Genomic DNA, 72,089 nt, shown 5'->3' with positions numbered 1-72,089 from the left:
TTCAACTTTTGAAGGTAATAATCTCTAACTACACATACTAATCCTTTAACCCCGAATTCAACTATGCAAAGTGTTCTAACTGAATTTTTCTGTCACTATCGAACTGCATTCAGACAACAGGGCCTCGATTTTGTTCCTGTCTTGTTCAATGGGCTGCAGTACAGAAATATAAGACCAAGTAAATTAGTTTGACCACTGACCAATTGCATTTCTACTTAATTATAGTGAAACTAGAGACTAGTTTGCAGTCAATTATGAATTGTTTAGACACGAGAATTTGCAATTTGCCATTTGAATAGATAATGTTAGAATGTTTATAAATTGTTGAACAATTTTTTTACTTCTTAATGTTGAATAGTACCAACTTATGATCATTTTTATCAATATAATATATTATGTGATATCTTTTATATAGTTTATTATAACTAGTATAATATGTTATACGCGCCAAAAGGAAGGTTATATGCTTTCAAATTTTAAATACACAGTCCTCAATTCCTGGGCCCGCCCCTGCATGGAGCAATCATAATGAATTGGATTTTAAGATTTACTTTTTGCAAAAACACTTTATAATGATTATTTGGTTAAGGTGCTCCGACCTCATATATACAAATACCTTTTGTATATTCTATATCAGCAATTCATGCACCTCGATCGATACCCGTAAATAACTTGTCTCTTATTGTCATTTGTGGCTATTTTTGTTGTGTGAAATGCTGCCATCACTTTAGCACGGTCGATATATGTTGTTGTACCTGAGAAGGATACACATGGGTGTGCATTATGAAGTTTAGGGTGTTTATGTACAAACTACACATTTCGCTATGAGCGACCGGCTCAACCAAATAAGTCTTTTTCTTCCAAATATTTTTATGAATACGCTTTTTTGACATTGAAGTACGTTTTTTGGAATGTTTGGCTCTACATTAATCATAATAAATATAATCATTTATACTAATTTTTAGTACTTAATACATATATTTTTATCAAATAAAAAATATTGTAATATAGTATGGTAAATTTACACTTTGTTTTATAATAAATAATTCATTTTTAACACATTACACCTAAAACATATTTAAAGTGAACACATTACACCTTCTTACATTAATTTCTAACTATTGCATGAATGTCGTGTATATCACTTTGTGTGTGTTTTTAAATATCTTATTAGAGATCTCGAAAGTATATGATAGATGAAATATTTTGATAGCTGTCTTTGATTATACACACTCAAATAAACAAATCTAGAATACACAAGATGTTCGCAAGGAACTTGTCACTTAATCATTTGCACATCACTTTATGATTTTCTGGTCAAATATGTCTTACATATTACAGTGGATTTGATAATCCGCTAATATTATTTTCCCATGTACGTATGTCGTGTCGATATAAACTCCCGATAACTTCAACACGTGGGGGGGGGGTCGATATACCCCCTCCCGATAACTTCAACACGAGGGGGGGTCGATATACCCCCTCCCGATAACTTCAACACGTGGTGGGGGGGTCGATATACACCCCCTCCCGATAACTTCAACACGAGGGGGGTCGATATACCCCCTCCCGATAACTTCAACATGTGGGGGGGTCGATATACCCCCTCCCCGATAATATTATTTTCCCATGTATGTATGTCGTCGTTGTCGATATACCCCAAACCCTTGAAGCGTTGTCGAGGCCACCCCAAACCCTAGAGAAGCAGCGTCGAGGCTACTAATTAATATTAGTTCTTTGTTTGCCACTAATATATCCATCTGTCATGTTTGAATAATAATTGCCATGTTGTAAATATTTGTAGAAACTATGGACACCGCCCAAGACGAAGTACAAGAAGAGTTGTTGGGGGACATAATCGCACGAGGAAGTGATGCATTCTGCTCGTTGTTTCTCAACGACACCGATGGTCTGGAAGCAGCTAGCTATGATTATGATGGCTCCGGTGACCCAATGCCGGTGCAAGAAGGAGACCGTGATGACGCCTTCGGTGACCGAACCGAGTCCGGCCAGGTATATATATTAGTTAAGCCTGTGCTGACTAGCTAATTGATGCATTCATTGTTTTGGTATGTACACATATTAATTAAGTCTTTGTTCTTTTTTCTAGCCCTCCGGATCAAGCACAACTTCGGTAAAGAGACGAGGCCCGAACAAAAAGTTGAGCTCGGATGAAAGGTTTGAGATCATAGCAATCGCGCCCGACGGCCAACCGATTGAACCCATCCGGACAAAGAACACATTTGTTGCTCAGTGCGGGGTTCTGGTTAGGGACAAGATCCCAATCAACATCCAGCAATGGTAAAGCCGGCTATAGAAGACCCTGAGGTGTCTTATGTCAATGATATGCAGAAAAATGATCTTTGGACTGAGCTGAAGTCAAATTTCACCCTACCGCCAGAGGATGATTGCTACCTCTTGAGCTTGCGTTGGTTTTCCCCGAAGAGGAAAGGATGATGCAGCAGAGTAGCGTAAGTATTTCCCTCAGTTTTTGAGAACCAAGGTATCAATCCAGTAGGAGGCCACGCGCAAGTCCCTCGTACCTACGCAACACAAAGAGCTCAACGCAACCAACGCGATTAGGGGTTGTCAATCCCTTCACAGTCACTTACGGAAGTGAGATCCGATAGATGATATTTTTGGTATTTTTGATATAAAGATGCAAAGTGAAAAGTAAAAGGCAAAGTAAAAACAAAACAAGATTAAAGTGATGGAGATTGATATGATGAGAATAGACCCGGGGGCCATAGGTTTCACTAGTGGCTTCTCTCAAGAGCATAAGTTTTCTACAGTGGGTGAACAAATTACTATTGAGCAATTGACAGAATTAAGCATAGTTATGAGAATATCTAGGCATGATCATGTATATAGGCATCATGTCCGTGACAAGTAGATCGAAACGATTCTGCATCTACTACTATTACTCCACTCATCGACCGCTATCCAGCATGCATCTAGAGTATTAAGTTAAAAACAGAGTAACGCTTTAAGCAAGATGACATGATGTAGAGAGATAAATTCATGCAATATGAAATAAACCCCATCTTGTTATCCTCGATGGCAACGATACAATACGTGTCTTGCTGCCCCTTCTGTCACTGGGAAAGAACACCGCAAGATCGAACCCAAAGCTAAGCACTTCTCCCATGGCAAGAACTACCAATCTAGTTGGCCAAACCAAACGGATAATTCGAAGAGACTTGCAAAGATAACCAGTCATACATAAAAGAATTCAGAGAAGATTCAAATATTGTTCATAGATAGACTTGATCATAAACCCACAATTCATCGGTCTCAACAAACACATCGCAAAAGAAGAAGATTACATCGAATAGATCTCCACAAGAGAGGGGAAGAACATTGTATTGAGATCCAAAAAGAGAGAAGAAGCCATCTAGCTAATAACTATGGACCCGAAGGTCTGAGGTAAACTACTCACACTTCATCGGAGGGGCTATGATGATGTAGAAGCCCTCCGTGATGACGGCCCTCTCCGGCGGAGCTCCGGAACAGGCCCCAAGATGGGATCTCGTGGATACAGAAAGTTGCGGCGGTGGAATTAGGTTTTTGGCTCCTGTTCTGATCGTTTGGGGGTACGTGGGTATATATAGGAGGAAGGAGTACGTCGGTGGAGCACCGAGGGGCCCACGAGGCAGGGGGGCGCGCCCTGTAGGGGGGGCGCGCCCCCTACCCGAGTGACCACCTCCGATACTTCTTGGAGTAGGGTCCAAGTCTCCTGGGTCTTATCCGAGAAGAAAATCACGTTCCAAAAAGGATTTTTCTGTTTGGACTCCGTTTGATATTATGTTTCTTTGAAACACTGAAATAGGCAAAAAACAGCAATTCTGGGCTGGGCCTCCGGTTAATAGGTTAGTCCCAAAAATAATATAAAAGTGGAAAATAAAGCCCAATATAGTCCAAAACAGTAGATAATATAGCATGGAGCAATCAAAAATTATAGATACGTTGGAGACGTATCAGGCATCCCCAAGCTTAATTCCTGCTCGTCCTCGAGTAGGTAAATGATAAAAAGAGAATTTTTGATGCGGAGTGCTACTTGGCATAATTTCAATGCAAAATTTCTTAATTGTGGTATGAGTATTCAGATTAGAAAGATTCAAGACAAAAGTTCATATTGACATAAAGAATAATAACACTTCAAGCAAACTAACAAAGCAATTATGTTTTCTCAAAGTAACATGGCCAAAGAAAGTTCATCCCTACAAAAAATCATATAGTTTAGTCATGCTCCATTTTCGTCACACAAGAATGCTCTCATCATGCACAACCCCGATGACAAGCCAAGCAATTGTTTCATACCTTAATAATTTCAAACTCATAAACTTTCACGCAATACATGAGCGTGAGCCATGGATATAGCACTATGGGTGGAATAGAATATAATGATGAGGGTTGTGTGGAGAAGACAAAAAAGGAGAAAGTCTCACATCAACGAGGCTAATCAATGGGCTAGGGAGATGCCCATCGATTGATGTTAATGCGAGGAGTAGGGATTGCCATGCAACGGATGCACTAGAGCTATAAATGTATGAAAGCTCAACAAAAGAAACTAAGTGGGTGTGCATCCAACTTGCTTGCTCATGAAGACCTAGGGCACTTGAAGAGGCCCATTGTTGGAATATACAAGCCAAGTTCTATAATGAAAAATTCTCACTAGTATATGAAAGTGATAACTCAAGAGACTCTCTATATGAAGAACATGGTGCTACTTTGAAGCACAAGTGTGGAAAAAAGGATAGTAACATTGCCCCTTTTTGTTTTTTTTGGGCCTTCTTTTTTTTGGCCTTTTTTGGGACAATGCTCTATTGAATGATGATCATCACACTTCTATTTATTTACAACTCAATGATTACAACTCGATACTAGAACAAAGTATGACTCTATATGAATGCCTCCGGCGGTGTACCCGGATATGCAATGAATCAAGAGTGACAAGTAAAAATTATGAACGGTGGCTTTGCCACAAATACTATGTCAACTACATGATCATGCTAAGCAATATGACAATGATGAATGTGTCATGATAAACTGGATGGTGGAAAGTTGCATGGTAATATATCTCGGAATGGCTATGGAAATGCCATAATAGGTAGGTATGGTGGCTGTTTTGAGGAAGATATAAGGAGGTTTATGTGTGAAAGAGTGTATCATATCACGGGGTTTGGATGCACGGCGAAGTTTGCACCAACTCTCAATGTGAGAAAGGGCAATGCACGGTACCGTAGAGGCTAGCAATGATGGAAGGGTGAGAGTGCGTATAATCCATGGACTCAACATTAGTCATAAAGAACTCACATACTTATTGCAAAAATCTACAAGCCATCAAAAACCAAAGTATTACGCGCATGCTCCTAGGGGGATAGATTGGTAGGAAAAGACCACCGCTCGTTCCCGACCGCCACTCATAAGGAGGACAATCAAATAACACCTCATGTTTCAAATTTGTTGCATAATGTTAACCATACGTGCATGCTACGGGACTTGCAAACTTTAACTCAAGCACTTCTCAAATTCACAATTACTCTACTAGCATGACTTTGATATTACTACCTCCATATCTCAAAACAATTATCAATCATCCAACTTTTCTTAGTATTCAACGCACTCAAAAGAAAGTTTCACAAATCTTGAATACCAAGCAAGTTATTATTAAGCAAATTACCATGCTATTACGACTCTCAAAATAATTTAAGTGAAGCATGAGAGATCGTAGTTTCTTTAAAACAAACCACCACCGTGCTCTAAAAGATCTAAGTGAAGCACATAGAGCAAAATTTCAACGCTCAAAAGATATAAGTGAAGCACATAGAGCAAAACTACATAGCTCAAAAGATATAAGTGAAGCACATAGAGTATTCTATCAAATTTTAATTCATAGATGACTCTCTCAAAAGGTGTGTACAGCAAGGAGGATTGTGGCACACTAACAAACAAAGACACAAATAATACAAGACGCTCCAAGCAAAACACATATCATGTTGGTGAATAAAAACATAGCTCCAAGTAAATTACCGATGGAAGTGGACGAAAGAGGGGATGCCTTCCGGGGCATCCCCAAGCTTTGACTTTTTGGTGTCCTTGGATTATCTTGGGGGTGCCATGGGCATCCCCAAGCTTAGGCTCTTGCCACTCCTTGTTCCATAATCCATCAAAAGAACTCACCCAAAACTTGAAAACTTCACAACACAAAACTCAATAGAAATCTCGTGAGCTCCGTTAGAGAAAGAAAACATAAAACCACTTCAAGGTACTGTAATGAACTCATTATTTATTTATTTTGGTGTTAAACCTACTGTATTCCAAATTCTCTATGGATTATAAACTATTTTACTAACCATAGATTCATCAAAATAAGCAAACAACACACGAAAAACAGAATATGTCAAAAACAGAACAGTCTATAGTAATCTGTAACTAACGCAAACTTCTGGAACTCCAAAAAATCTACCAAAATTAGATGACCTAGATAATTTGTTTATTGATCATAAGCAATTGGATTCAGTATTTTATCACATTCTGATGATTTTTAGTAATTCGGGCACTGAACGCAAAGTTTCTGGAAATTACAGCAAGATCAAATAACTATCATCCAAGAAGATCCAATAGGTCTAGCTTGGCACAAACACTAATTAAAACACAAAACCACATCCAAACAGAGGGTAGATGGATTATTTATTCCCTAACAGAAGAAAAACACAAAAAACAAAAAAATAAAATTGGGTTGCCTCCCAACAAGCGCTATCGTTTAACGCCCCTAGCTAGGCATAAAAGCGAGGATAGATCTAGGTATTGCCATCTTTGGAAGGCAATCCATAAGTGGCTCTCATGATGGTTTCATATGGCAATTTTATTTTCTTTCTTGGAAAGTGTTCCATGCCCTTTTTTAATGCAAATTGGAATCTAATATTCCCTTCCTTCATATCAATAATCGCACCAACCGTTCTAAGGAAAGGTCTGCCAAGAATAATAGGGCAAGAAGGATTGCAATCTATATCAAGAACAATGAAATCTACGGGCACATAATTCCTATTTGCAACAATAAGAACATCGTTAATCCTTCCCATAGGTTTCTTAATAGTAGAGTACGCAAGATGTAAGTTTAAAGAGCAATCATCAAGATCGCGGAAATCTAGCAAATCACACAAAGTTTTGGGGATAGTGGAGACACTAGCACCCAAATCACACAAAGCATAAAACTCATGATCTTTAATTTTAATTTTGATAGTTGGTTCCCACTCATCATAGAGTTTTCTAGGGATAGAGACTTTCAACTCAAGTTTTTCTTCATAAGATTGCATCAAGGCATCAACAATATGTTTGGTGAAGGCTTTCTTTTGACTATAAGCATGCGGAGAATTTAGCACGGATTGCAACAAGGAAATACAATCAATCAAAGAGCAACTTTCATAATTAAATTCCTTGAAATCCAATATAGTGGGTTTAGCAACATCTAAATTTTTATTTCTTTCAATCCCACTTTCATCAATTTCATCATAAAGATCTAAATACTCCGAATTTTTGGAACGCTTTCTAGGTAAAGGAAGATCATATTCAGTTTCATCAAGATTCATATTGCAAAACAAAGATTTGATAGGGGACACATCAATAACTTTTAGATCTTCATCTTGATTTTCATAGGTATTCGGTTTTGCGGCCATCTTATTGACTAAGGTAGCTTGCATGTCTGAAATTTCAGCAGTCATCTTTTTAAGACGAGCAATTTGGGATCTGATACCATCAAATTCTTTAGACATATCATCGAGCTCTTTATTCATATAACTCATAAAACCTTTTTGTTCCTTAAGCTCGTTTCTAAAGAAATTATTATCCTCAAATTGTAAAACCATAAACTTCCTAACGTTGCTTTCAATCTCCTCTAACCTTTTAAAGTGAAGATCACCAAAATTTGGTAGAGCCATCGCGACAAACAACCAATTCAACACACGAGCAAACAAAAGGCAAGCGAGAAAAAGGAAAACGGAGAAGGAGAAGGGGAAGGAGAAAGAGAGGGCGAATAAAATGGCAAGGGTGAAGTGGGGGAGAGGAAAACGAGAGGCAAATGGCAACTAATGTAATGCGAGAGATAGGGATTGTGATGGGTACTTGGTATGTTGACTTTTTGCGTAGACTCCCCGGCATCGGTGCCAGAAATTCTTCTTGCTACCTCTTGAGCTTGCGTTGGTTTTCCCCGAACAGGAAAGGATGATGCAGCAGAGTAGCGTAAGTATTTACCTCAGTTTTTGAGAACCAAGGTATCAATCTAGTAGGAGGCCACGCGCAAGTCCCTCGTACCTACACAACACAAAGAGCTCAACGCAACCAACGCGATTAGGGGTTGTCAATCCCTTCACGGTCACTTACGGAAGTGAGATCCGATAGATAATATTTTTGGTATTTTTGAAATAAAGATGCAAAGTGAAAAGTAAAAGGCAAAGTAAAAACAAAACAAGATTAAAGTGATGGAGATTGATATGATGAGAATTGACCCGGGGGCCATAGGTTTCACTAGTGGCTTCTCTCAAGAGCATAAGTTTTCTACGGTGGGTGAACAAATTACTGTTGAGCAATTGACAGAATTGAGCATAGTTATGAGAATATCTACGCATGATCATGTATATAGGCATCACGTCCGTGACAAGTAGATCGAAACGATTCTGCATCTACTACTATTACTCCACTCATCGACCGCTATCCAGCATGCATCTAGAGTATTAAGTTAAAAACAGAGTAACGCTTTAAGCAAGATGACATGATGTAGAGAGATAAATTCATGCAACATGAAATAAACCCCATCTTGTTATCCTCGATGGCAACGATACAATACGTGTCTTGCTGCCCCTTCTGTCACTGGGAAAGAACACCGCAAGATCGAACCCAAAGCTAAGCACTTCTCCCATGGCAAGAACTATCAATCTAGTTGGCCAAACCAAACGGATAATTCGAAGAGACTTGCAAAGATAACCAATCATACATAAAAGAATTCAGAGAAGATTCAAATATTGTTCATAGATAGACTTGATCATAAACCCACAATTCATCGGTCTCAACAAACACACCGCAAAAGAAGAAGATTACGTCGAATATATCTCCACAAGAGAGGGGGAGAACATTGTATTGAGATCCAAAAAGAGAGAAGAAGCCATCTAGCTAATAACTATGGACCCGAAGGTCTGAGGTAAACTACTCACACTTCATCGGAGGGGCTATGATGATGTAGAAGCCCTCCGTGATGGCGGCCCTCTCCGGCGGAGCTCCGGAACAGGCCCCAAGATGGGATCTCGCGGATACAGAAAGTTGCGGCGGTGGAATTATGTTTTTGGCTCCTGTTCTGAACGTTTGGGGGTACGTGGATATATATAGGAGGAAGGAGTACGTCGGTGGAGCACCGAGGGGCCCACGAGGCAGGGGGGGCGCCCTGTAGGGGGGGCGCGCCCCCTACCCTCGTGACCGCCTCCGGTACTTCTTGGAGTAGGGTCCAAGTCTCCTGGGTCTTATCCGAGAAGAAAATCACGTTCCAAAAAGGATTTTTCTGTTTGGACTCCGTTTGATATTATGTTTCTTTGAAACACTGAAATAGGCAAAAAAACAGCAATTCTGGGCTGGGCCTCCGGTTAATAGGTTAGTCCCAAAAATAATATAAAAGTGGAAAATAAAGCCCAGTATAGTCCAAGACAGTATATAATATTGTATGGAGCAATCAAAAATTATAGATACGTTGGAGACGTATCAATGATCCGGAGAAGCCGGTTAAAGAGCAATTAATCAAGTCTTTTGCTCTTAAGAGGATGGCAGACCTATTCAGGAAGTGGAAGAAAGAGCTGAATAAGTTTGTCGATGAAAAAGAGACACCGGAATTCAAGGGCAGATATGAGAAGATCAGATATCACTGGCCCGTATTTGTGGCCCACAAGACATCGGAAAAGAGTAAGAAGATGTCGGCAACAAACAAGCAAAATGCCGCGAAGAAGAAGCATCACCATCGCACGGGGTCAGGTGGCTACCTCGTAGCCTGGCCTAAGTGGGCCAAGACTGAGAATGATCTGGTTGATAAAGGGATCGAACCAGAGACAATTAACTGGCCAGACCGTTGCCGGACTTGGTTCTTCGGGGCTCGCGGAAACTTGGACCCTGTATCAGGGAAGTGCATTTGGACGGATGAGCAAATGGAAATACCAGTCAAGAGGCTTAAGCACTATATCGAAGCAGCGCAGCAAGGGACGTTCATTCCAGACAGAGAGAACGACGAGCTCACAATGGCCCTCGGGAATCCTGAGCACCCTGGACGGACACGAGGCACGCCAGGCTCCATTCCGTGGAAGGATGGGTTTCCGGACGCAGGCGGTTACAAATGCCACGAGAGGAGGAAGAAAGTGGAGCAGACTCAACTGCAGGCACTGCACGCTAGGGTACAAGCGATAGAGAAACGAGAAGCAAATTGCAGCAAACGAACTGCTGAAGCTTCCCCCGAAGCTACCCCGCCATCTCAGCGGAGAAGCAGCGTGGCTTCCACCGAGCTGCTTCTGACGGAGCATGTCTTGACGGCTCCTGCCAGCTATCCCGTGGATGCTATCACGGAGTCTCAAAATTGCCACCTTATGACGCAATGGATTAATATGAAGGTCAAGGCGGTTGTTGGTTCTGTTTTTTCCTACTGAACCCGGCGCAACTTTTCACTGCCGGCCGATTCCAGAAGGATATGCTAGGGTGATGGTGGATGAAATAATGGAGGGATTTGAGGACCTCCAGCTTGACCACCCTACTGGTGAAGGGGAGACTCGGCTGGGTTCTGCTCTGAAGACTCCATGCCTATGGCGGAAGGAGCTCATCAACCTTTCGAACTGGACGCCTCCGCCTCCTCCTCCTCCTCCACCACCGCCTCCTCCTCCGGCGAGTGACGATCAGGGCACTCAGCCGGCTCCTTCTCCGGCGCGTGGCGGCACTCCGCCTCCTTCTTCCACTGCGCCGACGCGCCCGAGCAGCCAGCCTCCTCCTTCTCCGCCTCGTCAGCAAGGGCGGAAGAGACCCGCCGCCGCTCCGGCTGCTCCGGCACGTCGTAGTCCTTCTCCTCCGCCTCGTAAGCAAGTAAAGAAGATAGCCGCTCCGTCTTCTCTACCGGCGTCTAGCAGTACAGCCAGAGGCGGGAGGACATACAGATTCGGTCCTTCTCTGAAGACTCCAGAGAAGTTACCATACGAGCGGACCCCGAAGGAGAACGCCGAGATCGCGCGAGAAGAAGTGAGGAACTTCTTTGAAGGGGTGAAAGCAAAGAAACATCCACCCCCGGAGGAGAAGGTAGATCCGGTGAAAGCGAAGCGCACTCTGGCTGCCCTGACAAAACCACCCAAGTCTCCGCCGAAAGGCAACTATGAGCGCATTATTGGAAAGGCATTTGCCGAAGCGGAGCGGTCGGGAAGTACTGTTAGTGATCAAAGGATGAAAAAACGACGAGCTGGGAAACAGATTGCCCAGCTCGGCGAACAAGCGAAGCAATCGTGCCCCCCGCTCAAGGTGCCTAGCGACATCGTCGCTAATGATCCGAGGATGGTGCCCGGTTATAGCAATCTTGGAGATTACCTGCCCAACGATGTACATTATGATATCTTGGAGGTGCAGATACAAAGATACGAGTATGGGAAGCCTCTCGTCAAAGATGAAAGATCTCTATCAACGATGATGCGAAGATTGCATGATTGGTACTTGAAAATCTGCAGAGAGTCTGGGGGGAGGAATACTTTGTATGTGAGAGTTAAAAAGGAGCATGACCTCGTTGGAATTGAATTGTTGCCTATTCCATTTGAGGAGTTCTTTCAGTTTTTCAATCAATTGGCCCTCGATAAAGCAATGGTCACCTGCTACTGTCTGTAAGTAGTACTACTTCTGTCATTAAGTCTCTCTATATAGCTCAGCTCTTTCATTGCATGTATTTATAATTATCCTCACTATATTATGCAGATTGAAGATCGTCGAATTGAAGAAAAGAAAAATCGGTGATATTGGGTTCATTAACACAAACCTCATAGATGCAACTGAGGTTAAATTTCATGCCGCAGATACCGACGCCAACTTGCTACGATCGTTGGTAATAAATGAAAACAAAGATATAATACTCTTTCCTTACAACTTCAAGTGAGTGTTACTGTCTTGTGCATATTCGGTTTCCCTTATATACTAGTCAAGGTTGTAGTAATGTAATTGATGAGTTATACATGCGTGCGCAGGTTCCACTATATTCTCCTAGAGATAAAGCTTGAGCAGGGAGTAGTAACTGTCTTGGACTCTAAACGAAAAGATCCCCAGGAGTATGCGGACATGACTCAAATGCTCGAGAAGTAAGTTACATCGATCATTATCCACCATATCAGCAACTTTGTTCATTTCTGATATCAAGTAATTGTTTTCTTTGTCTGGCAGGGTTTGGAGAAAATTCACCAAAAAAGCTCCGGGACTGCTGAAGAAGCTGGAATTTAGACACCCGAAAGTAAGCACTATATTAGCATGTTCCGCGCATCTCCTAGTGATTCAAGCGCTAGTTTCATCAATACCATTTGGCATTCTTGCTTATCAGTTTGATTAACCTCTATTTCTTGTAAAGTGGTTGTGGCAGGAACAAGGGAATGATTTCTGTGGATACTACGTTTGCGAGTCCATCCGCCACACGACCTGTGAGCGGGGCTACTCTGACGAACAATATGAAGTGCGTAAATAACAATATTCACAATTTTATTTTATTACCATCATTTGTGTTGAGTTTCATTCATATATATATATATATATATATGTATGTATGTATGTATGTATTGACCCCCTTCTTCAATGATGTTTCGGAAGCGGGATGAACTCCTAGCACCAGCTCGCATGCGAGCAATTCAAGAGGAATTGGCGGCATTCTTTCTTGACCACGTGATCGCTGAAGATGGAGAATACTATGTGGACCATGCGTCTGTATGTTAGGAGATTATATTTGTAAGAGATAATTATTGTATATATGTAGCCCCTGTTGAAGAATTCTTCTGATTAACCAGTTAACTTGCCGATTAATCCCTACTCATAGGGTCACCGAGTAGCCGATAAACCAAAAAATCGTCCGATTAATTGATTAAATGGCTGATTAACTTGCCGATTAGCCGATTAATCCCCTACTCGCTAGCCAACCGAGCAGCTACCAGTTAACGATTTCCTCAACAATGATGTAGCCGGTAGTGTCGGATAGATATACGAGAACTTGTTGTTCGACCAATCTCTCGGAGAAAGAGAGGTGGTCGATATCACTTCTCTCTATATGCATATATGTTCATGACGATCTTCTGTTTCCTTCGTTTGCTTACTAGCTAGCTAGCGTGTCTAGTCCTCTCTATACGTATGTATAGTACGTAGCGTCGACCAAGCACGGACATAAGAGAGGACACTTCTCTCTATTAATTATAGCTAGCTAACACAATATAGAAACACCTAAATTAACCCCCCAAAACCCCCAAACCCCCCCTCCTTTCAAAAAAAAAACAAAAACCCCAGCCACAGAAATGCTGACTCGTGGATGCCTATTGGTCCCGGTTGGTGCCACCAACCGGGACCAAAGGCCCTCCTGCCTGGGCTCCGCGCACAGGCCACGTGGAGGCCCATCTGTCCCGGTTCTGGACTGAACCGGGACTAAAGGGACAGGGCATTAGTAACGACCCTTTAGTCCCGGTTCAGGAACCGGGACAAAAGGCCCTTACGAACCGGGACAATAGGCCCGTTTTCTACTAGTGCTTATTTACATGTAATACCAATGCCACTAATTCATTACTTCTTTGGAACTTTATTTTTGTGAAATATTCGTTATTATATGTTTATTCTAGCCTATTATAAAAAAAGCAAATTTTGGTGCATATTTTGGAATTTTTTTGTCATTATTTGTTTTTAAAAATAATTTTCTTTATCCTTTAAGAGTAATACCAATGGCACTAATTTATTTCATTTAGAGAACTTTTTTACGGAAATTCCAATATTACATGCTTATTCTTGCAGATATTTTTTAAAACATAATTTATGTGTACAATGTGTGCAAATTTTGTTATTATTAGTTTAGCTTTTTATTTTATTTTTTAAAGGGTAATACCAGTGCCACTAATTCATTCTTCCCTAGAAAACTTTTTTACTTTTTATTATTTTGTTTTATTGTTTGTTTCTTTTTAAGGGTAATACCAATGCCACTATTTGCTTCCTTCTTATGGAACTTATTGTTTACAAAAAAAAATCACTATTATATGTTTATTCTTGCATATTATACAAAACTGCGAGTTTTGCGCATTTTATCTTGATTTGTATTTTTTTATTTTCTTTCTACTTCAAGGTAATACAAGTGCCACAAGTTCAGTCTTTCTTAGATAACTTCATTATTTTGATTTTTGTTTCTTTTTTTCCCTTTTTAGTTTAATACCAATGCCACTATTCCTTCCTACTTAGGGCACTTATTTTTTCCAAAAAGTCCAGTAGTATATGCTTATTCTTGCATAGCATACACAATTGTAGATTGTGATAATTTTAACATTATTTGTATTTAATATTTTATTTTCTTCCTACTTAAAGGATAATACCAATGTCACTAATTCATTCTTTCTTAGAAAATTTCATTATTTTGCTTTTTTCAGTTTTTATTTCTTTTGTTTATTTTAAGGGTAATACAAATTTTACTAATCCATTCTTAAAAATTTCCTTTTTGCAAAATTCCTCTATTATAAGATTATTTTGGCATGATATTAGAAAGTGCAATTTTTTTCTTAATTGTGGGCAAATTTTATCGTTATTTATTTTGTTTTTCATTTTCTTTGTTCTTAAAGGTAATACACATGCGACTAATTAATTCCTTAGAATATTTTTTTACGAAAAGACTACTACATTATTTGCTTACTCATTTTTTAAATACTTTTCCACTTTCTTTCCTCTCTTTTTGGTGGAAAAACTTCCAATCTATTCATCTTCAATGGTAATACCAATGCCAAGTTGTAGTTGTGTAACATTTTTCCCTTTTAAAATTTGTGTTTGTTTTAATTAGGGTTAATCTACTCCCATGATTAGCTGGCCGAAACTATACGTACGTGGCGACTCATCTGCAAATCACATGCACCATAAGTATATTCAGCAATTAAATATAGGTTCAATGCAAAAAAAAGAACAATTTTATATAGGCACATGTACATGTATCCTCGTCTAAACAATACAAAAGAAAAAAACGAGCTCACGATTAGTAAAGTGGACATGTTAGTTATTTTTATCTTGCTCTTAGACCGAGCATGTGGAAGTTTCATGCTACAACCGGCCAGTGGCGAAGCCGCACTTTGGCTGTGTGGTCAATTGACTGCACAGTATTTTGAGCAATCCTCTCTCAATACAAGCATTTTCCGTGCATAAATTAAGAAAATAGTTAAATATTTAGAAATACTTTGTGCTTGCATCATAGTTTTTTTTTTGAACTGGACATCATAGGTTATAGTGCTGGCACCGCCACTTTGAAACAGGCACACAAACTGTGGGAGCAAACTAGCTGAAAATTGGCCATGCATACTACTCAAGTCAGGCCCTCGGATTGCCCACATGCTGATTAGGAAGGCAATATGACAAAATCGACTGATAGATTATTTAGGTCAGCCTAAATAATGACTGACCAAGCTACCCCTAAAAAAGGATTATTTAGGTCAGCCATTTTTTGTTGTAGCTGAATGTTCTGTCCATTGATCTAACGGTAGATCAAAGAGTGACTTACCCAAATTATAAATTGAGTCACCTGACATCCAGCCGGCCCCTTAAGAAAATATGTCAACACAAGTTCGAATCACCTAGCCAACATCACATACAAACTAGTGCAATCTACCTAGCTGATTGTATCTTAACAACACATGATTAGATGGTAGGGCGGAAGGCGAGCTCCGATGCGGCGGCTTGACCACCATGGCTTCCTCACGGCGGTGCAGCCCAAGGTCACCTAAACCCTCCGAGATCGATGCACGAGAGAAGGGACGGATTTGCAAGGCAAGAAGGAAGGGGGGAAGTTAACAGAGGGGGGGGGGAGTGACTGCGGGGGTGGGATTTTTTTTCTTCAAAAAGGAGGTTATCCCCCGGCCTCTGCATCAGAAAGATGCATGAGGCCATCTTATTAATAAAAGCAAATAGTCTGACAAAGTCAACCGGTCTCACAATATAAAAGATCACTCATCAAGAGCTAACTGAAAGAGATCGGAATAGCCACAAACGGCATAGAAAAAGAGATAGGAAACTGGAGGGGGTGGGATTTGAGGGACGGAAAGATAGGGTTCAATTGTGAAAATGGGTTGTGGCCCAATACTAGCCTGCAAGCTGTTTCATTTCATTTCTTTTCTTTTTGAGCCGCCCGAGTTAATTTTTGTAGGCGATTTGCTTTCAATAACCGCCTCGGTGAAAAATAAAACCATGCGGTAGGGTTATTACAGGCGGTTCCGTTCATTTGGGACACAAATGCCCGTTTTAACTAGTGTTGCTAGTATAAATCGGGTCTTTTGTTTTGTCTGGATTCTCAAGAAATTATATGTTCAGTAGGCTCTTGGGTGTCAGAAATATTTACTAAAATTGCGATGATTAATACACATGGTTAATATGTGGTGAATTTCTTACTCACCATTCTTAATTACATTTGTCAAAAATTTATTACATTCGGTTTTTGTTCAATGTGATGTAACTAGTAAAAGAGTTTCACTTTGATGCATGAGCAACGAATGGAAACGTTTGAAAGGATAAACACAAATTTACAGCGCCACCAATCTAATTACTCCTACGTACGTCTTACAGTATATATAGGTCGAGTCTGAGAGAGAAACAAATCAGACGACGACGACCATGGCTGCTCTCCAAGCTCTCTCCTCCGCCCTCGTCCTCCTGCTCCTCGCGCAGCACGCGCGCACGGCGAGGGCGAGCACGCTGGAGGACACGTGCACGCTCGTCGCCACCGGCTCCTGGGAGGCCGCGCACCACTACGACTTGTGCGTGAAGACGCTGGGGGCAGACCCGGCGAGTGCGACGGCCGACGAGCTCGGCCTCGTCGTCATCGCGGTGAGGATCGCCGGGGCGACCGCCAAGGCCACCGGCGACCGCATCGCCCGGCTGCAGGCCGCCGAGACGTCGCCCCGGCGGCGGCTGGTTCTGGAACAGTGCGCCAAGGACTACGCCTTGACCGTGCGCCGGCTGGGGCGCGCCGCCAGGGACTTGGCCGCAGGCGGGGACGAGGACATGCTGACGGAGGCGGCCACCCTGCTGGAGCAGGTTCGTGGCACGCCGGTGCGCTGCGACAAGGCGTTCCTCTTCCGGGCCGGCGAGAGGACGCCGCTGACCGACGCAGACCACGAGCTCAACGGCATGAGCTGGCTGGCGTTGAAAATCTTGCGGCATTGCTTAAACAACGGGGCAAAATGAGCGAGTAGCACGAGGCCTTCTTCTACCTCCGGAAGAAAAATGATCATCTTTCCGGACAGCAAAACTTGTGATGTGCAACAATATAATGAGTAATAATTTAACTTGACAATTTCCAATGGAGATTGTAGAACGCTGTGGTCTTATCAGTATTTATTTATTTCAAAAATGACGCTGAAGATTTTCTCTGATTCACAAAAGTTCATTCAGATCAGGTGAGGAAGGTTACCGTTCGATTTTCACTGATAATTAGCTTTTTGATTGATTAATGGGTAGTGGAATGGGATTAGGGATCGCAATTTACAAACAACTCAAAAACGCTAAAAGTAACAAAAATATGAGTTGCACTTGGGTACGTGGTTGAAAAGAATCATTGAAATGCTTAATTATGCCTCCCAAAGAGGCCTACCCGCATTTTCATTGAAGGGAAAATGTTCCAGAATCTGGGGGTTTCATTTTTTTTTTGAATGTTGGCAGGAGAACTGCCAAATTCATTGATGAGAAGAAGGTGTTACAAGAGTCCTCAGAGGAGGAAAGCACCGCAAAGGCAGCACAAAAAGAAAAGAAAGAAAATGACCCGTCGGCAGCACCACAAACCCAAGCTCTACCATCAAACGCGAACACCATCAGAACCCCTCAGCGGGATCACCAAGGTGACGCCTCCAAGGAGGAAAACGAAGTTGAGGACTCCACCGTCACCCGATTTGGCACTGCCCGATCTTAGGTTTTCACCAGGAGATCTCACGCTATTGGGAAGGAAGGGAACGGCTCCACAACGATACCTCCAAGGCGGAAGACGACATCCGTGGACGCCGTTACCGCCGGCAACGACAGGGCCGATGCATGATTTTCGCCCGGAGCCGAGTCTTCCACCAACAATCCAAAAATCTGAGGCCACCAGCGCCACAGTGCAACATGAGCCCAAAGCAAACACTACTAGAGATGAATTGGTCAAGCCGCACGCAGGAACTCGGCGAGCACACGCCAACCCGACCGGTGCGGACCGCCGCTTGCAGGCCCTGGGTGATCCAATCCAGATCTAGCCATCCTCTACCTCCGCGCGTAGACCTAGGCGATCCTCCGCACCGTAGCGCACAGGAAAGGGGGTTTCATCACCTGCTACTGTAACTGTTGTGTGTAAACATGAGAGGTGCGCCTCTCATTACATCTCACTAGTTGAGTGCCCGTGCATTGCCATGGGTTAAAAAATGCTTTAACAAGAGAAAATAATGTTAACCCGCCCCTATTTACTAATAAATAAAAATCAGGTGTAAATGTTAACAAAACGCCTCCCTAACTCCGATCCCCTCTATTCTCAGGATTGATGATATTCTTGAATCATTTAAAAGCAACTCCAACATGGTGACCCAAACGTGCAGCTCACTATGCATTTCTGAATGTCGGGAAAAATAATCAGTAGTTTATTATTTGAGATTATCAAGACATTTATTAAGAGTTTTGCAGTTGTAAATGATGGGCATTATTACCACCTAGTCTATAGCATATCTTCCACCTAAATTGTTGTCCTCAAGAAATTATTATGAACAAATCATAAAAGAATATATCTGCAAACAGAGAGTAATGCAAGTACCATCACAATGGAACAATTAAGGATATGAACGAATACCTTGTGTTAACTATTCAAAAATTGCAAAGGATTATATGCAATTCATAAATAGTAGTCACCAAGAGTTGTTATTCTGAAAATTAAGTGGACTGCATTTTATTTCTCTATAGGAAAGACATTTGAACTTATACAGACTAAAATGCCGCCGAAGACTGCCATCACCTCACAAGCTATATGGATTTGAATCATCCACGAGGTCAATGAAATTGCCATAAAAAATACAAAAATACACAGAACTACCTACTTGATAACAACACAAAAATAATATTGGAACACTTTAACACAAAGCCACACAGATCATGAGTGCATTCACATCAGTAAATAAAATTACTTAAAGCATGATCATAGTTACAGCATGAACAAGAAATGCTGTCGTATCAATTAGGTGCAGAGCCGTTAGATCAGAAGAACACTTAAAATCAATATAGTACATGTATGTGAAATCCAATCCATATTACAATACATCATAGCATGTATATACAAGCAAGGAAGTGAAAGAGAAGTCAATACTTGTCAGGAACAGATAAGACAACAAACGGTAAGGGCAGAGCTACAGAGGTTATGAGGGTATATGCGACAAGGTGCATGAGAGGAATACCATGATATTTACTTTAACTTGCAGATCTCCCATCCACTTTAGTGTACAACAGCCAAAGCACTAAGAACGAGAAAACATTCATTCCCTGCGTCTCCTATCTGGTCGCTGCCACCGTTGTTCACCTTGCTCCAGTAAATCTCTCCTCCCATGGCTCACATTTTCTTCAGCTCGTCCTCAGTCTGTGTAGTACCAGATCAATGGCTTCCCAAAGAGTATACAACAAAACCATCAGTTAACTACTTTACATCGGTAAAGAAGTATAACCAGTAACCAGTGGAAACTCAATGTATTGGTGGCGTATCTTCATGAGGTAGGCAGAGGAGAGGCCTAACATGGCGAAGAACCTTGCCATTGACACCTTTGACATGACCATCTCCGTCTAAAAGGGGAAACATCCACATGGCAACCCGTCAAGTAGCATTAAGAAGCTAGCATTCTAGGCTCCGGCCTTGTGTCAAACATTTAAATTATGAACAATGACAATTTCATCTCACAGTCAATATCTGCAGTTTTTAGACGTGGAAAAGAAAGAAAAAGAGAGAGAATCACTTACATAACATCATGCAAACAGAGGTAAATAATCATTAGCAAAAAAATTCTGAACACTTACATAACTATGAAGCTTTCTTGAATGATTTCTCTCTAGCCTTTGAGAGGAAAAGAAGGATAACGAAAAGTCAGTACGAGCCTTGAAATCACACATCAATTTCTAACTAAAGGCATGAAAAGCTAAGCATTTAAATCTTCTTGTATAGTTAACTCATTATTTATTATTAAGTAACATCAGGTTGTAAAGATGGTTCTAGGGTTATTCTTACAGTTCTGCATTATAGAAAATTATCTCGCAAATATGGAACTTCCCTTGTACAACAGTCAGTTTTAATGTTGGGTAGATATCCAAACCAAAAAAATTGAAGCCAAACACAAGGATTTACTCCAACTTCTTCCTGTAATCCAGAAGCAGTCGCTGAACAATGCAACATGAGCATCACACGAAGGACAAATAGTAAATTGTTAAGGAAAAAAGGGGCATCAAATTATAAAAAAAAATCAACAATTAAAACATGGTAAAACCACACACAAAATTAGTTCAAATTATGTTCCACACAAAATATTAGTTCTAGTTATGTCCCACCAGCAAGAAAAGTGCATATAGAGGTAAGTCGTATCTGGGGATCAAGAACATATGGAAGCATTATCAGTTTATCACTAAACCCAAATATGCAATGATGTGTTTTTTCTTCCTGTCCTACTTCAACCTCAGTGACTCCATTGGAGTAAAGATCTGCCAAAAAAATGCGGCGGCTGATAATTTAACACCACCACAACTACCAAATCAAATAAGTCCAAGTTGTTCCAAAGCCAGGAATGTGCATGACGGTGGATGACCTCCTCAACGAGCAGACTCTGCTCGTCAGCCACCACCGTCTTCGAAGCTCCTCACCGGCAAAGTGCGTCACCTCCACAACATCTGGCGTCACCTTCCTTTGATGGGTGATGGCCATCGACATCCATACAACAGTCCGTACACAAGGTCAATTCTATCTTTCTTCTGCCCGTACAAGAATCTGCAAGCAAGTCAACTTTATTCAAAATCAGCAGCTCACTTCTATTCTTACAATAACAGCAGTCACTTCACTCAGACAACAATAGCAACACAGATCAGAGAGAGATAGAGAGATGGGATAACAACCTTGCTGACACCGGCATTCGTCTTTCCCTTTGTCTAAGAAACATGCGGAGAGCTGCGGCAGGAGGGCTTCGACCAAAGACTCATATGAGCTAGCGATGAGCTCGCGTTGTTGTTGTCCGACGCAGCTTCTGCACCAGTGACATACTCGACGGAGATGAATCAGATGACCGAGATTGACTAACTGACCCCATGGAGAAGGATGGGGCCGCTGACGCCGGCGAGGGCCAGGATTGGCTTGAGGACCCCTCGACCTCGATGACGCGGCTAACGCCATTGTCTTCACGTGGGTGGCCTGGGCTCCTGCACCCACCAGTAAGAAAAGTGCATATAGAGGTAAGTCGCATATGGGGATCAAGAACATATGGAAGCATTATCAGTTTATCACTAAACCCAAATATGCAATGATGTGTTTTTTCTTCCTCTCCTACTTCAACCTCAGTGACTCCATTGGAGTAAAGATTTGCCAAAAAGAATGCATCGTTACGGAGATCAAGCATCGGGCAGTTTCTTTCAATTCCCTCTCCATGCTTTTTTTTTGCGGAAAAATTCCCTCCCCATGCTAGTAAACAGAGTATATGCGAAAGCTAGAATGAAAAGAAGGAAAACTGTAATACTAACCGCAAAGTAAGGTTTTTGTAGATTTTTTAATTGTGCCATCTAAAACTCCAGTTGCACCGATGAGTAAAATAAATAATCGTGTAATAGCAATAAGTTGCTTGCCGTTGAAACCAGGACAATGGTGGATGAAGGGCACGGAACTGCATCATGCAGACATTATAAGTAATCTCACGAGGAAATGAAAGAACAAATTAAGATTATTTAGATTGCACATAACAGAGCACTAACTCTCATAATGAATTTACTTAATTCAGGGATTTCACCATTGTCCATGTGTATCTCCCTTATCTGAAACCCATACAATAATTCTTTTCTCGAGACCTCATCGGTCAAACAACACACATATTGGTAACTTCCAACAACCTTGCTCTGCACATATGATGGCTGCCCAGTGCCCACCAATACAACTATAGAAATATAAGTCACGCCAAAGCGTTTTCATAAGCTATTCTAGCAGCAGGATATCTAACACCATGGTATCAACTTATAATACTGGAATAATAAACATCCCTGAATCTATTATAATACCGAAATAAGCACAATAGCCATCAACTTGCTGTCAAATATATCCAACTTCACGCACTAATCAACCGGTGGCATCAAATCTGCAGGAGTACATTTGCAGAAACTGTCACTAATTTATGCGGAGGACACTGACTGCACAATGCCAAAAAATTAGAGAGGAGGAGGCCGGCTACCTTGCAGAGAAAAAACAACGATGTCTTTCCATGAGGCGGCGGCCATATCGCGGCCCAAACAGACAAGGGGGCTGGTTGTGGAAACGAGTGCTCATGGCTGAACTGAATGAGGGATGCAGAGGGGGCGGGGAAGGAGCAAACAGTAGTGGCGACGACCATATAGGGCTAGGCCATGCGAGGAATCTTGTCAGCACTTCTGTGGTGGGATGGGATGGCGGTGGAGCTTGTGGGTGGCGCTGCCGCTAAGACGTCATGAAGGTCCTTTGGGAGAGGGTCGTACTTGAAGGGGACAACCTTCTTGTGAAGTGTGTCATCGGGGAAGGAGAAGGAGTAGTATGTGGCGGGTGGCTACACCGCCGTGGATGGGAGCGGGCGGAGGAGGCATGAGAGGTTTGGCGGCGGACGGCGCCAGCACCGGAGTGGTAGATAGGAGCCGTGATTGGATGGATTGGGTGGGAGGGCTGGAGATAGAAACTGAGGGACTTTGTGTAAATGTGGGGTGCAGTGCGGGCGTCATTTTGCAAATTTTCCAAAACTTGGCTCACACGCGTTCGATGCAGACCAGGAGGCCGAAAACGACAGATGGCAGACACACTATCATCACCAACTGTGCTTTTTATAAGAGTAGAGATACATCATACTTTAGTAAATATGAAAAGTAAAAAAATTGGTAAAAGATAAGTGTTTAGGCATATACATTGCAAGGATTTTCACTGGGATTTAAAATATAATAAATGATTTAAAATTTATTGTATTATTTTTACTAATCATTATAATATGACTGATGTAAAATTCATTATGGATGTAGAGTAAATGGAGGGACAAATGAGACCCAAGAGCCTCAAAAGTGTGTGATAGGGACAAATATTAGGGAGAAGCGGGATGTTCGACCTAGATCAATATGTGAAGGATCTTCGGTCATAAGACTTTTGTCAGGAAAAAAGATGATCGATAAGGATATCGAAATCGCATCGGAGTCATCGGCTAGCTCTTCACGAAACCAGGATGCGACATGGTTAGTTGTTGCAGTCGAATACAACAATGACAAATGCTTAACGAGGTCAGGAGAAATCATGCGGCATGGAGCCAGGGGCGGGCCCACCTCAATTCAAGGATATTCACTTGAATACCCATTATTTTCGTCCAAAAATTAGGTATATATAGTATAAATACTGGGTTTTATAAGGAAAAAACGATACTGATAGCCGAGAACGTGATAGTTAAGGATTTCAGCCCAAAACCAGACGCACCCCATCGTATTTCCCCCTCACCACACTACGACATGGCCCAAATCACTGCAGCACACACCAGAAAAAATAACCCATCGATTAATCATCACCTAAGAAAAAAACCATCGATCGATCACACGAACCGGCAGCGCCGCCCTTCCCCTGTTCTCCAGTTCTCTGCGCACCGCATGCGACCCGTGCCGCCAACCGACTGATCGACACGACGGCACCGCACGGCGGCCAGGGCCCAGAGCTGCCGTCGCCTGATCGGCGATGGATCGCAGGTGCGCGTGGCGGCGCAGACGCGCATGGAGAATCCAACCCAGATCTCTTGCCGCCTTTTTATTCTAAAGTTTCTGATCTCTGCAAACTACAGTAGGTGGTGGGTTAGCAAGCGTGAAGAAATCAGGGGCAGTAATTGATTCAATTCAAAGCCACAACCCGAATTCAACTTTTGAAGGTAATAATCGCTAACTACACATACTAATCCTTTAACCCCGAATTCAACTATGCAAAGTGTTCTAACTGAATTTTTTTGTCACTATCGAACTGCATTCAGACAACAGGGCCTCGATTTTGTTCCTGTCTTGTTCAATGGGCTGCAGTACAGAAATATAAGACCAAGTAAATTAGTTTGACCACTGACCAATTGCATTTCTACTTAATTATAGTGAAACTAGAGACTAGTTTGCAGTCAATTATGAATTGTTTAGACACGAGAATTTGCAATTTGCCATTTGAATAGATAATGTTAGAATGTTTATAAATTGTTGAACAATTTTTTTACTTCTTAATGTTGAATAGTACCAACTTATGATCATTTTTATCAATATAATATATTATGTGATATCTTTTATATAGTTTATTATAACTAGTATAATATGTTATACACGCCAAAAGGAAGGTTATATGCTTTCAAATTTTAAATACACAGTCCTCAATTCCTGGGCCCGCCCCTGCATGGAGCAATCATAATGAATTGGATTTTAAGATTTACTTTTTGCAAAAACACTTTATAATGATTATTTGGTTAAGGTGCTCCGACCTCATATATACAAATACCTTTTGTATATTCTATATCAGCAATTCATGCACCTCGATCGATACCCGTAAATAACTTGTCTCTTATTGTCATTTGTGGCTATTTTTGTTGTGTGAAATGCTGCCATCACTTTAGCACGGTCGATATATGTTGTTGTATCTGAGAAGGATACACATGGGTGTGCATTATGAAGTTTAGGGTGTTTATGTACAAACTACACATTTCGCTATGAACGACCGGCTCAACCAAATAAGTCTTTTTCTTCCAAATATTTTTATGAATACGCTTTTTTGACATTGAAGTACGTTTTTTGGAATATTTGGCTCTACATTAATCATAATAAATATAATAATTTATACTAATTTTTAATACTTAATACATATATTTTTATCAAATAAAAAATATTGTAATATAGTATGGTAAATTTACACTTTGTTTTATAATAAATAATTCATTTTTAACACATTACACCTAAAACATATTTAAAGTGAACACATTACACCTTCTTAGATTAATTTCTAACTATTGCATGAATGTCGTGTATATCACTTTGTGTGTGTTTTTAAATATCTTATTAGAGATCTCGAAAGTATATGATAGATGAAATATTTTGATAGCTGTCTTTGATTATACACACTCAAATAAACAAATCTAGAATACACAAGATGTTCGCAAGGAACTTGTCACTTAATCATTTGCACATCACTTTATGATTTTCTGGTCAAATATGTCCTACATATTACAGTGGATTTGATAATCCGCTGATTTTTTAGTGTTTACTATGAATTTTGTACTGAAATAGCATTGCTCTAACTAAGATAACACTTAGTACAAATTATAAAGCATTCAACTTAAAAATATTAGTAGCCTAACTAAAAGAGAGTGGCACTTTGGTGGCCGAGCTACCTGCAGGCCGCTACCTCGGGCCGTGCAGTATAGCGCCGTGATGTGTGCTCGTTTTTTTTCTCGTGCATATACGTTAGTAGCTGTTAAGTTGAAATACATGCGTGCCATGCACTGGTGTGCTAGCTTTGTATGTGGACCGCGGGTTGCGTAGGGGATACACAAGCACGTCATGAGAGCATCTTCAACAGCCGCGCAACACGCCGCGCGCTAAAAACTCATTTGCCACACGCCCTTCGCCTGATTTGACGCGGCCGGCAACGCTGGCTCCAGCAGCCGCGTTAAAACTGAGCGCGCGTGCGTAGCTCCAGCGGCCACGCTAAAATGCAGCGTGCGCTAAACATTGCGTACATTCTTTTATTAAAATGATAAATAAAATTCATAGATGAAAATGATACATAGATATTTTACATACTTTCATAGCATAGATAGATAAAAAACTATGGTGCAACGATTTTTTAAAAATTCCCAGTCATCGTTATCATCATCATCATCATTGCCATCCTTGTTGGTCTGCCCCGAGGTATCGAGCCAAATGTCTTCCCAACAGTCATCATTAGACGAAAAGATCGACTGCCCACCATTTTCAACGATTTTGCACTGCGATAACGCCAGGGCCTTCCGCCGACGCATGTCTAACCGCTCCGCGCGACGCCTTGCCGTCTCCTCGCGGCGCTTTGCCCAAAAGGCTTCCTCGTTGGCGACGTCCTTTGGGTGGCGCCGACGCCACTCCACCATGGCCCGTTCGTCCTCCTCGGCGACAAGGAGGCGGCGCTACCGCCGAGCGTGCTTCGCACGGTCCTGGTCCATGATAAGACGAGGCGGAGGGGCGACGTCGTGTGCCTGCTGGCGCGTTTGGACATCCTGAAAGTTCATCTGCTGACGCGGCTTGTCCAGGCGCCACGCCGTCGCGTCGTAGGCGCGTGCAACCTCGTGCGAGGTCCGGAACGTACCGAGGCCGAGTCGGACGTCGCCGGACCGAATCTCGACGGAGTACCGGCCGTTGGGGCGCTGGCGGACGCCGTGGTAGCCCGATGCTCCTCGGCGGCGCGGCGGCATGGTGGCTCGTCGGTGGCGGGGCGCTGGAGCGGCAAGGAGAGGAAGCGATGGACGCGCTGGAAAGGCGAAGAAGCTATGAGATGCGTGTGGCAGTGTGGATAGGCGCGTGGCGAGCGCCGCAATTTTTAGGCACGCCGGAAGCGACGGGTCAAAAGTAGCGCGCGAGCTGCCGCCCTTTCCCGCGCGCGCTGGAGCACGCGAAACCGTCCAGCGCGCGCTAAAAACTAAGTTTACCGTACGCGCCTCTTTTGGCGCGGCTGTTGGAGATACTCTGAGCCTGATGGGCTGATTTAAAATTAGCACATGTGGGGTGGTGCGATGTTAATTCTGGGCCCCTCTGTCGCTGCAGGCTAGCCTAACCTCAGAAGCTGGCCGGCGCTCCGCTGAGGTGATTTCTTCTGAACCCATGGACAGCAGCAGCGCCGAAGACCAGTTCCGATCGGTGGAAGCCAATGTTGCCTCGCACAGCAATGGTGAGAGGAAGGTCATTGGTGACTCAAACGACATGGCTCCTCAAATACGACTGCTGCAGCTGTAGGAGAGGATGGAGATGCAGAGGGTGTGGTCGTCAACAACTCAAAAGGCTCTTGCTGGACTCTCTGACGGTAAGGAACAGTCACCCTGGCATGGCACATGTTGACGGAGCCAACTCCCGTGCCGCGTACATGAAACTGGAGCGATGCATGGTTGACGGCGACGTGGAGCTGTGCTGCACTCCGGTGTTTGCTGGTGTACTGAGCCCGCGCAGAATATCAAAAGAGATAATATCAACTGCAGTCATATAACTTACGTTCAATGTTAGTTTGATGCTAAAATTTTAAAAATACGAATTTATGGTCATCTAACTTGCGTTCTTACGCAAATACGGTCACTTTGCTTGTATTCAGACGTATCCTGCGCTGATGTGGCATGTCAGCGTGGCTATGCCCATTGTCAATGATTGGGAACAGCTTGAACGGGGCGCGCATATTTTTATTTTACAGAAACACCCCTTGTTCTGTATTTAATTAAGCAGTAGCCCTTCAATAACACATGTAGGTACAACTTAATCGCAAAGAATATTTGAGGAGAATTGAACTCTAGACATCGTATACGCACACGCACTACCTACATACTCGTGACTATAAAGAGATGTGCCTTCTTTAATATGGACGCAGATTCTTTTTATATTCCATTTTTCCCCACGTTCAGCCAGAAAACCGGTTCCAAAAAATCTCACCTATTTGTCCAAAAAATTCAAATGAAATTCAAATTTGAAAAATCGCAAGTTCAATTCATTGTCGTTCTGATACTGTATGCATATGAGAGATATATATTTGACATGGTTTCTGTCATTTAAATTAAAAAATTCAGGCAATAACATAGTTTCCTGGGGACCACAAAAATTTCTAGTAACCGATCTGTTATCAGAAATTTGGTCCAGGAGAAAAAGCCCGAATACGAGTAGTTCCATTGCCAAATATAAAATTTATTGTTTATCTTTTAGACAATTATAGGTATTTGGTGTAGTGGTTAGCTCCTGCGGTTTCACACTTGAGGTCGGCGAATGGAATCCATCGGGCCCCTTTTTCCCCTGCGGAATTATCCATGCGCCCAAGTTACAAATTTTTGGTTGACCCACTGACAGATGGGCCCTGTGTAGATTAGTCTAGTTACCTGGTTAGCCTAACCTGTTGTTAGTATCACACCGACTAGTGGCCCCACCCCTAAATTACCAATTAGACATGTGCGTCTATTTATCTGATTAACCTGGACAAACTTGACATGTTTTTTTAGAATAACTTGACGTGCTTTTGTGTGTAATCAAATAGATTTTAGTTGTGCATGTACAACATCGGGCAGCACTGGTGGGAGGCGTCACATGGGCAGGCTATACGGCTAGATACGAGCGAAGTGACCGTATTTGCACGATAACGCAAGTTGGATAACCATAAATCCGTATTTTTCTTCTACGAATACAGTTAATATACGGGAATGTCATGCACGGTTGGCACCGATCGTAACGAGCACTGACGGGGCTGATTCCGGCCTGCAGGTAGCTCGGCCACCAAAGGCCATTTTGGCAATGAAAATTGCTTTATGGTTTAGTACTATAAATTGTGTTTTTATCTTGTCAAACAGCGTAGTCATCTTTGATGCGTCATCCCTGACAGCTAAATTCGCACACGCCTACGGAAGCAGTGTCCCTGCGGGCTCCATTGTCATGGCCGAATTGGTACTTCGGGAGAATATCTGATACTCCCACCCTTAGGGTGCTCCCAGTGCTCCAAACTCGGTAGCACATTTTTAAATGTTCAAAAATTTCTAAAAACAATCTAGCACATTGACACAACATCAACTTATGTTGTAAAAAAATTCAAATCAAAATTCAAAACATTGCTCGAGATAGAAAAATAACAATATTGGCATGAATGTGATAATGGGTCAAATCTAAAGCCTAACTTATGTTGTGTACTATCTACTGTCGAATTTGTCATTTATGTTTCTCAAGCTATGTTTCAGATTTTGATTTCAAATTTTGTGACAACATACAATGATGTTGTGTCTGTGTGCTGGATTTTTTTTCTGAATTTTTCGAACATTTACAAATGTCCTACCAGTTTGGAGCCCGGGGAGCACCCTAGGAGTTGGGAGTACCGGATATTCTCCTTTGGTACTTCGTGATGGATGTGCACCCCAGGGCAGTGATCCTCGTTTTCGTGTACCCTCGACCTTTATCCTCCATTCCACACAAGTGTTTTAAAAAAACGCTTTAGCTATACATCACGCGACTGAAAAGACGACAATTAGGGTCAGTCAAATTCTTTTTCCTAAACTATGCACACACACCTACACTACCACGTGCATGCATGCAACTTGCAGCCAGTGCGTGCAGGACAGGTGACGCGGCCGCCGAGATCGTTATAGGGCTTGCTAGTGCAGAGTAATTGAGATCAAGCGAGCAAAGCTCATCTTCGTATAAATTAAAAAATTAATTTTGCGAATTTTCTCCATCATGTGAATGAACGAGTCCGAGCGTGTTTCGTTGTCTCTTCTCCCTGCCTTCTTTATTATGTCCTCTAAATGCCTCTAGTTCATTCTTTCTAAGAAAACTTTAATATTTTGATTTTATTTTAATTTTTGTTTCATTTTGTTTCTACCAATGTCACTAATTCATTCTATCTTCGAAAACTTCATTATTTTTATTTTGTTTCATTTTATTTCTTTTTTAAAGGTAATACCATTGTCACTAATTCATTCTTCCTTAGAAAAATATCATTAATTTTATTTTTGTTTAGTTTTTGTTTCATTTTGTTTCTTCTTTAAAGTCAATACCAATGTCACTAATTTATTCCTTTTTAGGGAACTTTTGTTCTATGAAACCACTTTTATATGCTTATTATTGCATATTCTAAAAAATGCATTTTTTGTAAATTGTGTGCAATTTATTATTATTATTATTTTCTTTTTTAAGGGTAATACCAATGATACTAATTTGTTTCATTTTAGAAAACATGTTTTTGCAAAAACTTCACTTTTGCATGTCTAATCTTGCATATTATAATAAATGCAATTACTGTGTAAATTGTGTGCACATTTTACCATTATTTCTTTTTGTTTTTATCCCCTTTCCTCTCAAAGGGTAATACCAATGTCACTAATTCACTATTTCTTAGATTAATTCATTATTTTGATTATGTTTGAGTTTTATTTATTTTCTTCCTTATTTACGTGTAATACCAATGCCACTAATTCATTACTTCTTTGGAACTTTATTTTTGTGAAATATTCGTTATTATATGTTTATTCTAGCATATTATAAAAAAGTAAATTTTGGTGCATATTTTGGAATTTTTTTTGTCATTATTTGTTTTTAAAAATAATTTTCTTTATCCTTCAAGATGCTTATTCTTGCATAAATTTTTAGAACATAATTTATGTGTACAATGTGTGCAAATTTTGTTATTATTAGTTTAGCTCTTTATTTTATTTTTTAAAGGGTAATACCAGTGCCACTAATTCATTCTTCCCTAGAAAACTTTTTTACTTTTTATTATTGTGTTTTAGTGTTTGTTTCTTTTTAAGGGTAATACCAATGCCACTATTTGCTTCCTTCTTATGGAACTTATTGTTTGCAAAAAAATCACTATTATATGTTTATTCTTGCATATTATACAAAACCGCGAGTTTTGCACATTTTATCTTGATTTGTATTTTTTTATTTCCTTTCTACTTCAAGGTAATACAAGTGCCACAAGTTCAGTATTTCTTAGATAACTTCATTATTTTGATTTTGTTTCTTTTTTCCTTTTTAGTTTAATACCAATGCCACTATTCCTTCCTACTTAGGGAACTTATTTTTTCCAAAAAGTCCAGTAGTATATGCTTATTCTTGCATATTATGCACAATTGTAGATTGTGATAATTTTAACATTAATTGTATTTAATTTTTTATTTTCTTCCTACTTAAAGGATAATACCAATGTCACTAATTCATTCTTTCTTAGAAAATTTCATTATTTTGCTTTTTTCAGTTTTTATTTCTTTTGTTTATTTTAAGGCTAATACAAATGCTACTAATTCATTCTTAAAAATTTCCTTTTTGCAAAATTCCTCTATTATAAGATTATTTTGGCATGATATTAGGAAGTGCAATTTTTTTCTTAATTGTGGGCAAATTTTATCGTTATTTATTTTGTTTTTCATTTTCTTTGTTCTTAAAGGTAATACCAATGCGACTAATTAATTCCTTAGAATATTTTTTTTACGAAAAGACTACTACATTATTTGCTTACTCGTTTTTTAATACTTTTCCACTTTCTTTCCTCTCTTTTTTGTGGAAAAACTTCCAATCTATTCATCTTCAATGGTAATACCAATGCCAAGTTGTAGTTGTGTAACATTTTCCCTTTTAAAATTTGTGTTTGTTTTAATTAGGGTTAATCTACTCCCATGATTAGCTGGCCGAAACTATACGTACGTGGCGACTCATCTGCAAATCACATGCACCATAAGTATATTCAGCAATTAAATATAGGTTCAATGCAAAAAAAGAACAATTTTATATAGGCAGATGTACATGTATCCTCGTCTAAACAATAAAGAGAAAAAAAACGAGCTCACGATTAGTAAAGTGGACATGTTAGTTATTTTTATCTTGCTCTTAGACCAAGCATGCGGACGTTTCATGCTACAACCGGCCAGTGGCGAAGCCACACTTTGGCTGTGTGGTCAATTGACTGCACAGTATTTTGAGCAAACCTTTCTCGATACAAGCATTTTCCCTGCATAAATTAAGAAAATAGTTAAATATTTAGAAATACTTTGTGCTTGCATCATAGTTTTTTTTTTGAACTGGACATCATAGGTTATAGTGCTGGCACCGCCAGTTTGAAACGGGCACACAAACTGTGGGAGCAAAGTAGCTGATAATTGGCCATGCATACTGCTCAAGTCAGACCCTCGGATTGCCCGCATGCTGATTAGGAAGGCAATATGACAAAATCGACTGATAGATTATTTAGGTCGGCCTAAATAATGACTGACCTAGCTACCCCTAAAAAATGATTATTTAGGTCAGCCATTTTTCGTTGTAGATGAATGTTCTGTCCATTGATCTAAAGGTAGATCAAAGAGTGACTTACCCAAATTATAAATTGAGTCACCTGACATCCAGCCGGCCCCTTAAGAAAATATGTCAACACAAGTTCGAATCACCTAGCCAACATCACATACTAACTAGTGCAATCTACCTAGCTGATTGTATCTTAACAACACATGATTAGATGGTAGGGCGGAAGGCGAGCTCCGATGCGGCGGCTTGACCACCATGGCTTCCTCACGGCGGTGCAGCCCAAGGTCACCTAAACCCTCCGAGATCGATGCACGAGAGAAGGGACGGATTTGCAAGGCAAGAAGGAAGGGGCGAAGATAACAGAGGGGGGGGGGGAGTGACTGCGGGGGTGGGATTTTTTTTCTTCAAAAAGGAGGTTATCCCCCGGCCTCTGCATCAGAAAGATGCATGCGGCCATCTTATTAATAAAAGCAAATAGTCTGACAAAGTCAACCGGTCTCACTAAAAGATCACTCATCAAGAGCTAACTGAAAGAGATCGGAATAGCCACAAACGGCATAGAAAAAGAGATAGGAAACTAGAGGGGGTGGGATTTGAGGGACGGAAAGATAGGGTTCAATTGTGAAAATGGGTTGTGGCCCAATACTAGCCTGCAAGCTGTTTCATTTCATTTCTTTTCTTTTTGAGCCGCCCGAGTTAATTTTTGTAGGCGATTTCCTTTTAATAACCGTCTTGGTGAAAAATAAAACCATGTGGTAGGGTTATTACAGGCGGTTCCGTTCATTTGGGACACAAATGCTCATTTTAACTAGTGTTGCTAGTATAAATCGGGTCTTTTGTTTTGTCTGGATTCTCAAGAAATTATATGTTCAGTAGGCTCTTGGGCGTCAGAAATATTTTCTAATATTGCGATGATTAATACACATGGTTAATATGTGGTGAATTTCTTACTCACCATTCTTAATTACATTTGTCAAAAATTTATTACATTCGGTTTTTGTTCAATGTGATGTAACTAGTAAAAGAGTTTCACTTTGATGCATGAGCAACGAATGGAAACGTTTGAAAGGATAAACACAAATTTACAGCGCCACCAATCTAATTACTCCTACGTACGTCTTACAGTATATATAGGTCGAGTCTGAGAGAGAAACAAATCAGACGACGACGACCATGGCTGCTCTCCAAGCTCTCTCCTCCGCCCTCGTCCTCCTGCTCATCGCGCAGCACGCGCGCACGGCGAGGGCGAGCACGCTGGAGGACACGTGCACGCTCGTCGCCACCGGCTCCTGGGAGGCCGCGCACGACTACGACTTGTGCATGAAGACGCTGGGGGCGGACCCGGCGAGTGCGACGGCCGACGAGCTCGGCCTCGTCGTCATCGCGGTGAGGATCGCCGGGGCGACCGCCAAGGCCACCGGCGACCGCATCGCCCGGCTGCAGGCCGCCGAGACGTCGCCCCGGCGGCGGCTGGTTCTGGAACAGTGCGCCAAGGACTATGCCTTGACCGTGCGCCGGCTGGGGCGCGCCGCCAGGGACTTGGTCGCAGGCGGGGACGAGGACATGCTGACGGAGGCGGCCACCATGCTGGAGCAGGTTCGTGGCACGCCGGTGCGCTGCGACAAGGCGTTCCTCTTCCGGGCCGGCGAGAGGACGCCGCTGACCGACGCAGACCACGAGCTCAACGGCGTGAGCTGGCTAGCGTTGAAAATCTTGCGGCATTGCTTAAACAACGGGGCAATATGAGCGAGTAGCACGAGGCCTTCTTCTACCTCCGGAAGAAAAATGATCATCTTTCCGGACAGCAAAACTTGTGATGTGCAACAATATAATGAGTAATAATATAACTTGACAATTTCCAATGGAGATTGTAGAACGCTGTGGTCTTATCAGTATTTATTTATTTCAAAAATGACGCTGAAGATTTTCTCTGATTCAAAAAAGTTCATTCAGATCAGGCGAGGAAGGTTACCGTTCGATTTTCACTGACAATTAGCTTTTTGATTGATTAATGGGTAGTGGAATGGGATTAGGGATGGCAATTTACAAACAACTCAAAAACGCTAAAAGTAACAAAAATATGAGTTGCACTTGGGTACGTGGTTGAAAAGAATCATTGAAATGCTTAATTATGCCTCCCAGAGAGGCCTACCCGCATTTTCATTGAAGGGAAAATGTTCCAGAATCTGGGGGTTTCATTTTTTTTGAATGTTGGCAGGAGAACTGCCAAATTCATTGATGAGAAGAAGGTGTTACAAGAGTCCTCAGAGGAGGAAAGCACCGCAAAGGCAGCGCAAAAAGAAAAGAAAGAAAATGACCCGTTGGCAGCACCACAAACCCAAGCTCTACCATCAAACGCGAACACCATCAAAACCCCTCGGCGGGATCACCAAGGTGACGCCTCCAAGGAGGAAAACGAAGTTGAGGACTCCACCGTCACCCGATCTGGCACTGCCCGATCTTAGGTTTTCACCAGGAGATCTCACGCTATTGGGAAGGAAGGGAACGGCTCCACAACAATACCTCCAAGGAGGAAGACGACATCCGTGGACGCCGTTACCGCCGGCAACGACAGGGTCGATGCATGATTTTTGCCCGGAGCCGAGTCTTCCACCAACAATCCAAGGATCTGAGGCCACCAGCGCCACAGTGCAACATGAGCCCAAAGCAAACACTACTAGAGATGAATTGGTCAAGCCGCATGCAGGAAATCGGCGAGCACACGCCAACCCGACCGGTGCGGACCGCCGCTCGCAGGCCCTGGGGATCCAATCCAGATCTGGCCATCCTCTACCTCCGCGCGCAGACCTAGGCGATCCTCCGCACCGTAGCGCACAGGAAAGGGGGTTTCATCACCTGCTACTGTAACTGTTGTGTGTAAACATGAGAGGTGCGCCTCTCATTACATCTCACTAGTTGAGTGCCCGTGCATTGCCACGGGTTAAAAAATGCTTTAACAAGAGAAAATAATGTTAACCCGCCCCTATTTACTAATAAATAAAAATCAGGTGTAAATGTTAACAAAACGCCTCCCTAACTCCGATCCCCTCTATTCTCAGGATTGATGATATTCTTGAATCATTTAAAAGCAACTCCAACATGGTGACCCAAACGTGCAGCTCACTATGCATTTCTGAATGTCGGGAAAAATAATCAGTAGTTTATTATTTGAGATTATCAAGACATTTATTAAGAGTTTTGCAGTTGTAAATGTTGGGCATTATTACCACCTAGTCTATAGCATATCTTCCACCTAAATTGTTGTCCTCAAGAAATTATTATGAACAAATCATAAAAGAATATATCTGCAAACAGAGAGTAATGCAAGTACCATCACAATGGAACAATTAAGGATATGAACGAATACCTTGTGTTAACTATTCAAAAATTGCAAAGGATTATATGCAATTCATAAATAGTAGTCACCAAGAGTTGTTATTCTGAAAATTAAGTGGACTGCATTTTATTTCTCTATAGGAAAGACATTTGAACTTATACAGACTAAAATGCCGCTGAAGACTGCCATCACCTCACAAGCTATATGGATTTGAATCATCCACGAGGTCAAAGAAATTGCCATAAAAAATACAAAAATACACAGAACTACCTACTTGATAACAACACAAAAATAATATTGGAACACTTTAACACAAAGCCACACAGATCATGAGTGCATTCACATCAGTAAATAAAATTACTTAAAGCATGATGATAGTTACAGCATGAACAAGAAATGTTGTCGTATCAATTAGGTGCAGAGCCGTTAGATCAGAAGAACACGACCAAGAACCATGTGTGTAACACTTAAAATCAATATAGTACATGTATATGAAATCCAATCCATATTACAATACATCATAGCATGTATATACAAGCAAGGAAGTGAAAGAGAAGTCAATACTTGTCAGGAACAGATAAGACAACGAACGGTAAGGGCAGAGCTACAGAGGTTATGAGGGTATATGCGACAAGGTGCATGAGAGGAATACCATGATATTTACTTTAACTTGCAGATCTCCCATCCACTTTAGTGTACAACAACCAAAGCACTAAGAACGAGAAAACATTCATTCCCTGCGTCTCCTATCTGGTCACTGCCACCGTTGTTCACCTTGCTCCAGTAAATCTCTCCTCCCATGGCTCACATTTTCTTCAACTCGTCCTCAGTCTATGTAGTACCAGATCAATGGCTTCCCAAAGAGTATACAACAAAACCATCAGTTAACTACTTTACATCGGTAAAGAAGTATAACCAGTGGAAACTCAATGTATTGGTGGCGTATCTTCATGAGGTAGGCAGAGGAGAGGCCTAACATGGCGAAGAACCTTGCCATTGACACCTTTGACATGACCATCTCCGTCTAAAAGGGGAAACATCGACATGGCAACCCGTCAAGTAGCATTAAGAAGCTAGCATTCTAGGCTCCGGCCTTGTGTCAAACATTTAAATTATGAACAATGACAATTTCATCTCACAGTCAATATCTGCAGTTTTTAGACGTGGAAAAGAAAGAAAAAGAGAGAGAATCAATTACATAACATCATGCAAACAGAGGTAAATAATCATTAGCAAAAAAAATCTGAACACTTACATAACTATGAAGCTTTCTTGAATGATTTCTCTCTAGCCTTTGAGAGGAAAAGCAGGATAACGAAAAGTCAGTACGAGCCTTGAAATCACACATCAATTTCTAACTAAAGGCATGAAAAGCTAAGCATTTAAATCTTCTTGTATAGTTAACTCATTATTTATTATTAAGTAACATCAGGTTGTAAAGATGGTTCTAGGGTTATTCTTACAGTTCTGCATTATAGAAAATTATCTCGCAAATATGGAACTTCCCTTGTACAACAGTCAGTTTTAATGTTGGGTAGGTATCCAAACCAAAAAAATTGAAGCCAAACACAAGGATTTACTCCAACTTCTTCCTGTAATCCAGAAGCAGTCGCTAAACAATGCAACATGAGCATCACACGAAGGACAAATAGTAAATTGTTAAGGAAAAAAGGGGCATCAAATTATAAAAAAATTCAACAATTAAAACATGGTAAAACCACACACAAAATTAGTTCTAATTATGTTCCACACAAAATATTAGTTCTAGTTATGTCCCACCAGCAAGAAAAGTGCATATAGAGGTAAGTCGTATCTAGGGATCAAGAACATATGGAAGCATTATCAGTTTATCACTAAACCCAAATATGCAATGATGTGTTTTTTCTTCCTGTCCTACTTCAACCTCAGTGACTCCATTGGAGTAAAGATCTGCCAAAAAAATGCGGCGGCTGATAATTTAACACCACCACAACTACCAAATCAAATCGAACTGAACCAAATCAAATAAGTCCAAGTTGTTCCAAAGCCAGGAATGTGCATGACGGTGGATGACCTCCTCAACGAGCAGACTTTGCTCGTCAGCCACCACCGTCTTCGAAGCTCCTCACCGTCAGAGTGCGTCACCTCCACAACATCTGGCGTCACCTTCCTTTGATGGGTGATGGCCATCGACATCCATACAACAGTCCGTACACAAGGTCAATTCTATCTTTCTTCTGCCCGTACAAGAATCTGCAAGCAAGTCAATTTTATTCAAAATCAGCAGCTCACTTCTATTCTTACAATAACAACAGTCACTTCACTCAGACAACAATAGCAACACAGATCAGAGAGAGATAGAGAGATGGGATAACAACCTTGATGACACCGGCACTCGTCTTTCCCTTTGTCTAAGAAACATGCGGAGAGCTGCGGCAGGAGGGCTTCGACCAAAGACTCATATGAGCTAGCGATGAGCTCGCGTTGTTGTTGTCCGACGCAGCTTCCGCACCAGTGACATACTCGACGGAGATGAATCGGATGACCGAGATTGACTAACTGACCCCATGGAGAAGGACGGGGCCGCTGACGCCGGCGAGGGCCAGGATTGGCTTGAGGACCCCTCGACCTCGATGACGCGGCTAACGCCATTGTCTTCACGTGGGTGGCCTGGGCTCCTGCACCCACCAGTAAGAAAAGTGCATATGGAGGTAAGTCGCATCTGGGGATCAAGAACATATGGAAGCATTATCAGTTTATCACTAAACCCAAATATGCAATGATGTGTTTTTTCTTCCTCTCCTACTTCAACCTCAGTGAAAAGCATAGGGCAGTTTCTTTCAATTCCCTCTCCATGCTTTTTTTTGCGGAAAAATTCCCTCCCCATGCTAGTAAACAGAGTATATGCGAAAGCTAGAATGAAAAGAAGGAAAACTATAAGACTAACAGCAAAGTAAGGTTTTTGTAGATTTTTTAATTGTGCCATCTAAAACTCCAGTTGCACCGATGAGTAAAATAAATAATCGTGTAATAGCAATAAGTTGCTTGCCGTTGAAACCAGGACAATGGTGGATGAAGGGCACGGAACTGCATCATGCAGACATTATAAGTAATCTCACGAGGAAATGAAAGAACAAATTAAGATTATTTAGATTGCACATAACAGAGCACTAACTCTCATAATGAATTTACTTAATTCAGGGATTTCACCATTGTCCATGTGTATCTCCCTTATCTGAAACCCATACAATAATTCTTTTCTCGAGACCTCATCGGTCAAACAACACACATATTGGTAACTTCCAACAACCTTGCTCTGCACATATGATGGCTGCCCAGTGCCCACCAATACAACTATAGAAATATAAGTCACGCCAAAGCGTTTTCATAAGCTATTCTAGCAGCAGGATATCTAATACCATGGTATCAACTTATAATACTGGAATAATAAACATCCCTGAATCTATTATAATACCGAAATAAGCACAATAGCCATCAACTTGCTGTCAAATATATCCAACTTCACGCACTAATCAACCGGTGGCATCAAATCTGCAGGAGTACATTTGCAGAAACTGTCACTAATTTATGCGGAGGACACTGACTGCACAATGCCAAAAAATTAGAGAGGAGGAGGTCGGCTACCTTGCAGAGAAACAACAACGATGTCTTTCCATGAGGCGGCGGCCACATCGCGGCCCAAACAGACAAGGGGGCTGGTTGTGGAAACCGCTGAACTGAATGAGGGATGCAGAGGGGGCGGGGAAGGAGCAAACAGTAGTGGCGACGACCATATAGGGCTAGGCCATGCGAGGAATCTTGTCAGCACTTCTGTGGTGGGATGGGATGGCGGTGGAGCTTGTGGGTGGCGCTGCCGCTAAGACGTCATGAAGGTCCTTTGGGAGAGGGTCGTACTTGAAGGGGACAACCTTCTTGTGAAGTGTGTCATCGGGGAAGGAGAAGGAGTAGTATGTGGCGGGTGGCTACACCGCCGTGGATGGGAGCGGGCGGAGGAGGCATGAGAGGTTTGGCGGCGGACGGCGCCAGCACCGGAGTGGTAGATAGGAGCCGTGATTGGATGGATTGGGTGGGAGGGCTGGAGATAGAAACTGAGGGACTTTGTGTAAATGTGGGGTGCAGTGCGGGCGTCATTTTGCAAATTTTCCAAAACTTGGCTCACACGCGTTCGATGCAGACCGGGAGGCCGAAAACGACAGATGGCAGACACACTATCATCACCAACTGTGCTTTTTATAAGAGTAGAGATACATCATACTTTAGTAAATATGAAAAGTAAAAAAATTGGTAAAAGATAAGTGTTTAGGCATATACATTGCAAGGATTTTCACTGGGATTTAAAATATAATAAATGATTTAAAATTTATTGTATTATTTTTACTAATCATTATAATATGACTGATGTAAAATTCATTATGGATGTAGAGTAAATGGAGGGACAAATGAGACCCAAGAGCCTCAAAAGTGTGTGATAGGGACAAATATTAGGGAGAAGCGGGATGTTCGACCTAGATCAATATGTGAAGGATCTTCGGTCATAAGACTTTTGTCAGGAAAAAAGATGATCGATAAGGATATCGAAATTGCATCGGAGTCATCGGCTAGCTCTTCACGAAACCAGGATGCGACATGGTTAGTTGTTGCAGTCGAAGACAACAATGACAAATGCTTAACGAGGTCAGGAAAAATCATGCGGCATGGAGCCAGGGGCGGGCCCACCTCAATTCAAGGATATTCACTTGAATACCCATTATTTTCGTCCAAAAAATAGGTATATATAGTATAAATACTGGGTTTTATAAGGAAAAAACGATAATGATAGCCGAGAACGTGATAGTTAAGGATTTCAGCCCAAAACCAGACGCACCCCATCGTATTTCCCCCTCACCACACTACGACATGGCCCAAATCACTGCAGCACACACCAGAAAAAATAACCCATCGATTAATCATCACCTTAAGAAAAAAAAAACCATCGATCGATCACACGAACCGGCAGCGCCGCCCTTCCCCTGTTCTCCAGTTCTCTGCGCACCGCATGCGACCCGTGCCGCCAACCGACTGATCGACACGACGGCACCGCACGGCGGCCAGGGCCCAGAGCTGCCGTCGCCTGATCGGCGATGGATCGCAGGTGCGCGTGGCGGCGCAGACGCGCATGGAGAATCCAACCCAGATCTCTCGCCGCCTTTTTATTCTAAAGTTTCTGATCTCTGCAAACTACAGTAGGTGGTGGGTTAGCAAGCGTGAAGAAATCAGGGGCAGTAATTGATTCAATTCAAAGCCACAACCCGAATTCAACTTTTGAAGGTAATAATCGCTAACTACACATACTAATCCTTTAACCCCGAATTCAACTATGCAAGGTGTTCTAACTGAATTTTTCTGTCACTATCGAACTGCATTCAGACAACAGGGCCTCGATTTTGTTCCTGTCTTGTTCAATGGGCTGCAGTACAGAAATATAAGACCAAGTAAATTAGTTTGACCACTGACCAATTGCATTTCTACTTAATTATAGTGAAACTAGAGACTAGTTTGCAGTCAATTATGAATTGTTTAGACACGAGAATTTGCAATTTGCCATTTGAATAGATAATGTTAGAATGTTTATAAATTGTTGAACAATTTTTTTACTTCTTAATGTTGAATAGTACCAACTTATGATCATTTTTATCAATATAATATATTATGTGACATCTTTTATATAGTTTATTATAACTAGTATAATATGTTATACGCGCCAAAAGGAAGGTTATATGCTTTCAAATTTTAAATACACAGTCCTCAATTCCTGGGCCCGCCCCTGCATGGAGCAATCATAATGAATTGGATTTTAAGATTTACTTTTTGCAAAAACACTTTATAATGATTATTTGGTTAAGGTGCTCCGACCTCATATATACAAATACCTTTTGTATATTCTATATCAGCAATTCATGCACCTCGATCGATACCCGTAAATAACTTGTCTCTTATTGTCATTTGTGGCTATTTTTATTGTGTGAAATGCTGCCATCACTTTAGCACGGTCGATATATGTTGTTGTATCTGAGAAGGATACACATGGGTGTGCATTATGAAGTTTAGGGTGTTTATGTACAAACTACACATTTCGCTATGAGCGACCGGCTCAACCAAATAAGTCTTTTTCTTCCAAATATTTTTATGAATACGCTTTTTTGACATTGAAGTACGTTTTTTGGAATATTTGGCTCTACATTAATCATAATAAATATAATCATTTATACTAATTTTTAATACTTAATACATATATTTTTATCAAATAAAAAATATTGTAATATAGTATGGTAAATTTACACTTTGTTTTATAATAAATAATTCATTTTTAACACATTACACCTAAAACATATTTAAAGTGAACACATTACACCTTCTTAGATTAATTTCTAACTATTGCATGAATGTCGTGTATATCACTTTGTGTGTGTTTTTAAATATCTTATTAGAGATCTCGAAAGTATATGATAGATGAAATATTTTGATAGCTGTCTTTGATTATACACACTCAAATAAACAAATCTAGAATACACAAGATGTTCGCAAGGAACTTGTCACTTAATCATTTGCACATCACTTTATGATTTTCTGGTCAAATATGTCTTACATATTACAGTGGATTTGATAATCCGCTGATTTTTTAGTGTTTACTATGAATTTTGTACTGAAATAGCATTGCTCTAACTAAGATAACACTTAGTACAAATTATAAAGCATTCAACTTAAAAATATTAGTAGCCTAACTAAAAGAGAGTGGCACTTTGGTGGCCGAGCTACCTGCAGGCCGCTACCTCGGGCCGTGCAGTATAGCGCCGTGATGTGTGCTTGTTTTTTTTCTCGTGCATATACGTTAGTAGCTGTTAAGTTGAAATACATGCGTGCCATGCACTGGTGTGCTAGCTTTGTATGTGGACCGCGGGTTGCGTAGGGGATACACAAGCATGTCATGAGAGCATCTTCAACAGCCGCGCAACACGCCGCGCGCTAAAAACTCATTTGCCACACGCCCTTCGCCTGATTTGACGCGGCCGGCAACGCTGGCTCCAGCAGCCGCGTTAAAACTGAGCGCGCGTGCGTAGCTCCAGCGGCCGCGCTAAAATGCAGCGTGCGCTAAACATTGCGTACATTCTTTTAATAAAATGATAAATAAAATTCATAGATGAAAATGATACATAGATATTTTACATACTTTCATAGCATAGATAGATAAAAAACTATGGTGCAACGATTTTTTAAAAATTCCCAGTCATCGTTATCATCATCATCATCATTGCCATCCTTGTTGGTCTGCCCCGAGGTATCGAGCCAAATGTCTTCCCAACAGTCATCATTAGACGAAAAGATCGACTGCCCACCATTTTCAACGATTTTGCACTGCGATAACGCCAGGGCCTTCCGCCGACGCATGTCCAACCGCTCCGCGCGACGCCTTGCCGTCTCCTCGCGGCGCTTTGCCCAAAAGGCTTCCTCGTTGGCGACGTCCTTTGGGTGGCGCCGACGCCACTCCACCATGGCCCGCTCGTCCTCCTCGGCGACAAGGAGGCGGCGCTACCGCCGAGCGTGCTTCGCACGGTCCTGGTCCATGATAAGACGAGGCGGAGGGGCGACGTCGTGTGCCTGCTGGCGCGTTTGGACATCCTGGAAGTTCATCTGCTGACGCGGCTTGTCCAGGCGCCACGCCGTCGCGTCGTAGGCGCGTGCAACCTCGTGCGAGGTCCGGAACGTACCGAGGCCGAGTCGGACGTCGCCGGACCGAATCTCGACGGAGTACCGGCCGTTGGGGCGCTGGCGGACGCCGTGGTAGCCCGATGCTCCTCGGCGGCGCGGCGGCATGGTGGCTCGTCGGTGGCGGGGCGCTGGAGCGGCAAGGAGAGGAAGCGATGGACGCGCTGGAAAGGCGAAGAAGCTATGAGATGCGTGTGGCAGTGTGGATAGGCGCGTGGCGAGCGCCGCAATTTTTAGGCACGCCGGAAGAGACGGGTCAAAAGTAGCGCGCGAGCTGCCGCCCTTTCCCGCGCGCGCTGGAGCACGCGAAATCGTCCAGCGCGCGCTGGAGCACGCGAAATCGTCCAGCGCGCGCTAAAAACTAAGTTTACCGTACGCGCCTCTTTTGGCGCGGCTGTTGGAGATACTCTGAGCCTGATGGGCTGATTTAAAATTAGCACATGTGGGGTGGTGCGATGTTAATTCTGGGCCCCTCTGTCGCTGCAGGCTAGCCTAACCTCAGAAGCTGGCCGGCGCTCCGCTGAGGTGATTTCTTCTGAACCCATGGACAGCAGCAGCGCCGAAGACCAGTTCCGATCAGTGGAAGCCAATGTTGCCTCGCACAGCAATGGTGAGAGGAAGGTCGTTGGTCACTCAAACGACATGGCTCCTCAAATACGACTGCTGCAGCTGTAGGAGAGGATGGAGATGCAGAGGGTGTGGTCGTCAACAACTCAAAAGGCTCTTGCTGGACTCTCTGACGGTAAGAAACAGTCACCCTGGCATGGCACATGTTGACGGAGCCAACTCCCGTGCCGCGTACATGAAACTGGAGTGATGCATGGTTGACGGCGACGTGGAGCTGTGCTGCACTCCGGTGTTTGCTGGTGTACTGAGCCCGCGCAGAATATCAAAAGAGATAATATCAACTGCAGTCATATAACTTACGTTCAATGTTCAGTTTGATGCTAAAATTTTAAAAATACGAATTTATGGTCATCTAACTTGCGTCCTTACGCAAATACGGTCACTTTGCTTGTATTCAGACGTATCCTGCGATGATGTGGCATGTCAGCGTGGCTATGCCCATTGTCAATGATTGGGAACAGCTTGAACGAGGCGCGCATATTTTTATTTTACAGAAACACCCCTTGTTTTGTATTTAATTAAGCAGTAGCCCTTCAATAACACATGTGGGTACAACTTAATCGCAAAGAATATTTGAGGAGAATTAAACTCTAGACATCGTATACGCACACGCACTAGCTACATATTCGTGACTATAAAGGGATGTGCCTTCTTTAATATGGACGCAGATTCTTTTTATATTCCATTTTTCCCCACGTTCAGCCAGAAAACCGGTTCCAAAAAATCTCACCTTTTTGTCCCAAAAATTCAAATGAAATTCAAATTTGAAAAATCGCAAGTTCAATTCATTTTCGTTCTGATACTGTATGCATATGAGAGATATATATTTGACATGGTTTCTGTCATTTAAATTAAAAAATTCAGGCAATAACATAGTTTTCTGGTGACCACAAAAATTTCTAGTAACCGATCTGTTATCAGAAATTTGGTCCAGGAGAAAAAGCCCGAATACGAGTAGTTCCATTGCCAAATATAAAATTTATTGTTTATCTTTTAGACAATTATAGGTATTTGGTGTAGTGGTTAGCTCCTGCGGTTTCACACTTGAGGTCGGCGAATGGAATCCATCGGGCCCCTTTTTTCCCTGCGGAATTATCCATGCGCCCAAGTTACAAATTTTTGGTTGACCCACTGACAGATGGGCCCTGTGTAGATTAGTCTAGTTACCTGGTTAGCCTAACCTGTTGTTAGTATCACACCGACTAGTGGCCCCACCCCTAAATTACCAATTAGACATGTGCGTCTATTTATCTGATTAACCTGGACAAACTTGACATGTTTTTTTAGAATAACTTGACGTGCTTTTGTGTGTAATCAAATATATTTTAGTTGTGCATGTACAACATCGGGCAACACTGGTGGGATGGATGTAATTGTTTAATTAACAGGTTGTTGGTTCGATGCCGTAAAAAAAAACAGGTTGTTGGTTCGAACCCAATCTACCTCATCCTTTTTTCATTATATTTGACGTCTTTTGCGTCATTAAATAAATTACGTAGGGACTTTTCTGAAAAGAAAAACGGTGTGCTAGAGTCACCCAACCCCTTGTGCACTCCTAGCCACTGACAGGTGGGCCTCCGTTAGGCTGGCGCGTCACATGGGCAGGCTATACGGCTAGATACGAGCGAAGTGACCGTATTTGCACGATAACGCAAGTTGGATAACCATAAATCCGTATTTTTCTTCTACGAATACAGTTAATATACGGGAATGTCATGCACGGTTCGCACCGATCGTAACGAGCACTGACGGGGCTGATTCCGGCCTGCAGGTAGCTCGGCCACCAAAGGCCATTTTGGCAATGAAAGTTGCTTTATAGTTTAGTACTATAAATTGTGTTTTTATCTTGTCAAACAGCATAGTCATCTTTGATGCGTCATCCCTGACAGCTAAATTCGCACACGCCTACGGAAGCAGTGTCCCTGCGGGCTCCATTGTCATGGCCGAATTGATACTTCGGGAGAATATCTGATACTCCCACCCTTAGGGTGCTCCCAGTGCTCCAAACTCGGTAGCACATTTTTAAATGTTCAAAAATTTCTAAAAACAATCTAGCACATTGACACAACATCAACTTATGTTGTAAAAAAATTCAAATCAAAATTCAAAACATTGCTCGAGATAGAAAAATAACAATATTGGCATAAATGTGATAATGGGTCAAATCTAAAGCCTAACTTATGTTGTGTACTATCTACTGTCGAATTTGTCATTTATGTTTCTCAAGCTATGTTTCAGATTTTGATTTCAAATTTTGTGACAACATACAATGATGTTGTGTCTATGTGCTGGATTTTTTTTTCTAAATTTTTCAAACATTTACAAATGTCCTACCAGTTTGGAGCCCGGGGAGCACCCTAGGGGTTGGGAGTACCGGATATTCTCCTGTGGTACTTCGTGATGGATGTGCACCCCTGGGCAGTGATCCTCGTTTTCGTGTACCCTCGACCTTTATCCTCCATTCCACACAAGTGTTTTAAAAAAACGCTTTAGCTATACATCACGCGACTGAAAAGACGACAATTAGGGTCAGTCAAATTCTTTTTCCTAAACTATGCACACACACCTACACTACCACGTGCATGCATGCAACTTGCAGCCAGTGCGTGCAGGACAGGTGACGCGGCCGCCGAGATCGTTATGGGGCTTGCTAGTGCAGAGTAATTGAGATCAAGCGAGCAAAGCTCATCTTCATATAAATTAAAAAATTAATTTTGCGAATTTTCTCCATCATGTGAATGTACGAGTCCGAGCGTGTTTCGTTGTCTCTTCTCCCTGCCTTCTTTATTATGTCCTCTAAATGCCTCTAGTTCATTCTTTCTAAGAAAACTTTAATATTTTGATTTTATTTTAATTTTTGTTTCATTTTGTTTCTACCAATGTCACTAATTCATTCTATCTTTGAAAACTTCATTATTTTGATTTTGTTTCATTTTATTTCTTTTTTAAAGGTAATACCATTGTCACTAATTCATTCTTCCTTAGAAAAATATCATTAATTTTATTTTTGTTTAGTTTTTGTTTCATTTTGTTTCTTCTTTAAAGTCAATACCAATGTCACTAATTTATTCCTTTTTAGGAAACTTTTGTTCTATGAAACCACTTTTATATGCTTATTATTGCATATTCTAAAAAATGCATTTTTTGTAAATTGTGTGCAATTTATTATTATTATTGTTATTATTATTATTTTCTTTTTTTAAGGGTAATACCAATGATACTAATTTGTTTCATTTTAGAAAACATGTTTTTGCGAAAACTTCACTTTTGCATGTCTAATCTTGCATATTATAATAAATGCAATTACTGTGTAAATTGTGTGCAAATTTTACCATTATTTATTTTTGTTTTTATCCCCTTTCCTCTCAAAGGGTAATACCAATGTCACTAATTCACTATTTCTTAGATTAATTCATTATTTTGATTATGTTTGAGTTTTATTTATTTTCTTCCTTATTTACGTGTAATACCAATGCCACTAATTCAGTACTTATTTGGAACTTTATTTTTGTGAAATATTCGTTATTATATGTTTATTCTAGCATATTATAAAAAAGTAAATTTTGGTGCATATTTTGGAAAAAAAAATTCATTATTTGTTTTTAAAAATAATTTTCTTTATCCTTTAAGATGCTTATTCTTGCATAAATTTTTAGAACATAATTTATGTGTACAATGTGTGCAAATTTTGTTATTATTAGTTTAGCTCTTTATTTTATTTTTTAAAGGGTAATACCAGTGCCACTAATTCATTTTTCCCTAGAAAACTTTTTTACTTTTTATTATTTTGTTTTAGTGTTTGTTTCTTTTTAAGGGTAATACCAATGCCACTATTTGCTTCCTTCTTATGGAACTTATTGTTTGCAAAAAAATCACTATTATATGTTTATTCTTGCATATTATACAAAACCGCGAGTTTTGCACATTTTATCTTGATTTGTATTTTTTTTATTTCCTTTCTACTTCAAGGTAATACAAGTGCCACAAGTTCAGTATTTCTTAGATAACTTCATTATTTTGATTTTGTTTCTTTTTTCCTTTTTAGTTTAATACCAATGCCACTATTCCTTCCTACTTAGGGAACTTATTTTTTCCAAAAAGTCCAGTAGTATATGCTTATTCTTGCATATTATACACAATTGTAGATTGTGATAATTTTAACATTATTTGTATTTAATTTTTTATTTTCTTCCTACTTAAAGGATAATACCAATGTCACTAATTCATTCTTTATTAGAAAATTTCATTATTTTGCTTTTTTCAGTTTTTATTTCTTTTGTTTATTTTAAGGCTAATACAAATGCTACTAATTCATTCTTAAAAATTTCCTTTTTGCAAAATTCCTCTATTATAAGATTATTTTGGCATGATATTAGGAAGTGCAATTTTTTCTTAATTGTGGGCAAATTTTATCGTTATTTATTTTGTTTTTCATTTTCTTTGTTCTTAAAGGTAATACCAATGCGACTAATTAATTCCTTAGAATATTTTTTTTACGAAAAGACTACTACATTATTTGCTTACTCGTTTTTTAATACTTTTCCACTTTCTTTCCTCTCTTTTTTGTGGAAAAACTTCCAATCTATTCATCTTCAATGGTAAAACCAATGCCAAGTTGTAGTTGTGTAACATTTTCCCTTTTAAAATTTGTGTTTGTTTTAATTAGGGTTAATCTACTCCCATGATTAGCTGGCCGAAACTATACGTACGTGGCGACTCATCTGCAAATCACATGCACCATAAGTATATTCAGCAATTAAATATAGGTTCAATGCAAAAAAAAGAACAATTTTATATAGGCAGATGTACATGTATCCTCGTCTAAACAATAAAAAGAAAAAAAAACGAGCTCATGATTAGTAAAGTGGACATGTTAGTTATATTTATCTTGCTCTTAGACCAAGCATGCAGACGTTTCATGCTACAACCGGCCAGTGGCGAAGCCACACTTTGGCTGTGTGGTCAATTGACTGCACAGTATTTTGAGCAAACCTCTCTCGATACAAGCATTTTCCCTGCATAAATTAAGAAAATAGTTAAATATTTAGAAATACTTTGTGCTTGCATCATAGTTTTTTTTTGAACTGGACATCATAGGTTATAGTGCTGGCACCGCCAGTTTGAAACGGGCACACAAACTGTGGGAGCAAAGTAGCTGAAAATTGGCCATGCATACTGCTCAAGTCAGGCCCTCGGATTGCTGATTAGGAAGGCAATATGACAAAATCGACTGATAGATTATTTAGGTCGGCCTAAATAATGACTGACCTAGCTACCCCTAAAAAATGATTATTTAGGTCAGCCATTTTTCGTTGTAGATGAATGTTCTGTCCATTGATCTAAAGGTAGATCAAAGAGTGACTTACCCAAATTATAAATTGAGTCACCTGACATCCAGCCGACCCCTTAAGAAAATATGTCAACACAAGTTCGAATCACCTAGCCAACATCACATACTAACTAGTGCAATCTACCTAGCTGATTGTATCTTAACAACACATGATTAGATGGTAGGGCGGAAGGCGAGCTCTGATGCGGCGGCTTGACCACCATGGCTTCCTCACGACGGTGCAGCCCAAGGTCACCTAAACCCTCCGAGATCGATGCACGAGAGAAGGGACGGATTTGCAAGGCAAGAAGGAAGGGGGGAAGATAACAGAGGGGGGGAGTGACTGCGGGGGTGGGATTTTTTTCTTCGAAAAGGAGGTTATCCCCCGGCCTCTGCATCAGAAAGATGCATGCGGCCATCTTATTAATAAAAGCAAATAGTCTGACAAAGTCAACCGGTCTCACAATATAAAAGATCACTCATCAAGAGCTAACTGAAAGAGATCGGAATAGCCACAAACGGCATAGAAAAAGAGATAGGAAACTAGCGGGGGTGGGATTTGAGGGACGGAAAGATAGGGTTCAATTGTGAAAATGGGTTGTGGCCCAATACTAGCCTGCAAGCTGTTTCATTTCATTTCTTTTCTTTTTGAGCCGCCCGAGTTAATTTTTGTAGGCGATTTCCTTTTAATAACCGTCTCGGTGAAAAATAAAACCATGTGGTAGGGTTATTACAGGCGGTTCCGTTCATTTGGGACACAAATGCCCATTTTAACTAGTGTTGCTAGTATAAATCGGGTCTTTTGTTTTGTCTAGATTCTCAAGAAATTATATGTTCAGTAGGCTCTTGGGCGTCAGAAATATTTACTAATATTGCGATGATTAATACACATGGTTAATATGTGGTGAATTTCTTACTCACCATTCTTAATTACATTTGTCAAAAATTTATTACATTCGGTTTTTGTTCAATGGGATGTAACTAGTAAAAGAGTTTCACTTTGATGCATGAGCAACGAATGGAAACGTTTGAAAGGATAAACACAAATTTACAGCGCCACCAATCTAATTACTCCTACGTACGTCTTACAGTATATATAGGTCGAGTCTGAGAGAGAAACAAATCAGACGACGACGACCATGGCTGCTCTCCAAGCTCTCTCCTCCGCCCTCCTCCTCCTGCTCATCGCGCAGCACGCGCGCACGGCAAGGGCGAGCACGCTGGAGGACACGTGCACGCTCGTCGCCACCGGCTCCTGGGAGGCCGCGCACGACTACGACTTGTGCGTGAAGACGCTGGGGGCGGACCCGGCGAGTGCGACGGCCGACGAGCTCGGCCTCGTCGTCATCGCGGTGAGGATCGCCGGGGCGACCGCCAAGGCCACCGGCGACCGCATCGCCCGGCTGCAGGCCGCCGAGACGTCGCCCCGGCGGCGGCTGGTTCTGGAACAGTGCGCCAAGGACTACGCCTTGACCGTGCGCCGGCTGGGGCACGCCGCCAGGGAGTTGGCCGCAGGCGGGGACGAGGACATGCTGCCGGAGGCGGCCACCCTGCTGGAGCAGGTTGGTGGCACGCCGGTGCGCTGCGACAAGGCGTTCCTCTTCCGGGCCGGCGAGAGGACGCCGCTGACCGACGCAGACCACGAGCTCAACGGCGTGAGCTGGCTGGCGTTGAAAATCTTGCGGCATTGCTTAAACAACGGGGCAAAATGAGCGAGTAGCACGAGGCCTTCTTCTACCTCCGGAAGAAAAATGATCATCTTTCCGGACAGCAAAACTTGTGATGTGCAACAATATAATGAGTAATAATATAACTTGACAATTTCCAATGGAGATTGTAGAACGCTGTGGTCTTATCAGTATTTATTTATTTCAAAAATGACGCTCAAGATTTTCTCTGATTCACAAAAGTTCATTCAGATCAGGCGAGGAAGGTTACCGTTCGATTTTCACTGACAATTAGCTTTTTGATTGATTAATGGGTAGTGGAATGGGATTAGGGATGGCAATTTACAAACAACTCAAAAACGCTAAAAGTAACAAAAATATGAGTTGCACTTGGGTACGTGGTTGAAAAGAATCATTGAAATGCTTAATTATGCCTCCCAAAGAGGCCTACCCGCATTTTCATTGAAGGGAAAATGTTCCAGAATCTGGGGGTTTCATTTTTTTTTGAATGTTGGCAGGAGAACTGCCAAATTCATTGATGAGAAGAAGGTGTTACAAGAGTCCTCAGAGGAGGAAAGCACCGCAAAGGCAGCGCAAAAAGAAAAGAAAGAAAATGACCCGTCGGCAGCACCACAACCAAAGCTCTACCATCAAACGCGAACACCATCAGAACCCCTCAGCGGGATCACCAAGGTGACGCCTCCAAGGAGGAAAACGAAGTTGAGGACTCCACCGTCACCCGATCTGGCACTGCCCGATCTTAGGTTTTCACCAGGAGATCTCACGCTATTGGGAAGGAAGGGAACGGCTCCACAACGATACCTCCAAGGAGGAAGACGACATCCGTGGACGCCGTTACCGCCGGCAACGACAGGGTCGATGCATGATTTTCGCCCGGAGCCGAGTCTTCCACCAACAATCCAAGGATCTGAGGCCACCAGCGCCACAGTGCAACATGAGCCCAAAGCAAACACTACTAGAGATGAATTGGTCAAGCCGCATGCAGGAACTCGGCGAGCACACGCCAACCCGACCGGTGCGGACCGCCGCTCGCAGGCCCTGGGCGATCCAATCCAGATCTGGCCATCCTCTACCTCCGCGCGCAGACCTAGGCGATCCTCCGCACCGTAGCGCACAGGAAAGGGGGTTTCATCACCTGCTACTGTAACTGTTGTGTGTAAACATGAGAGGTGCGCCTCTCATTACATCTCACTAGTTGAGTGCCCGTGCATTGCCACGGGTTAAAAAATGCTTTAACAAGAGAAAATAATGTTAACCCGCCCCTATTTACTAATAAATAAAAATCAGGTGTAAATGTTAACAAAACGCCTCCCTAACTCCGATCCCCTCTATTCTCAGGATTGATGATATTCTTGAATCATTTAAAAGCAACTCCAACATGGTGACCCAAACGTGCAGCTCACTATGCATTTCTGAATGTCGGGAAAAATAATCAGTAGTTTATTATTTGAGATTATCAAGACATTTATTAAGAGTTTTGCAGTTGTAAATGTTGGGCATTATTACCACCTAGTCTATAGCATATCTTCCACCTAAATTGTTGTCCTCAAGAAATTATTATGAACAAATCATAAAAGAATATATCTGCAAACAAAGAGTAATGCAAGTACCATCACAATGGAACAATTAAGGATATGAACGAATACCTTGTGTTAACTATTCAAAAATTGCAAAGGATTATATGCAATTCATAAATAGTAGTCACCAAGAGTTGTTATTCTGAAAATTAAGTGAACTGCATTTTATTTCTCTATAGGAAAGACATTTGAACTTATACAGACTAAAATGCCGCCGAAGACTGCCATCACCTCACAAGCTATATGGATTTGAATCATCCACGAGGTCAAAGAAATTGCCATAAAAAATACAAAAATACACAGAACTACCTACTTGATAACAACACAAAAATAATATTGGAACACTTTAACACAAAGCCACACAGATCATGAGTGCATTCACATCAGTAAATAAAATTACTTAAAGCATGATGATAGTTACAGCATGAACAAGAAATGTTGTCGTATCAATTAGGTGCAGAGTCGTTAGATCAGAAGAACACGACCAAGAACCATGTGTGTAACACTTAAAATCAATATAGTACATGTATATGAAATCCAATCCATATTACAATACATCATAGCATGTATATACAAGCAAGGAAGTGAAAGAGAAGTCAATACTTGTCAGGAACAGATAAGACAACGAACGGTAAGGGCAGAGCTACAGAGGTTATGAGGGTATATGCGACAAGGTGCATGAGAGGAATACCATGATATTTACTTTAACTTGCAGATCTCCCATCCACTTTAGTGTACAACAGCCAAAGCACTAAGAACGAGAAAACATTCATTCCCTGCGTCTCCTATCTGGTCACTGCCACCGTTGTTCACCTTGCTCCAGTAAATCTCTCCTCCCATGGCTCACATTTTCTTCAGCTCGTCCTCAGTCTATGTAGTACCAGATCAATGGCTTCCCAAAGAGTATACAACAAAACCATCAGTTAACTACTTTACATCGGTAAAGAAGTATAACCAGTGGAAACTCAATGTATTGGTGGCGTATCTTCATGAGGTAGGCAGAGGAGAGGCCTAACATGGCGAAGAACCTTGCCATTGACACCTTTGACATGACCATCTCCGTCTAAAAGGGGAAACATCGACATGGCAACCCGTCAAGTAGCATTAAGAAGCTAGCATTCTAGGCTCCGGCCTTGTGTCAAACATTTAAATTATGAACAATGACAATTTCATCTCACAGTCAATATCTGCAGTTTTTAGACGTGGAAAAGAAAGAAAAAGAGAGAGAATCAATTACATAACATCATGCAAACAGAGGTAAATAATCATTAGCAAAAAAAATCTGAACACTTACATAACTATGAAGCTTTCTTGAATGATTTCTCTCTAGCCTTTAAGAGGAAAAGCAGGATAACGAAAAGTCAGTACGAGCCTTGAAATCACACATCAATTTCTAACTAAAGGCATGAAAAGCTAAGCATTTAAATCTTCTTATATAGTTAACTCATTATTTATTATTAAGTAACATCAGGTTGTAAAGATGGTTCTAGGGTTATTCTTACAGTTCTGCATTATAGAAAATTATCTCGCAAATATGGAACTTCCCTTGTACAACAGTCAGTTTTAATGTTGGGTAGATATCCAAACCAAAAAAATTGAAGCCAAACACAAGGATTTACTCCAACTTCTTCCTGTAATCCAGAAGCAGTCGCTGAACAATGCAACATGAGCATCACACGAAGGACAAATAGTAAATTGTTAAGGAAAAAAGGGGCATCAAATTATAAAAAAATTCAACAATTAAAACATGGTAAAACCAAACACAAAATTAGTTCTAATTATGTTCCACACAAAATATTAGTTCTAGTTATGTCCCACCAGCAAGAAAAGTGCATATAGAGGTAAGTCGTATCTGGGGATCAAGAACATATGGAAGCATTATCAGTTTATCACTAAACCCAAATATGCAATGATGTGTTTTTTCTTCCTGTCCTACTTCAACCTCAGTGACTCCATTGGAGTAAAGATCTGCCAAAAAAATGCGGCGGCTGATAATTTAACACCACCACAACTACCAAATCAAATCGAACTGAACCAAATCAAATAAGTCCAAGTTGTTCCAAAGCCAGGAATGTGCATGACGGTGGATGACCTCCTCAACGAGCAGACTTTGCTCGTCAGCCACCACCGTCTTCGAAGCTCCTCACCGGCAGAGTGCGTCACCTCCACAACATCTGGCGTCACCTTCCTTTGATGGGTGATGGCCATCGACATCCATACAACAGTCCGTACACAAGGTCAATTCTATCTTTCTTCTGCCCGTACAAGAATCTGCAAGCAAGTCAATTTTATTCAAAATCAGCAGCTCACTTCTATTCTTACAATAACAACAGTCACTTCACTCAGACAACAATAGCAACACAGATCAGAGAGAGATAGAGAGATGGGATAACAACCTTGCTGACACCGGCATTCGTCTTTCCCTTTGTCTAAGAAACATGCGGAGAGCTGCGGCAGGAGGGCTTCGACCAAAGACTCATATGAGCTAGCGATGAGCTCGCGTTGTTGTTGTCCGACGCAGCTTCCGCACCAGTGACATACTCGACGGAGATGAATCGGATGACCGAGATTGACTAACTGACCCCATGGAGAAGGACGGGGCCGCTGACGCCGGCGAGGGCCAGGATTGGCTTGAGGACCCCTCGACCTCGATGACGTGGCTAACGCCATTGTCTTCACGTGGGTGGCCTGGGCTCCTGCACCCACCAGTAAGAAAAGTGCATATAGAGGTAAGTCGCATCTGGGGATCAAGAACATATGGAAGCATTATCAGTTTATCACTAAACCCAAATATGCAATGATGTGTTTTTTCTTCCTCTCCTACTTCAACCTCAGTGACTCCATTGGAGTAAAGATTTGCCAAAAAAATGCATCGTTACGGAGATCAAGCATCGGGCAGTTTCTTTCAATTCCCTCTCCATGCTTTTTTTTGCGGAAAAATTCCCTCCCCATGCTAGTAAACAGAGTATATGCGAAAGCTAGAATGAAAAGAAGGAAAACTGTAAGACTAACCGCAAAGTAAGGTTTTTGTAGATTTTTTAATTGTGCCATCTAAAACTCCAGTTGCACCGATGAGTAAAATAAATAATCGTGTAATAGCAATAAGTTGCTTGCCGTTGAAACCAGGACAATGGTGGATGAAGGGCACGGAACTGCATCATGCAGACATTATAAGTAATCTCACGAGGAAATGAAAGAACAAATTAAGATTATTTAGATTGCACATAACAGAGCACTAACTCTCATAATGAATTTACTTAATTCAGGGATTTCACCATTGTCCATGTGTATCTCCCTTATCTGAAACCCATACAATAATTCTTTTCTCGAGACCTCATCGGTCAAACAACACACATATTGGTAACTTCCAACAACCTTGCTCTGCACATATGATGGCTGCCCAGTGCCCACCAATACAACTATAGAAATATAAGTCACGCCAAAGCGTTTTCATAAGCTATTCTAGCAGCAGGATATCTAATACCATGGTATCAACTTATAATACTGGAATAATAAACATCCCTGAATCTATTATAATACCGAAATAAGCACAATAGCCATCAACTTGCTGTCAAATATATCCAACTTCACGCACTAATCAACCAGTGGCATCAAATCTGCAGGAGTACATTTGCAGAAACTGTCACTAATTTATGCGGAGGACGCTGAATGCACAATGCCAAAAAATTAGAGAGGAGGAGGCCGGCTACCTTGCAGAGAAACAACAATGATGTCTTTCCATGAGGCGGCGGCCACATCGCGGCCCAAACAGACAAGGGGGCTGGTTGTGGAAACGAGTGGTCATGGCTGAACTGAATGAGGGATGCAGAGGGGGCGGGGAAGGAGCAAACAGTAGTGGCGACGACCATATAGGGCTAGGCCATGCGAGGAATCTTGTCAGCACTTCTGTGGTGGGATGGGATGGCGGTGGAGCTTGTGGGTGGCGCTGCCGCTAAGACGTCATGAAGGTCCTTTGGGAGAGGGTCGTACTTGAAGGGGACAACCTTCTTGTGAAGTGTGTCATCGGGGAAGGAGAAGGAGTAGTATGTGGCGGGTGGCTACACCGCCGTGGATGGGAGCGGGCGGAGGAGGCATGAGAGGTTTGGCGGCGGACGGCGCCAGCACCGGAGTGGTAGATAGGAGCCGTGATTGGATGGATTGGGTGGGAGGGCTGGAGATAGAAACTGAGGGACTTTGTGTAAATGTGGGGTGCAGTGCGGGCGTCATTTTGCAAATTTTCCAAAACTTGGCTCACACGCGTTCGATGCAGACCGGGAGGCCGAAAACGACAGATGGCAGACACACTATCATCACCAACTGTGCTTTTTATAAGAGTAGAGATACATCATACTTTAGTAAATATGAAAAGTAAAAAAATTGGTAAAAGATAAGTGTTTAGGCATATACATTGCAAGGATTTTCACTGGGATTTAAAATATAATAAATGATTTAAAATTTATTGTATTATTTTTACTAATCATTATAATATGACTGATGTAAAATTCATTATGGATGTAGAGTAAATGGAGGGACAAATGAGACCCAAGAGCCTCAAAAGTGTGTGATAGGGACAAATATTAGGGAGAAGCGGGATGTTCGACCTAGATCAATATGTGAAGGATCTTCGGTCATAAGACTTTTGTCAGGAAAAAAGATGATCGATAAGGATATCGAAATTGCATCGGAGTCATCGGCTAGCTCTTCACGAAACCAGGATGCGACATGGTTAGTTGTTGCAGTCGAAGACAACAATGACAAATGCTTAACGAGGTCAGGAAAAATCATGCGGCATGGAGCCAGGGGCGGGCCCACCTCAATTCAAGGATATTCACTTGAATACCCATTATTTTCGTCCAAAAAATAGGTATATATAGTATAAATACTGGGTTTTATAAGGAAAAAACGATACTGATAGCCGAGAACGTGATAGTTAAGGATTTCAGCCCAAAACCAGACGCACCCCATCGTATTTCCCCCTCACCACACTACGACATGGCCCAAATCACTGCAGCACACACCAGAAAAAATAACCCATCGATTAATCATCACCTTAAGAAAAAAAAACCATCGATCGATCACACGAACCGGCAGCGCCGCCCTTCCCCTGTTCTCCAGTTCTCTGCGCACCGCATGCGACCCGTGCCGCCAACCGACTGATCGACACGACGGCACCGCACGGCGGCCAGGGCCCAGAGCTGCCGTCGCCTGATCGGCGATGGATCGCAGGTGCGCGTGGCGGCGCAGACGCGCATGGAGAATCCAACCCAGATCTCTCGCCGCCTTTTTATTCTAAAGTTTCTGATCTCTGCAAACTACAGTAGGTGGTGGGTTAGCAAGCGTGAAGAAATCAGGGGCAGTAATTGATTCAATTCAAAGCCACAACCCGAATTCAACTTTTGAAGGTAATAATCGCTAACTACACATACTAATCCTTTAACCCCGAATTCAACTATGCAAGGTGTTCTAACTGAATTTTTCTGTCACTATCGAACTGCATTCAGACAACAGGGCCTCGATTTTGTTCCTGTCTTGTTCAATGGGCTGCAGTACAGAAATATAAGACCAAGTAAATTAGTTTGACCACTGACCAATTGCATTTCTACTTAATTATAGTGAAACTAGAGACTAGTTTGCAGTCAATTATGAATTGTTTAGACACGAGAATTTGCAATTTGCCATTTGAATAGATAATGTTAGAATGTTTATAAATTGTTGAACAATTTTTTTACTTCTTAATGTTGAATAGTACCAACTTATGATCATTTTTATCAATATAATATATTATGTGACATCTTTTATATAGTTTATTATAACTAGTATAATATGTTATACGCGCCAAAAGGAAGGTTATATGCTTTCAAATTTTAAATACACAGTCCTCAATTCCTGGGCCCGCCCCTGCATGGAGCAATCATAATGAATTGGATTTTAAGATTTACTTTTTGCAAAAACACTTTATAATGATTATTTGGTTAAGGTGCTCCGACCTCATATATACAAATACCTTTTGTATATTCTATATCAGCAATTCATGCACCTCGATCGATACCCGTAAATAACTTGTCTCTTATTGTCATTTGTGGCTATTTTTGTTGTGTGAAATGCTGCCATCACTTTAGCACGGTCGATATATGTTGTTGTATCTGAGAAGGATACACATGGGTGTGCATTATGAAGTTTAGGGTGTTTATGTACAAACTACACATTTCGCTATGAGCGACCGGCTCAACCAAATAAGTCTTTTTCTTCCAAATATTTTTATGAATACGCTTTTTTGACATTGAAGTACGTTTTTTGGAATATTTGGCTCTACATTAATCATAATAAATATAATCATTTATACTAATTTTTAATACTTAATACATATATTTTTATCAAATAAAAAATATTGTAATATAGTATGGTAAATTTACACTTTGTTTTATAATAAATAATTCATTTTTAACACATTACACCTAAAACATATTTAAAGTGAACACATTACACCTTCTTAGATTAATTTCTAACTATTGCATGAATGTCGTGTATATCACTTTGTGTGTGTTTTTAAATATCTTATTAGAGATCTCGAAAGTATATGATAGATGAAATATTTTGATAGCTGTCTTTGATTATACACACTCAAATAAACAAATCTAGAATACACAAGATGTTCGCAAGGAACTTGTCACTTAATCATTTGCACATCACTTTATGATTTTCTGGTCAAATATGTCTTACATATTACAGTGGATTTGATAATCCGCTGATTTTTTAGTGTTTACTATGAATTTTGTACTGAAATAGCATTGCTCTAACTAAGATAACACTTAGTACAAATTATAAAGCATTCAACTTAAAAATATTAGTAGCCTAACTAAAAGAGAGTGGCACTTTGGTGGCCGAGCTACCTGCAGGCCGCTACCTCGGGCCGTGCAGTATAGCGCCGTGATGTGTGCTTGTTTTTTTTCTCGTGCATATACGTTAGTAGCTGTTAAGTTGAAATACATGCGTGCCATGCACTGGTGTGCTAGCTTTGTATGTGGACCGCGGGTTGCGTAGGGGATACACAAGCATGTCATGAGAGCATCTTCAACAGCCGCGCAACACGCCGCGCGCTAAAAACTCATTTGCCACACGCCCTTCGCCTGATTTGACGCGGCCGGCAACGCTGGCTCCAGCAGCCGCGTTAAAACTGAGCGCGCGTGCGTAGCTCCAGCGGCCGCGCTAAAATGCAGCGTGCGCTAAACATTGCGTACATTCTTTTAATAAAATGATAAATGAAATTCATAGATGAAAATGATACATAGATATTTTACATACTTTCATAGCATAGATAGATAAAAAACTATGGTGCAACGATTTTTTAAAAATTCCCAGTCATCGTTATCATCATCATCATCATTGCCATCCTTGTTGGTCTGCCCCGAGGTATCGAGCCAAATGTCTTCCCAACAGTCATCATTAGACGAAAAGATCGACTGCCCACCATTTTCAACGATTTTGCACTGCGATAACGCCAGGGCCTTCCGCCGACGCATGTCCAACCGCTCCGCGCGACGCCTTGCCGTCTCCTCGCGGCGCTTTGCCCAAAAGGCTTCCTCGTTGGCGACGTCCTTTGGGTGGCGCCGACGCCACTCCACCATGGCCCGCTCGTCCTCCTCGGCGACAAGGAGGCGGCGCTACCGCCGAGCGTGCTTCGCACGGTCCTGGTCCATGATAAGACGAGGCGGAGGGGCGACGTCGTGTGCCTGCTGGCGCGTTTGGACATCCTGGAAGTTCATCTGCTGACGCGGCTTGTCCAGGCGCCACGCCGTCGCGTCGTAGGCGCGTGCAACCTCGTGCGAGGTCCGGAACGTACCGAGGCCGAGTCGGACGTCGCCGGACCGAATCTCGACGGAGTACCGGCCGTTGGGGCGCTGGCGGACGCCGTGGTAGCCCGATGCTCCTCGGCGGCGCGGCGGCATGGTGGCTCGTCGGTGGCGGGGCGCTGGAGCGGCAAGGAGAGGAAGCGATGGACGCGCTGGAAAGGCGAAGAAGCTATGAGATGCGTGTGGCAGTGTGGATAGGCGCGTGGCGAGCGCCGCAATTTTTAGGCACGCCGGAAGAGACGGGTCAAAAGTAGCGCGCGAGCTGCCGCCCTTTCCCGCGCGCGCTGGAGCACGCGAAATCGTCCAGCGCGCGCTGGAGCACGTGAAATCGTCCAGCGCGCGCTAAAAACTAAGTTTACCGTACGCGCCTCTTTTGGCGCGGCTGTTGGAGATACTCTGAGCCTGATGGGCTGATTTAAAATTAGCACATGTGGGGTGGTGCGATGTTAATTCTGGGCCCCTCTGTCGCTGCAGGCTAGCCTAACCTCAGAAGCTGGCCGGCGCTCCGCTGAGGTGATTTCTTCTGAACCCATGGACAGCAGCAGCGCCGAAGACCAGTTCCGATCAGTGGAAGCCAATGTTGCCTCGCACAGCAATGGTGAGAGGAAGGTCGTTGGTCACTCAAACGACATGGCTCCTCAAATACGACTGCTGCAGCTGTAGGAGAGGATGGAGATGCAGAGGGTGTGGTCGTCAACAACTCAAAAGGCTCTTGCTGGACTCTCTGACGGTAAGAAACAGTCACCCTGGCATGGCACATGTTGACGGAGCCAACTCCCGTGCCGCGTACATGAAACTGGAGTGATGCATGGTTGACGGCGACGTGGAGCTGTGCTGCACTCCGGTGTTTGCTGGTGTACTGAGCCCGCGCAGAATATCAAAAGAGATAATATCAACTGCAGTCATATAACTTACGTTCAATGTTCAGTTTGATGCTAAAATTTTAAAAATACGAATTTATGGTCATCTAACTTGCGTCCTTACGCAAATACGGTCACTTTGCTTGTATTCAGACGTATCCTGCGATGATGTGGCATGTCAGCGTGGCTATGCCCATTGTCAATGATTGGGAACAGCTTGAACGAGGCGCGCATATTTTTATTTTACAGAAACACCCCTTGTTTTGTATTTAATTAAGCAGTAGCCCTTCAATAACACATGTGGGTACAACTTAATCGCAAAGAATATTTGAGGAGAATTAAACTCTAGACATCGTATACGCACACGCACTAGCTACATATTCGTGACTATAAAGGGATGTGCCTTCTTTAATATGGACGCAGATTCTTTTTATATTCCATTTTTCCCCACGTTCAGCCAGAAAACCGGTTCCAAAAAATCTCACCTTTTTGTCCCAAAAATTCAAATGAAATTCAAATTTGAAAAATCGCAAGTTCAATTCATTTTCGTTCTGATACTGTATGCATATGAGAGATATATATTTGACATGGTTTCTGTCATTTAAATTAAAAAATTCAGGCAATAACATAGTTTTCTGGTGACCACAAAAATTTCTAGTAACCGATCTGTTATCAGAAATTTGGTCCAGGAGAAAAAGCCCGAATACGAGTAGTTCCATTGCCAAATATAAAATTTATTGTTTATCTTTTAGACAATTATAGGTATTTGGTGTAGTGGTTAGCTCCTGCGGTTTCACACTTGAGGTCGGCGAATGGAATCCATCGGGCCCCTTTTTTCCCTGCGGAATTATCCATGCGCCCAAGTTACAAATTTTTGGTTGACCCACTGACAGATGGGCCCTGTGTAGATTAGTCTAGTTACCTGGTTAGCCTAACCTGTTGTTAGTATCACACCGACTAGTGGCCCCACCCCTAAATTACCAATTAGACATGTGCGTCTATTTATCTGATTAACCTGGACAAACTTGACATGTTTTTTTAGAATAACTTGACGTGCTTTTGTGTGTAATCAAATATATTTTAGTTGTGCATGTACAACATCGGGCAACACTGGTGGGATGGATGTAATTGTTTAATTAACAGGTTGTTGGTTCGATGCCGTAAAAAAAAACAGGTTGTTGGTTCGAACCCAATCTACCTCATCCTTTTTTCATTATATTTGACGTCTTTTGCGTCATTAAATAAATTATGTAGGGACTTTTTTGAAAAGAAAAACGGTGTGCTAGAGTCACCCAACCCCTTGTGCACTCCTAGCCACTGACAGGTGGGCCTCCGTCAGGCTGGCGCGTCACATGGGCAGGCTATACGGCTAGATACGAGCGAAGTGACCGTATTTGCACGATAACGCAAGTTGGATAACCATAAATCCGTATTTTTCTTCTACGAATACAGTTAATATACGGGAATGTCATGCACGGTTCGCACCGATCGTAACGAGCACTAACGGGGCTGATTCCGGCCTGCAGGTAGCTCGGCCACCAAAGGCCATTTTGGCAATGAAAGTTGCTTTATAGTTTAGTACTATAAATTGTGTTTCTATCTTGTCAAACAGCATAGTCATCTTTGATGCGTCATCCCTGACAGCTAAATTCGCACACGCCTACGGAAGCAGTGTCCCTGCGGGCTCCATTGTCATGGCCGAATTGATACTTCGGGAGAATATCTGATACTCCCACCCTTAGGGTGCTCCCAGTGCTCCAAACTCGGTAGCACATTTTTAAATGTTCAAAAATTTCTAAAAACAATCTAGCACATTGACACAACATCAACTTATGTTGTAAAAAAATTCAAATCAAAATTCAAAACATTGCTCGAGATAGAAAAATAACAATATTGGCATAAATGTGATAATGGGTCAAATCTAAAGCCTAACTTATGTTGTGTACTATCTACTGTCGAATTTGTCATTTATGTTTCTCAAGCTATGTTTCAGATTTTGATTTCAAATTTTGTGACAACATACAATGATGTTGTGTCTATGTGCTGGATTTTTTTTTCTAAATTTTTCAAACATTTACAAATGTCCTACCAGTTTGGAGCCCGGGGAGCACCCTAGGGGTTGGGAGTACCGGATATTCTCCTGTGGTACTTCGTGATGGATGTGCACCCCTGGGCAGTGATCCTCGTTTTCGTGTACCCTCGACCTTTATCCTCCATTCCACACAAGTGTTTTAAAAAAACACTTTAGCTATACATCACGCGACTGAAAAGACGACAATTAGGGTCAGTCAAATTCTTTTTCCTAAACTATGCACACACACCTACACTACCACGTGCATGCATGCAACTTGCAGCCAGTGCGTGCAGGACAGGTGACGCGGCCGCCGAGATCGTTATGGGGCTTGCTAGTGCAGAGTAATTGAGATCAAGCGAGCAAAGCTCATCTTCATATAAATTAAAAAATTAATTTTGCGAATTTTCTCCATCATGTGAATGTACGAGTCCGAGCGTGTTTCGTTGTCTCTTCTCCCTGCCTTCTTTATTATGTCCTCTAAATGCCTCTAGTTCATTCTTTCTAAGAAAACTTTAATATTTTGATTTTATTTTAATTTTTGTTTCATTTTGTTTCTACCAATGTCACTAATTCATTCTATCTTTGAAAACTTCATTATTTTGATTTTGTTTCATTTTATTTCTTTTTTAAAGGTAATACCATTGTCACTAATTCATTCTTCCTTAGAAAAATATCATTAATTTTATTTTTGTTTAGTTTTTGTTTCATTTTGTTTCTTCTTTAAAGTCAATACCAATGTCACTAATTTATTCCTTTTTAGGAAACTTTTGTTCTATGAAACCACTTTTATATGCTTATTATTGCATATTCTAAAAAATGCATTTTTTGTAAATTGTGTGCAATTTATTATTATTATTGTTATTATTATTATTTTCTTTTTTTAAGGGTAATACCAATGATACTAATTTGTTTCATTTTAGAAAACATGTTTTTGCGAAAACTTCACTTTTGCATGTCTAATCTTGCATATTATAATAAATGCAATTACTGTGTAAATTGTGTGCAAATTTTACCATTATTTATTTTTGTTTTTATCCCCTTTCCTCTCAAAGGGTAATACCAATGTCACTAATTCACTATTTCTTAGATTAATTCATTATTTTGATTATGTTTGAGTTTTATTTATTTTCTTCCTTATTTACGTGTAATACCAATGCCACTAATTCAGTACTTATTTGGAACTTTATTTTTGTGAAATATTCGTTATTATATGTTTATTCTAGCATATTATAAAAAAGTAAATTTTGGTGCATATTTTGGAAAAAAAATTTCATTATTTGTTTTTAAAAATAATTTTCTTTATCCTTTAAGATGCTTATTCTTGCATAAATTTTTAGAACATAATTTATGTGTACAATGTGTGCAAATTTTGTTATTATTAGTTTAGCTCTTTATTTTATTTTTTAAAGGGTAATACCAGTGCCACTAATTCATTTTTCCCTAGAAAACTTTTTTACTTTTTATTATTTTGTTTTAGTGTTTGTTTCTTTTTAAGGGTAATACCAATGCCACTATTTGCTTCCTTCTTATGGAACTTATTGTTTGCAAAAAAATCACTATTATATGTTTATTCTTGCATATTATACAAAACCGCGAGTTTTGCACATTTTATCTTGATTTGTATTTTTTTTATTTCCTTTCTACTTCAAGGTAATACAAGTGCCACAAGTTCAGTATTTCTTAGATAACTTCATTATTTTGATTTTGTTTCTTTTTTCCTTTTTAGTTTAATACCAATGCCACTATTCCTTCCTACTTAGGGAACTTATTTTTTCCAAAAAGTCCGGTAGTATATGCTTATTCTTGCATATTATACACAATTGTAGATTGTGATAATTTTAACATTATTTGTATTTAATTTTTTATTTTCTTCCTACTTAAAGGATAATACCAATGTCACTAATTCATTCTTTATTAGAAAATTTCATTATTTTGCTTTTTTCAGTTTTTATTTCTTTTGTTTATTTTAAGGCTAATACAAATGCTACTAATTCATTCTTAAAAATTTCCTTTTTGCAAAATTCCTCTATTATAAGATTATTTTGGCATGATATTAGGAAGTGCAATTTTTTCTTAATTGTGGGCAAATTTTATCGTTATTTATTTTGTTTTTCATTTTCTTTGTTCTTAAAGGTAATACCAATGCGACTAATTAATTCCTTAGAATATTTTTTTTACGAAAAGACTACTACATTATTTGCTTACTCGTTTTTTAATACTTTTCCACTTTCTTTCCTCTCTTTTTTGTGGAAAAACTTCCAATCTATTCATCTTCAATGGTAAAACCAATGCCAAGTTGTAGTTGTGTAACATTTTCCCTTTTAAAATTTGTGTTTGTTTTAATTAGGGTTAATCTACTCCCATGATTAGCTGGCCGAAACTATACGTACGTGGCGACTCATCTGCAAATCACATGCACTATAAGTATATTCAGCAATTAAATATAGGTTCAATGCAAAAAAAAAGAACAATTTTATATAGGCAGATGTACATGTATCCTCGTCTAAACAATAAAAAGAAAAAAAAACGAGCTCATGATTAGTAAAGTGGACATGTTAGTTATATTTATCTTGCTCTTAGACCAAGCATGCAGACGTTTCATGCTACAACCGGCCAGTGGCGAAGCCACACTTTGGCTGTGTGGTCAATTGACTGCACAGTATTTTGAGCAAACCTCTCTCGATACAAGCATTTTCCCTGCATAAATTAAGAAAATAGTTAAATATTTAGAAATACTTTGTGCTTGCATCATAGTTTTTTTTTGAACTGGACATCATAGGTTATAGTGCTGGCACCGCCAGTTTGAAACGGGCACACAAACTGTGGGAGCAAAGTAGCTGAAAATTGGCCATGCATACTGCTCAAGTCAGGCCCTCGGATTGCTGATTAGGAAGGCAATATGACAAAATCGACTGATAGATTATTTAGGTCGGCCTAAATAATGACTGACCTAGCTACCCCTAAAAAATGATTATTTAGGTCAGCCATTTTTCGTTGTAGATGAATGTTCTGTCCATTGATCTAAAGGTAGATCAAAGAGTGACTTACCCAAATTATAAATTGAGTCACCTGACATCCAGCCGACCCCTTAAGAAAATATGTCAACACAAGTTCGAATCACCTAGCCAACATCACATACTAACTAGTGCAATCTACCTAGCTGATTGTATCTTAACAACACATGATTAGATGGTAGGGCGGAAGGCGAGCTCTGATGCGGCGGCTTGACCACCATGGCTTCCTCACGACGGTGCAGCCCAAGGTCACCTAAACCCTCCGAGATCGATGCACGAGAGAAGGGACGGATTTGCAAGGCAAGAAGGAAGGGGGGAAGATAACAGAGGGGGGGAGTGACTGCGGGGGTGGGATTTTTTTCTTCGAAAAGGAGGTTATCCCCCGGCCTCTGCATCAGAAAGATGCATGCGGCCATCTTATTAATAAAAGCAAATAGTCTGACAAAGTCAACCGGTCTCACAATATAAAAGATCACTCATCAAGAGCTAACTGAAAGAGATCGGAATAGCCACAAACGGCATAGAAAAAGAGATAGGAAACTAGCGGGGGTGGGATTTGAGGGACGGAAAGATAGGGTTCAATTGTGAAAATGGGTTGTGGCCCAATACTAGCCTGCAAGCTGTTTCATTTCATTTCTTTTCTTTTTGAGCCGCCCGAGTGAATTTTTGTAGGCGATTTCCTTTTAATAACCGTCTCGGTGAAAAATAAAACCATGTGGTAGGGTTATTACAGGCGGTTCCGTTCATTTGGGACACAAATGCCCATTTTAACTAGTGTTGCTAGTATAAATCGGGTCTTTTGTTTTGTCTAGATTCTCAAGAAATTATATGTTCAGTAGGCTCTTGGGCGTCAGAAATATTTACTAATATTGCGATGATTAATACACATGGTTAATATGTGGTGAATTTCTTACTCACCATTCTTAATTACATTTGTCAAAAATTTATTACATTCGGTTTTTGTTCAATGTGATGTAACTAGTAAAAGAGTTTCACTTTGATGCATGAGCAACGAATGGAAACGTTTGAAAGGATAAACACAAATTTACAGCGCCACCAATCTAATTACTCCTACGTACGTCTTACAGTATATATAGGTCGAGTCTGAGAGAGAAACAAATCAGACGACGACGACCATGGCTGCTCTCCAAGCTCTCTCCTCCGCCCTCCTCCTCCTGCTCATCGCGCAGCACGCGCGCACGGCAAGGGCGAGCACGCTGGAGGACACGTGCACGCTCGTCGCCACCGGCTCCTGGGAGGCCGCGCACGACTACGACTTGTGCGTGAAGACGCTGGGGGCGGACCCGGCGAGTGCGACGGCCGACGAGCTCGGCCTCGTCGTCATCGCGGTGAGGATCGCCGGGGCGACCGCCAAGGCCACCGGCGACCGCATCGCCCGGCTGCAGGCCGCCGAGACGTCGCCCCGGCGGCGGCTGGTTCTGGAACAGTGCGCCAAGGACTACGCCTTGACCGTGCGCCGGCTGGGGCGCGCCGCCAGGGAGTTGGCCGCAGGCGGGGACGAGGACATGCTGCCGGAGGCGGCCACCCTGCTGGAGCAGGTTGGTGGCACGCCGGTGCGCTGCGACAAGGCGTTCCTCTTCCGGGCCGGCGAGAGGACGCCGCTGACCGACGCAGACCACGAGCTCAACGGCGTGAGCTGGCTGGCGTTGAAAATCTTGCGGCATTGCTTAAACAACGGGGCAAAATGAGCGAGTAGCACGAGGCCTTCTTCTACCTCCGGAAGAAAAATGATCATCTTTCCGGACAGCAAAACTTGTGATGTGCAACAATATAATGAGTAATAATATAACTTGACAATTTCCAATGGAGATTGTAGAACGCTGTGGTCTTATCAGTATTTATTTATTTCAAAAATGACGCTCAAGATTTTCTCTGATTCACAAAAGTTCATTCAGATCAGGCGAGGAAGGTTACCGTTCGATTTTCACTGACAATTAGCTTTTTGATTGATTAATGGGTAGTGGAATGGGATTAGGGATGGCAATTTACAAACAACTCAAAAACGCTAAAAGTAACAAAAATATGAGTTGCACTTGGGTACGTGGTTGAAAAGAATCATTGAAATGCTTAATTATGCCTCCCAAAGAGGCCTACCCGCATTTTCATTGAAGGGAAAATGTTCCAGAATCTGGGGGTTTCATTTTTTTTTGAATGTTGGCAGGAGAACTGCCAAATTCATTGATGAGAAGAAGGTGTTACAAGAGTCCTCAGAGGAGGAAAGCACCGCAAAGGCAGCGCAAAAAGAAAAGAAAGAAAATGACCCGTCGGCAGCACCACAACCAAAGCTCTACCATCAAACGCGAACACCATCAGAACCCCTCAGCGGGATCACCAAGGTGACGCCTCCAAGGAGGAAAACGAAGTTGAGGACTCCACCGTCACCCGATCTGGCACTGCCCGATCTTAGGTTTTCACCAGGAGATCTCACGCTATTGGGAAGGAAGGGAACGGCTCCACAACGATACCTCCAAGGAGGAAGACGACATCTGTGGACGCCGTTACCGCCGGCAACGACAGGGTCGATGCATGATTTTCGCCCGGAGCCGAGTCTTCCACCAACAATCCAAGGATCTGAGGCCACCAGCGCCACAGTGCAACATGAGCCCAAAGCAAACACTACTAGAGATGAATTGGTCAAGCCGCATGCAGGAACTCGGCGAGCACACGCCAACCCGACCGGTGCGGACCGCCGCTCGCAGGCCCTGGGCGATCCAATCCAGATCTGGCCATCCTCTACCTCCGCGCGCAGACCTAGGCGATCCTCCGCACCGTAGCGCACAGGAAAGGGGGTTTCATCACCTGCTACTGTAACTGTTGTGTGTAAACATGAGAGGTGCGCCTCTCATTACATCTCACTAGTTGAGTGCCCGTGCATTGCCACGGGTTAAAAAATGCTTTAACAAGAGAAAATAATGTTAACCCGCCCCTATTTACTAATAAATAAAAATCAGGCGTAAATGTTAACAAAACGCCTCCCTAACTCCGATCCCCTCTATTCTCAGGATTGATGATATTCTTGAATCATTTAAAAGCAACTCCAACATGGTGACCCAAACGTGCAGCTCACTATGCATTTCTGAATGTCGGGAAAAATAATCAGTAGTTTATTATTTGAGATTATCAAGACATTTATTAAGAGTTTTGCAGTTGTAAATGTTGGGCATTATTACCACCTAGTCTATAGCATATCTTCCACCTAAATTGTTGTCCTCAAGAAATTATTATGAACAAATCATAAAAGAATATATCTGCAAACAAAGAGTAATGCAAGTACCATCACAATGGAACAATTAAGGATATGAACGAATACCTTGTGTTAACTATTCAAAAATTGCAAAGGATTATATGCAATTCATAAATAGTAGTCACCAAGAGTTGTTATTCTGAAAATTAAGTGAACTGCATTTTATTTCTCTATAGGAAAGACATTTGAACTTATACAGACTAAAATGCCGCCGAAGACTGCCATCACCTCACAAGCTATATGGATTTGAATCATCCACGAGGTCAAAGAAATTGCCATAAAAAATACAAAAATACACAGAACTACCTACTTGATAACAACACAAAAATAATATTGGAACACTTTAACACAAAGCCACACAGATCATGAGTGCATTCACATCAGTAAATAAAATTACTTAAAGCATGATGATAGTTACAGCATGAACAAGAAATGTTGTCGTATCAATTAGGTGCAGAGTCGTTAGATCAGAAGAACACGACCAAGAACCATGTGTGTAACACTTAAAATCAATATAGTACATGTATATGAAATCCAATCCATATTACAATACATCATAGCATGTATATACAAGCAAGGAAGTGAAAGAGAAGTCAATACTTGTCAGGAACAGATAAGACAACGAACGGTAAGGGCAGAGCTACAGAGGTTATGAGGGTATATGCGACAAGGTGCATGAGAGGAATACCATGATATTTACTTTAACTTGCAGATCTCCCATCCACTTTAGTGTACAACAGCCAAAGCACTAAGAACGAGAAAACATTCATTCCCTGCGTCTCCTATCTGGTCACTGCCACCGTTGTTCACCTTGCTCCAGTAAATCTCTCCTCCCATGGCTCACATTTTCTTCAGCTCGTCCTCAGTCTATGTAGTACCAGATCAATGGCTTCCCAAAGAGTATACAACAAAACCATCAGTTAACTACTTTACATCGGTAAAGAAGTATAACCAGTGGAAACTCAATGTATTGGTGGCGTATCTTCATGAGGTAGGCAGAGGAGAGGCCTAACATGGCGAAGAACCTTGCCATTGACACCTTTGACATGACCATCTCCGTCTAAAAGGGGAAACATCGACATGGCAACCCGTCAAGTAGCATTAAGAAGCTAGCATTCTAGGCTCCGGCCTTGTGTCAAACATTTAAATTATGAACAATGACAATTTCATCTCACAGTCAATATCTGCAGTTTTTAGACGTGGAAAAGAAAGAAAAAGAGAGAGAATCAATTACATAACATCATGCAAACAGAGGTAAATAATCATTAGCAAAAAAAATCTAAACACTTACATAACTATGAAGCTTTCTTGAATGATTTCTCTCTAGCCTTTAAGAGGAAAAGCAGGATAACGAAAAGTCAGTACGAGCCTTGAAATCACACATCAATTTCTAACTAAAGGCATGAAAAGCTAAGCATTTAAATCTTCTTATATAGTTAACTCATTATTTATTATTAAGTAACATCAGGTTGTAAAGATGGTTCTAGGGTTATTCTTACAGTTCTGCATTATAGAAAATTATCTCGCAAATATGGAACTTCCCTTGTACAACAGTCAGTTTTAATGTTGGGTAGATATCCAAACCAAAAAAATTGAAGCCAAACACAAGGATTTACTCCAACTTCTTCCTGTAATCCAGAAGCAGTCGCTGAACAATGCAACATGAGCATCACACGAAGGACAGATAGTAAATTGTTAAGGAAAAAAGGGGCATCAAATTATAAAAAAATTCAACAATTAAAACATGGTAAAACCAAACACAAAATTAGTTCTAATTATGTTCCACACAAAATATTAGTTCTAGTTATGTCCCACCAGCAAGAAAAGTGCATATAGAGGTAAGTCGTATCTGGGGATCAAGAACATATGGAAGCATTATCAGTTTATCACTAAACCCAAATATGCAATGATGTGTTTTTTCTTCCTGTCCTACTTCAACCTCAGTGACTCCATTGGAGTAAAGATCTGCCAAAAAAATGCGGCGGCTGATAATTTAACACCACCACAACTACCAAATCAAATCGAACTGAACCAAATCAAATAAGTCCAAGTTGTTCCAAAGCCAGGAATGTGCATGACGGTGGATGACCTCCTCAACGAGCAGACTTTGCTCGTCAGCCACCACCGTCTTCGAAGCTCCTCACCGGCAGAGTGCGTCACCTCCACAACATCTGGCGTCACCTTCCTTTGATGGGTGATGGCCATCGACATCCATACAACAGTCCGTACACAAGGTCAATTCTATCTTTCTTCTGCCCGTACAAG

General features: G+C 41.5%; 7 pseudogenes; 4 read left to right on the top strand and 3 right to left on the bottom strand.

Annotated features, from left to right (window-relative positions):
* The first annotated feature begins 16,752 nt into the window (after positions 1–16,752).
* On the top strand, positions 16,753–17,359 carry LOC147983185 (uncharacterized; annotated as a pseudogene).
* A 6,676-nt stretch (positions 17,360–24,035) lies between these two features.
* LOC147983184 (uncharacterized) lies at positions 24,036–26,906 on the bottom strand (annotated as a pseudogene).
* Positions 26,907–33,633: 6,727 nt separating this feature from the next.
* Positions 33,634–34,123, top strand: LOC147983183 (uncharacterized; annotated as a pseudogene).
* An 8,883-nt stretch (positions 34,124–43,006) lies between these two features.
* Positions 43,007–43,648, bottom strand: LOC147983182 (uncharacterized; annotated as a pseudogene).
* Positions 43,649–50,635: 6,987 nt separating this feature from the next.
* Positions 50,636–51,125, top strand: LOC125540767 (uncharacterized; annotated as a pseudogene).
* An 8,940-nt stretch (positions 51,126–60,065) lies between these two features.
* LOC147983181 (uncharacterized) lies at positions 60,066–60,707 on the bottom strand (annotated as a pseudogene).
* A 6,988-nt stretch (positions 60,708–67,695) lies between these two features.
* Positions 67,696–68,185, top strand: LOC147983180 (uncharacterized; annotated as a pseudogene).
* Positions 68,186–72,089: the final 3,904 nt, after the last annotated feature.

This window comes from Triticum urartu, chromosome 2A, assembly GCF_056163025.1.
Source record: "Triticum urartu cultivar PI428250 chromosome 2A, HENAU_Tu73, whole genome shotgun sequence".
NCBI lineage: Eukaryota > Viridiplantae > Streptophyta > Magnoliopsida > Poales > Poaceae > Triticum > Triticum urartu.
Note: the sequence above shows the minus strand (reverse complement) of the source record. Positions and strands in the feature narration are given on the sequence as shown.